This window comes from Dipodomys spectabilis, unplaced genomic scaffold, assembly GCF_019054845.1.
Source record: "Dipodomys spectabilis isolate Male_0828 unplaced genomic scaffold, ASM1905484v1 ptg000365l, whole genome shotgun sequence".
Classification (NCBI taxonomy): Eukaryota; Metazoa; Chordata; class Mammalia; order Rodentia; family Heteromyidae; genus Dipodomys; species Dipodomys spectabilis.
In genome coordinates this window covers 7,271,073-7,343,161 of record NW_024871042.1, presented here as the reverse complement: position 1 = coordinate 7,343,161, position 72,089 = coordinate 7,271,073, and positions in this window count along the sequence as shown.

Genomic DNA, 72,089 nt, shown 5'->3' with positions numbered 1-72,089 from the left:
AGCAACTAGAACAGCTGCGCAAGGTCAAAGACTGAAGTCTAACAGGTAAGTCTAACTGAAGTCTGGCCATGAGCTAGATGCAGAAGCCTGGCCATCATAAGGTCAGAGGCTAAGATGCAGGAAGCCTATTTCCAAGATATTTCTTTTTTTTGAATTCTCTTATAGTGGCAAAATTTAATAGGAGTCCTGGAGCTATTTCCTTGACCATTCAGGCAAATGAATTCTACTATAGCCCAAGATACACAAAAAGTGGAAAGGAAGGGTATTCTGAACTGGTAGTTAAGCTGTTAATATGGTCAATTCAGTAGCTTGTGTGAGTGTGTTTGCTTATGCATGCCTATGTATGAGTGTTAGTCCTGTGGACCAAGCTCAAGCTTCATGCTCTTTTTTTCTTTAGCTCTTTCACTCAAGGCTGGGACTCTGGCATTTGAGCCATACCACCAGTTTTGGTTTTTTTGGTTGACTCACAGATTTTCCTCCCTGGGCTGATTTTGAACCTTGATTCTCAGGTCTCAGCCTCTTGAGTAGCTAGGATTCTAAGCATGAGCCACAACATCCTGCTCAATAGCCCTTTGAAGTGTGTGTGTGTGGGGGCGGGGGGGAGGGCGGTGGTTTGTTGGAGATATGAAAGCTGACTGACCCAGCATCATTCTACCTGCACCTGATAGAACACATATGGAATTCAGAGGGCCCTTTCTACTCTCCCAGCTGTTGCACATTCCTCTTAAAGATTATAACCGTGCTGTGAACATCTGTTCTCACAAAGAAGGATCCTGGAGTAATGGAAGGAGGCCCAGAATGAGGGAATTGCTAAGCAGAACCTGCCTCTGACAGTAAGCAAAAACACCCATTGACTCTCACCTCAGACATTACAAAAACTAGTGGAAGAGCACAGGAGATATGATTGAAGAGTGATTCAGTATAAATTTCAGCTGTCTACTAGTTGTTCTTCTGTCTGGGAAGCAGCTTCTGAGATGAGGTCAGTGCTCAGAAGATTTTTTATGTCCCAAGTGGTCTTGGGACCAATCAATGGTTGTAGACAGTGAAAGACATAGACGAAGCAGAGAGGGCATTGAGAGATGATGTGGGCCAGAGGTAAGATGCGATTACACACAACTTCCCAGGTTGCCTCCTACCTCCAAGGGTAATATGTCATTTCAGCATAGTCCCTGGCAGGACCAGGAAGGCAGGCCCTGTATGCCCCCATGTGGTTAAGTCCACAGATACAGGGCTCCTAGGAAGGGAAGTGGCCTTGGGTGAAGTAGCTGTCTGCTTCTGAGGCAAATTAAATGATCCATTATTGTATCTGGTCCTGCTAAAGGCACCTGGTGGTGGTGACATAGATTGACTTCCCATGGTTCAAAGGCTTTCATTAAAAATTACAATTGACTTCAGATTTAACTTTCACCCCGCAGCAAGCAAATCTAGGGTTAGAGAAAATTCCCTTTGACTTAAAGAAGAAACATGAAATTAGATAAGAAAAAGACACCCGACTTATATCTTTAGAAAGTACCATACGTGCTTATAGTAGGGTCTGGTTTTAATTCCAGAGATTCATTTGCTCCTTCTCTTTAATAATAATCTACCCCAATTTTTAGCAGGATCTTGGTCATTGATGTAAAACTGTATTTCCCAGCATCCCTTGGGGGCAGACGGGTTGTGGACATATGACTAGAGTCTGACCAATGAGATATGAAGAAAAGGCTTGAGTGGTGTTTTGTGGATCCTTAGGAGACTCAGGAGGTATCCTCCCGGTTTTAAGGTGAAGATGGTGCTACCATCTTGGATTGTGAAGACCAGAATCTAGCTTAGAGTTAAGTGAGATATAAGGAACTGTAGTGAATTTGTGGAAGAGAACTTAGATTTATGTGAGATACAAATTTTTCTTTTGTTTAAGCTAACCATTGTGGGTCTCTGTTAAAACCTGGTCCCAAGTAATACAAATACTTACATATTTCCCCATTTTGACTTTTGTTTTTACTTAAAAATTACTTTATTGTTATTACGGAGGAAATGTACAGAGTGGTTACATTTACGTGAGTCAGATAATGAGTACATTTCCTTTCATACAGTGTCATCTGTTCTCTCTCCCCCCGTCCCTCTTTCCCAGCTCTACCTATGAAGTTGTATAGTTCACTTTTATCAATGTCCAGTAAGATCCACTGCTGTACTTTTCCACCCTTTTTCTTCAAGTTCTGGGTATTCCTCCCACCCTCCTGAAGATAAACATGTGAATACACCATGTATGAGGTAAAGAATACAGAATCATAAGAAAAAGAAAAAAAATTAAGAAGCCTTTTGTTTCCATATCTTGGGAGTTTGTTTCCGTATGTAATTTTATGTAACTATGAAGCGGAACTTAGGCATTGCACTTTTGTGATTCTCTCCTAAGACTTTCTTCTTTTGGCCTCACTGTCATGTTTTTATTTTTGAAGCATGAGAATAGTATATTGTAAAACTACACAGCGTGCGCACACACACGTAATTACAAGAGAAACTTGTGATTCTTGTCATTTGACACTCATTTCTTCTTTAGATTTTTTTTGATGCCAATATTAAATGTCTTCTTTTGCCATGTCTAGCATAGAATTAAGAAGCGGCAATATATCATCATTTATATGTTAATTTCATTTAAACAAATGACCCAATGAGCCAAGAACATGTCTGCAGTATGTGGAAAACATATGGGGGGTTAGTCTACAAGGAGTTATTAAGTTTATATTTTCCATCTGGAGCCCATAAAGGATTCATTCTCAGAGATAGTAAAGATCCAAGGTTACACTACAACATCCTATTTGCAGTGAAGATAAAAGTCTTGGGATGTTTGCGATGAGGAGTTGTAATTCTGAAAAGACATAGTTCTACTGATCTCTTATCCTCCGTTTTCACAAAAACACTGCAGTAATGAAAACTGGTGTGGGAATGGAGCTTCTAACTATGGGCTCTGCTACCAAAAGCAGTTGGAAAAATCACAGATTCCGAAAGGAATGTTTGATTGTTACAACCTTATCATTGTCTCTTTAATGAGTGATAGAGGAAGCAAAGCCATAGGAGTAAATGATCTGGAGACAGTCACCCTGAGAGTCTATGTGGAGTTAAAATATTGAGTGTTAAGATGTATTGTACTCATAAACTGATTGACATATTGAATTGAAACTCTTTTATACATCTTCTTAAAAGATAATTAAACAATGAGTGTCAAACCAGAGCTGGTAGGTATAAGTATTCTTGTTAAAAAATTCAGAGAATTTCTCTCCCTATAAATCTTAGCCTTTGAGACAATTTCTAAGTATATAAAAGTGGACCGAATATAAGAGAAGTGTGGGCATCTAGCTTTGGGATTTGCCAGGTATGGGTTCAAACATTGCTTTTTTTTTTTTACTCACCAGCTGGGGGTTTGTTGTGTGTGGTTCACACATACCACATAAGGCCATCCTCATAGCTCTACTTCTTCCCTAGCTTCATTGTGTTTGCTTTCAGTAGCTCATACCTGTGGCTCTCCCTAAACAGTAGGAAGAACCGTAAATGCCTGGGAATCGCATATACTCTCAGAGGGGCCCATTTCCAGCCAATGAAATAGTGTAGGCGATTAAGCTCCCCTCACTTCTGGTGGGGGAAATTGTTTTCCCTTTAATTTTATTATTAAGTAGTTGAACAAAGAGGTTACAGTTCCATGTCAGGTTGAGTACAACACATCTTTATCACTGCCACTCCTATTGTTCTTCCCATTTTTCCACATCTCATCTCTAACTTCAAGTTACATAGGGGAGAAACTCTTGAGGGTAACTTATTCCTTAGTTCTCAGACAAACTCAGGGTGAAGCCACTCTTCAATTATCTATTCCTAAAATCTCACCCTTGTGATCTTTTTTTCTTATCCTATATTTTTTTTTGATCGGTCGTGGGGCCTGAACTCTGGGCTTGGGCACTATCCCTCAGCTCAAGGCAAGTGCTCTACCGCTTGAACCACAATGCCACTTCCAGTTTTCTAGTGGTTTATAGGAGGTAAGAGTCTCACGGAGTTTCCTGCCCGGGCTGGCTTTGAACTGTGATCCTCAGATCTCAACCTCCTGAGTAGCTAGGATTACAGGCTGGCTTTTCTTATCCTTCTTTGAGATTTCTCTTATGGTTTCTCCCAGGAGCACTTCATATTAAATCACTTGTTTAGGAATCCTTATGTCAGGGTCTGTTTCCAGGGAACAGGATACATTCATTGTTTACTGGTGTTAGTCAAGTAATTTCTCTTTCCTTATGTCCTTGAACAAGCACATGGAATATTTCAAGACAGGCTGCAGATAGAGGAAAATAAGAAAGAACACAAATCACTTCTGTGAGTACATGCATGCACATAGACACACACACACACACACACACACACACACACACACACACACACACACACACACACACATACATCTCCTGTTAACACATTCTGTAATGAGATCATTACTTAAGCAATTAAGCAATTAAGTCAACAAGTAGGTGTTTTTCTTTCCAAAGCATATTTGTTAACAATACTCCCTACTTGTGGAATCCATCTACGAAGCATCAACCCGGCTGTCCTCTGGTCATGTTTTAGTTTTGATGGCATGAACTTATACTTTTTTTTAATCCAAGCACAGTGGCTTTTCAAAACTCAATGGCTTGGAGTTACTTTAAACTGTTTGAAGGGTCCTATCATTTTGAATAAAGTTTTAGAATCAATATAGCCCTCTACAGTTCACAGCAATTACTTTTAAAAATACTGTTTGGCTAGAGATACCAAAGGCCTCCACCAAGTATTCATTTTCATCTCAGTGCAAAATTACTGTATCCATGAAATCCAGTAAATAAGTAAAATTACTTTGCTAGTCACTTAAGAGCACAGAAGTTGCTGAGTCTCTGGTTTGCATTGATGAAACAGAAACAGATTATGAAAAATCTATTGTAATGGTTTCAAGTTAAATTTGCATGTGTATATACTAAAGTCTCTCTCTCTCTCTATTTCTCTATCTCTCTACCTACCTATCTATTTATGTATCTATTTCACTGGCAGTAATTCCTGAGTGATGGTATGACTTTTATTTTGTTATTTTATATCTGTGATTTCTAAAGTTCTTCAGCAAATGATTTTAGGCACCCAAAACTTTTTCCAGCTCTTTGAAGTTACATATAGTTTCTTCTTATACTGCCTCTTGGTAGATTTTGCACAGCTGTTAATGGTCTTACATCAGTTCATTACGGGACATGAATTAAGTTTTCATGGAGCTTCTTGATTACAGGACAGACACTGTGCAAAAGAAAAGATGTTTGTTGCTCCCATCTCTCTTCTCTACACACATGGAAAGGCACCCCTGAGAGAAGGCAACAAGTGGAATCACAGGTGCAAGTCTAGTCCACCTCAGAGTGACAAAACAAAGTGGAGGCTAACACACTGCCTTATAAGAGAATTTATTATGCAGAGCATTTCTGTGTCCAAGAAGAGTATTTGTATGCAAGTAACACAGTACTAGGGAAATATTCCTAAGGCAATGAGAGAAGACCCAGAAGAAGCAAGAGCAAGAAGCTAGGAAGGCCAGAGGGATGCTGTATCAAAGCTATCTATAGAGTAGTGCCAGTCTGGCCCTGTGTGGATTAGGTATTTGTTCAACCCTATGGCTTTGCTTTTATACCCTCACACTGCTGCCAATCACTGTCAACCATGTATCTGGTGGAGGGAGGGAGATGTACATTTTCAGACCTTTCTGACGTGTGCATGGTGGTGGTGGTGGTGAGTTTCTGTCACTGTCCCTCAAAGAAAATCCATGAGGCCCTCAGCCTTTCTCCTGGAAGCGAACACACCAATCTCATTCAATCTATGCACCGTGCATCGCAGACAGTATCTTTAGGCCTGTGTGCACACATGTTGTCAGCCTCTGGAGGAATAAAATCAGTGCAGACCTGTGAATGTCTGTCTCTTTAACTTGATTGTAAATAACAATGCAGAATAAAATAATGTATAAGAGGGGGCTGGGAAGGTGGCTCAGTGGTAGAGTGCTTGCCTTGCATGCATGAGGCCCTGGGTTCAATTCCGCAACACCACGTAAGCAGAAAAAACCAGAAGTGGCGCTGTGGCTCAAGTGGTAGAGTCTGAGACTTGAGCTGAAGGCCTGAGGGACAGTGCCCAGGCCCAGAGTTCAGGCCCCATGACCGGCAAAACAAACAACAACAACAACAAAAAACACATAAGACTATGTTCAAATAAGTGTGTTCATCTCATTTTGGACAATAATTTTCCATGTTGAAAGAAAGGCCTCCAGATTTCTGGCAAACAGAAGCATCAGTAAGTTTAAACTATTACTCACAAGGGCTGAGGCAATTGCTTCCAGGCCAAGAATTGTAAGACCAGGTTCAAATTCGGTGGTGGGAAATGGGCGTGGTTAATTGATAATGGCTGTCAGGGATTCCCCAAGACAGGGAGATTCTGCTCTTGCTTTCCTCTCTGATGAAAGCTTCTCTGGGCCAACTTCATGGTTTCCCACCTTTAGCTCACTTTATTTGTCAAAAAGACTTTTATTTTCCCTTAAAAAATTAAAGAAAAAAACTTAGCCAGCCACCCAGTGGCTCATATTTATAATCCTAGCTACCCAGAAGACAGATCTGAGGATTGTAGTTCAAAGCCATTCCAGAGAAGGAAAGACTGAGACTCTTATCTCCAATTAACCAGCAAAAAGCCAGAAGTAGAGCTGTGACCCAAGTAGTAGAGCACTATCCTTGAGCAAAAAAAGCTCAGGGACAGTGCCCAGATCCTGAGTTCAAACCCCAGGATGGGCACAAAAAGAAAAAAAAGAAGTCTCTTTCCCTTTTTCTCCCTCCCTCCCCCATTTTATCTTTCCGTGGTGCTTATAGGTTTTTATTCTATAAACACTTTGCCGTCTGTGTGACACGGACTCATTCAGGACATGTTTACAGTACTTAATGACATCTCCCTGAGAAATAATGAGAATACCTTAAAGGTTGTCTTCCTCCCGTGCGTGTAGAGGGGGGAACGGCAAGCCAGGCCTGCGAGATGAGAACCGAAGGGTCTGGCAGGGGGAAAATTGACTTAATTTCTTTTCACCACATGAAATGGAGTGTCTGGGAGATCTGACCTAAATGCACAGCCTAAAAACCAATTAATTCTGAATTGTGAATTTGTGAGCGCATCAAGCTGTGTGTGGAATTTCCGATGAGGCAGGCGATGCATACCTGGCTTATTTGCAAAATGTGGAGATTTTCCCACCTAAATAGACCTAATGGTCCATTATTAAAGTGCAGCTTCAATCATCTTACTCCTCAGCCGGAAGATGTGTAGCGAGTCCTCATGACCGTTTGATGGAAATGCAGCCCTTTTGCTGGTTTGTTGGGCCCTGAGCAGCGAAGTCTCACAGGCCCTCAGTTTGGTGGGACTCAGTTTGGGAGTCTTTTAGAAGGGACTTTTGCTTTCGATTGTCATGGTTGTGAAATTAGGATGTTCATTGCGGTCAATGAGATAGAGTTTTTCCCATCATGGACTCTGTTAAGGCACAGCCCACTTTCCTAACAGGGTCCTGGTGTTCCTGATACAGTGCAATGATTTGTTCTGCTTCCTTTGCCTATTAAATTGAATCTGGTTCTCTTGCATCCAGTTTAATTTACCTTAATTTACTAAGGCAGCTGTGCAAGTAACACTACCGGTTAATGTGTGAGAAAAAAACCGATCAGAACAAGTAAGAAATATACATACCTTTAACCTAGGGATAAATCTGGTGAACTACAACAAAACCATAATTGAAATATTGCCAGCACACACATTAGGGAGAAATCAGGAACTCAGGGGAGGCTGTGTGTATGTGTGTGTAGAGGTGTTGGGTGTGTCTGAAAGGGTGGGTCTGAGGTGTGTACATCAGTGAGTGATGTGGGTAGTGGTATGGATTTGTGGGTTAGAATGGGTGAGAACCTCAGAAGACTTTTAGGAAGAGGAGATATTTGAGACAGATGGAGTTCTTCAGAAAAGGAAGTGGCAGAGAAGGGTGATAAAGGTGAAGGTCCCACATGTTGGTCTGGCTGAACCCAACATCTGCCATGTCTTTTGTGGGGGGTGCTGGGGAAGACCTAACTCCCCCCCCCACCCCGCAGCTCCTCGTGAAGAGCTTCCACTGCAGGTAGAGAGTACAAGTCCCCACTACCTTGGGAATGGAGGGCTTCTTGGGTAGGGAGAAGAAAGTGGGAACAAAGATGAGCAGGGAATAGAAATATCACCCATAGTGTTTTCTAGAAAAATATGGAAACTGGATTCAGGGTTAGAGATTGGTAAGAATTAAGCCTTGTTCCCCAGAGCTTTGTTATTGCTGTAGACTTGCCTTAAAAAAATTTTTTTTTATTCTGGAAGCTGAGGTGTTCTCTTCAATGTGGGCAATAAAGTCTCCAAATCTGGTGGAGTTGTTCTCTCCAGCACAATCATCCAGACATAGAGATAGAGTGCCTGTGTGAAGTGGCCCCACCTCCTACCCTTTGAAGAACAGATGGGAGGTACAATCTACAAGGCACCTCTGGAGAAGGCAAGTTGGACAGGGAGTTGAAAGGAAAACAAGAGCCTCTGTTGACACATACCCTTTGATCCTAACCAACAAAGCTCTGTGTGTGTGTGTGTGTGTGTGTGTGTGTGTGTGTGTGTGTGACAGTACTGGGGCTTGAACTCAGGGCCTGTGTGGATCCTACCTCTTAGCTTTTTTTTTTTTCTTGCTCAATGTTGGCGTTTTACACCACTTGAGCCATACCTCTACTTCCAGCTTTTTGGTGGTTAGAGAGAAGAGTCTCACAGTCTTTCCTGCCGGGACTGCCTTCAAACTGTGATCCTTAGATCTCAGCCTCCTGATTAGCTAAGATCACTGGGATGAGCCACCAGCACCTGGCTAACATGGAGCATTTCTTGTCTGTCCTCAGCAGTCCACTGAGAAGAGGAGGTGAGCCAGTCCCAAGTCATAGGCCATCCATGGGGGAACCAGCAGACTGCCATGTGGCCTTGAGTAGGCCACTGGTAGAAAGAACCAAAGAAGTGGCCAGAGCACAGTTCTGCGGTTTAACTGTGGGGTTGAAAGCTTGTTTTGTTTGTTGTTATTGAAGCTTTTGCAACTGGTCAGCTTACCTGAAATCCCTTTCCCCGACCTGACCCAAGGCACATTCACCTACATACAGGGTCAAGCTGGTTAAAGGTCAGCTGGACTCTCACCTGTATTCTTGTTCTAGAAATATCTTTCTTTCCTCCAGTTTAATTTTGTGGTTTGAACCGCACTCACCCTTTTCTGTCTCCTCCCTGCTTTCTTTCTTTTTGGAAGGAAAAAAAATCATTTTGGAGCTTTGCTAAACTTACCCATAAAGACTCAACCAATAAATTCCTAACTCAAAAGATTAAAGACATTTATGTACAACATACAAAAAGAAAAAGTCTTGCTTACATCAAGAGTCACCGTGTTTGTATAGCTTAACCAAACAGAGAATAATGTTTGAAAGACAAGGACTAACACAGACATTTCTTGCTTTCTAAAACGAGGCTCAATTACTCAAAAATGTTGCCTGCTTTGTTGGTTTTAAATGCTTTTATCTCTTTCTGATTTATGGCATCCCTTGTATGGAAATTGATCTCTGCTTAACCATCTGCAGGCAGGTGTATCTTTTTAAAGTACAACCCCAGGGAGTTGGGATCCATCCATCCATCAGCTCCTTATTTGAACATGGAGCATTTAGCCTCTTCTATCTCTGTGACCAAGTCAGTAGGTCTATTTCATCACAAATATTTAACTCGATGTGACAATTATGGACAGAAGGGATAAAAAAATTGGTGTTGGAGGATGGTCAGAGTTAAGTGAAAGAGTTGACTATGTGTTAAATATCTGTTTTAGGACCACCATCAAGAACTCTTCCATTTTTTTCATTCTTCAGAAAATTGTTACTTTTTACAAATTAATGAGTTTCTTTCTTTCTTTCTTTCTTTCTTCCTCCCTTCCTTCCTTCCTTCCTTTCTTTCTTTTTCTTTTCCTCCCTCCCCTCCTTTCTTTTTTCTTTCTTCTCTTTCTTTCTTCTTTTCTCTTTCCCATCCCTCTCTATTTCTTCCTCCCTTCCTTCCTTCCTCTTTCCTTCCTTCCTTCCTTCCTTCCTTCCTTCCTTCCTTCCTCTCTTCCTTCCTTCCTTCTTCCCTTCTTTTGATTACAAGGTTTGAATTTCTGGCCTGGTTCTGTCCTTGATCTTCTGTGCTCAAGACTACCTCTCTACTACTGGAGCCACAGCTCTAGTTCTGGACTTTTGGTGATTAATTGGAGATAAGAGTCTTGTAGAATTTTCTGCCCAGGCTGGTTTCAAACCTCGATCCTTTGATCCCAGCCTCTTGAGTTGCAAAGATGCCAGGCATGAACCACTGGCACCTGCAGAAGTAGAACTTTTTAAAACGTTTGGTATTTTTCCTCTTTAAACTCAGAGAATTGTCTGTTCTGTTTTATAGATAATTTAGTTGCTTTCTACAATGCAAGTCTAAACTATAATAAAAATATTATGTAGGTAACTTATTAATTCATGCTTTGTTTTATTGAGAATTGAGGCAATGGAGAATTGTGATGCCATGATCTGCCAGTGTCTAGTGGCTCATGTAATTCTAGCTACTCAGGAAGTTGAGATCTGAGTTGAGATTTGATTTTCAAAGCCAGCCTGGGAAGGAAAGTCCATGAGACTCTTATCTCCAATTTAGAATGAAAAGTCAGAAGTAGAGCTGTGGCCCAACTGGGAGAGTAGCCCAAGTGGGAGAGTGCTAGCCTTGGGGGATAAAATTGTGATAGCATCCAGACCCTAAGTTCAAGTCCCAATATCAGCGTGTGCACGGACACACACACACACACACACACACACACACACACACACACACACACACACACACACACACACGATACATTTATCAGATGGCAAGGGGACTGCACGTCTTCTGTAGAAATTACAAGAGAGGGTGAGTTTGGCATTCTATGTGGCATAGTAGATTTTAGTTAGTGCCCAGATGAGGGTTCTGAAGATTCACCACAACCAGTAAGACTGTCTAAGGGATGACATTAGGATAACATCACTAAATTTAAGGACAAGGAGAGCTGTCTTTGCAGACTTGAGTCATTTCATCAGAAGACCAAAATGGATGCAGATCTGCTAAGCATTGATACTGGACTATTTCTTCAGAGAAGGGCTGGGGACTGTTTGTTTTGCTTTATGTTTGCTCCTTCATGTACTTCTCATGTGGGTGTTGCATGAAAGCTGTTGGAAATATCCTATAGGAGGAGACTGAGCACAGAGGAGGTCCTAGGTCCTTGCCATGTGACTGCTCCTTCCTACCCATAGAAAGCCAGTCTTCTTCAAAAGGAGCAGGGACCACTTAGAAGGGTTATGAATACTAAGCTTTTGCCTCACTGTGCATACTGGCTCAGCCTATGAACAAGTTTTCAGTCAAGGGATTAATCTCAGAGCTTTGAAGATAGGCTGGTGAGAAACTCTGTTAACCTGCCTCAAAGGTGTTCTTCAAGAACTTGGCATTTATATAATCAGAAATGACCAAGAAATCTTGGTAGACTGAAAATCCTATTCTTTTCTATGAAGTAAAGTTGAGTGAGAACTTGGATACTAGAGGTTCTCAAACTCTGGATTCAGGGTTTATTGACATTCTTAAAAATAAAGACCCAAAGGAGATTTGTTTAGGTGGGCTGCTTCTATTGATATCAATATTGACCATACTAGAATCTGAAATCGGGAAAACACAAAAACATTTATGTATTCATTCAATTCAATGTACCAATAATAACCTATTAAATATTAAATGTTAACATCAACAACATACTTTGGAGTAAAAATAACCAGATCTTCCTAAACAGAAACAAACAGGGAGAAGGCAATTAGGCAGTTTATGATTTTTTTCAACTTTTTTTTTCTTTTTGGTGCCAGTACCAGGGCTTGAACTCAGGACTTAGAGCTCTTGCTCACACACACACACACACACACACACACACACACACACACACTAACTCATAATTGGTATTCTATCATCTGAGCCACACCTTCAGTTCCAGGGTTTTTGCTAGCTAATTGGAGATCTTCCTGATTTGCCCTTCTCATCTGGCTTCAAACTGTGATCCTTAAATCTCAGGTTCCCAAAGAGCTAGGACTTTCGGGGAACATTTTTATATTGCCCTAGAATTTGGCTTAAATAGGATAATTGGGTAAATAGGGTATCTGTTTGCACATTCAAAATGTTGTCATTATTTATTAGTTTATTTTTTGATCGAAGTAAATGCAAATGAACCAAACCCTAGCTTTGGAAGGTTGTGGGAAAATGGCTTTAAAATAGCCTTTTCAGGTTGGCAAATGAATATTCTTTTCTGTTGCCAGCCACATCAAAGCCCAAGAAGGGGTGGTTTCTCAGAGGTCAATTGCATTGTGACTTGCCATGTTTTATGTTTGTAACATTTGATCAATGCATGCTGCTTGCTTGTAAGGAAGTATCATACTTACTCCACCAATATGGAAAAATTTGAAAAGAATGATGAAATCAAAAGGTCTATTCCGCCGGGCGCTGGCGGCTCACGCCTGTAATCCTAGCTACTTAGGAGGCTGAGATCTGAGGATCGCAGTTCAAAGCCAGCCCGGGCAGGAGAGACTGTGAGACTCCTATCTCCAATAAACCACCAGAAAACCGGAAGTGGCACTGTAGCTCAGGTGGTAGAGCGTTGGCCTTGAGCTGAAGAGCTGAGGGACAGCGCCCAGGCCCAGAGTTCAAGCCCCACGACCGACAAAAAAAAAAAAAAAAAAAAAAAAAAGGTCTATTTCCCCGTGATTATTTAGAAAACAAAAAGTGAATGAAATTTTCTGTATCAGAATGGCCTTACAATGATCAGGCGTAGTGGTATACTCTTATAATCCCAGAACTCAGGCTGAGTCAAGAAGACTACAGATTTAATGCCAGACTTCATAAGAAGACCCAGGCTGAAACCAAACCAGACCAAGTCAGAATGCCTAAAATGGGACTGCACAGGATAGTATAGCTTTTCCCAGACTTCCTTTTCATGTTTCTAGAATCTTCCCTTCCTAAAACATTCATTCAATGATTTTAGGTAGGAGATGGGTATGACTGAGTCAGGCCTGATATAACAGGAAGACCCTTTGTTCTCTCTGCCTGTGTCTCAGTCTCTTTCTATCTCTATTAGGAAGCAGACAAAGGTAATATCAAACTTGAAGTCTGTTAAGTGCTTTATTGACTAAAGTGAGACGTGGAGTCTGACAGGAAGGAGGCCAACTTTCACCAGCCTTGTCATCTCACTTGCCCAATACTTTATGCACTATCAGGGCAAAGTCTTTCGGAGTCCAGCTCAGCTCTCTACATACTGTCCCCCTAATTTGGAAAGACTGTGTTGATGCTCAGTACAGATAGAGATGAAAGATGGGGCAGGGCGGTAATGGAGCGTATGAATAACGCCCAGCAGACTTTCAAGGTAAATACAATTCTACAGTCAACATTGGCTTTCTCTTTCTCCGTGTGTGAGACAGCTGTCCTCTGAGCACCTGCTTAGGACTCTGTTACTGCAGCCTTCTGTGTCTGCCTGGAACTTAGTTCACACAATGGGGATTAGACTATATCTCTGTTTCCTCTCTTTACAATCTCCTCGCCTTCCTGTGTTTGGACTATTGTTTCCCAACCATTGTGACTGTGTATAGTTGCATTTATCCATCAGGGTTTGGAGCTCAACTAACCAGCCCCATTTTTTGAGATCTGTGTGACACAGCATCACAAAGCTAAAGCACAAGAAATGTATCAGCCATCCATCCATTCCATCTCTAAACACTGGTGTCTCATTTCATATGTCCTGTGCCATAGAAAACAAGTTAGCCTCAGCCCCATCACAGCCCTTTTTGGCTTGATCTGACGTTTTGTGTCTACATGGGGAGCTCAGGTGGCTATTGTCCATTGAGAGGTTAGGGCAAGGAACTTTCTAGTTTATTCTCTCACCTAAAATATCAGCCCCATCGATGTTTATCAGAGCCCTCACTGTGCTGTCTTGAACAATACAACTATCAAGTGTCCTAGTTTCTTCAAAGGTCTTATAAGCCATATCTTTTCTTGCATTGTATAATGATTTTTTTTTTCCTTGTGAGGTGTTTCTAGAAAACAAATCTCTGTTCATATGGTTTCAGTTTCCAAGGAACATGCTTGCAACTACTTGGTCGATGGACCTCCCAGTAGAAAAGCCTTCTAGAAAAGGACTAATGAATCCCTTGATGGCTTATCAGCTATTTACTCCCACTCAAGTATTACAGATACGCAAGAGACACATTTACCTTAAAATGCAATGAACACAAGTCCATTTACTTTGGATTTAGGCCAAGAAATGAATGTGAAGTAGTTTGCAGGTACAATAGCTTCAAGTTCAGATCACTAAAGACTATTTTAGGTACGTTTGTTTGAAATTGTCAAGATGTAGCTTTAGGGCTACTTTGCTCGGACATGTTAGATTTGGGAGGCTACTTTGCAGACAGGAGGGCCCTGGGGCTTCATAGCCTCCTGGACATGACCAAAGGCTGAAATAGACTTGACCCTCACTGTATAGACATCACCGTCCATGGTGCATGGGGGGTTTGTGAGTCTACATGGTTTGAGAAATGACTTATGGGTAGTTCCCTCCCCCAATAGATATTTCCAGGAAAAACAGCTAGCATTGAGCAACAGAGGGTGCATGAAATCTGAAAGTTTGTTTGCTGTGCATTTCTGAGAAAAACTGAATTGTCAACAGAACTGTCCCCAGAGAGCACTGATCAACATGTCCTCCAGAGGAAGGAGGGCCTTGATCAGAGATGAGGCGAGGGAAGACTGAATATGAAGCTGTGCTCCTGGGAAGGCTTTGGGGGCCCCAGGGGTGATTTCCTGTCTCACTTCTTGAATTTGCTTATCTAAAGACCTGGTATCTGTTAATAGACAATACGGAACACCTACTATGTGTGAAGAAAGTACATGGGAAAGACTTCAGCCTTGGATAGGGTAGATACAAGACTTCTAGAAGTGGTAACTCATGCCAGTCAATGTATTGGTCAGTGCCTTGGGTTTAGTAATACTAAAAGCAAATACTGAAACAAGAATAATCATTTGGATGATGACTCTAAGAAGCACCAGGAAAAGATGAAGAAATCAGAATAGCCAAGAAAGGTCTGTTACTATCAAATAACTCCTTTGGTATGGGCTGGTTCTGTTGTGGGCCCTGGAGATGGTGCGGTGGACAGACTTTAGAGTTGTTCTGGGTGAGGAAGGTTGGGTATTTATCCACCAATTCCTCTCAGTCATCACCAACTGAGATTATCCTACAGGTTCTGACTCTCTAGAAGTCACAGCTGCTACCTGGGTGGGATGGACTCTGGAAAGCTAAGCTTCCTAGGTAAAAGAACAGAAGATATGAGGTGAACATACATACACATGAATGACCAGCTGCTGGCTCAGGCCACCCGTGTAGGATTCATGGACCAGGAATCACTGTCTATTTCTGACAGAGGAAGTAGAACAGAAGTCATAGGCTTCAGGAATTCAGAGAGTCAAAAAGTTGACATAGACAGCTGATGAACTTCCATTTGGAGAGTAAAGTCCTGTTCTATGTCTTCCTCAATATGATTTTTTTTTTACACAGACTTTGCTTAAGATCCTGAAAAAAACCCTCGATGATGTCTCATTCCCATCATCTGGACTACATTGCCTAATGAATGAATGAGAGTAAAAACATGAATAAATGGATGCAATAAATGCGTGAATGGCTACTTGAAAAATTGAATGAGTGGCTGCATTAGCCATCAATGCGTGAATGAACGTATGAGTGACTGTATTAATGAATGGATGAGTGAACACATGAATGATTGAAAGAGTGAGTGAATGAATGGCTTTATGAGTGATTGGATTCTGAATAATTCAATGAGTGATGGAGTGAGAGAAGGGGGCGGTGGTATACAAATGAATGAACGAACGAACCAATGAATGAATCAAATTCTTAGTACCATGTTAGCCACAGAGACAGCTCAGCAAACCAAAAGTTTTCGTTAGACTGGATTAAAAGGAGAAAGCAAGAGCCCCCTGGAAAGTCTACTGTAGAAATCTGTGATCCGATGTTAGATTCATCTTCCTATCGTAACTGTCTCTTTCATGTCCTTTCCTTCTCAAGATGGCTAAGTAGACATTTTCCTCTATGTGGCTACTTTCCTTTCTTTTTCTCTTCTCCTTTGTTCTGGGGAGCCTGAGGCTCCCTCCTTACAGTAAGCTGTGGAGACAGGGAAGCTCTGGTAGTGATGACTGATGCCACCTGAACAACTTCCAACCAAACGTGGTGTTTATTTAGCAGGATTAAGTTTCATTTAATCCTGGGGCAAGGTCCTGATGCAGACTAGAGATCCAAGGGCCTGAAGAGGCCCACAGGCTTCACAGGCTTGGTTTGCTTTTGGTAAGCTTTGACTAGCTGGAGTCTTATATAAAGGGGGTGGGGCCCACCCACTGAGTAGTTTTCTCCTGGGTACCTGGCTAGGCTCATTTTTTTTTTCTCAATTCACCTGTGGATGACAGGAATGAGCTCCTCCCTCAAACCAGCCTCTGGCCACTTTCAAATAAGCAAAGCTGGCAGGTCTAATGGAAATGCCACCCTGTGCTTCCCAAAAAGGTACTGCAAGGGGACAGTGAGGTCTCCGGGGAAGGCCCATGAGCAAGTCTGTGCCTGATACCTGTAGTTGCATAATTGAAATCCCCCCTCCTCACCTCCCCAGTGCCAAGTGATAGCACTATTGGTGAAGCAGGAGACCTCACCACTGTACCCAGCATGCCCAGGCTTGACCAGGTAGATTGGGGCCTGAGCCTGGGACTTAATTTTCTGTGTGCCTTGTGTTGCCTAATGCCACAAAGGATATCAGATAGATGTGCAAAGTGTCCTGTCTTCTAACTCACAATTAATTTAATTAAAAAATATTCTGCAAGTTAAAAAGTAAGTTATCAGGTCTCCAGCCCTGGACCTCCGCAAACCCACTCTATGATGGCTCTTGGACTTATAACTTGTTGTTTGTCCTTCCTTCCTTCCTTCCTTCTTTTCTCTGTCTTTATCTCTTTTCATTTCTCTTTCTTAATTTCTCTTAGTCTCTCCCTCCCTTCTCTCCCTTCCCTCTCTTCCCTCCCTCCCTTCCTTCTTCCCTCCCTCTCCCCTTCCCCCTCTCTCTTTCTTTCTTTTCTTCTTTCTTTCTTTCTCTTTCTTTCTTTCTCTCTGTCTCTGTCTCTCTTTGTCTCCGTCTCTCTGTCTCTGTTTCTCTCTGTCTCTCTGTCTCTGTCTCTGTCTCTCTCTCTCTGTGTCTCTGTCTCTGTCTCTCTCTCTCTCTTTCTCTCTCTCTCTCTCTCTCTTTCATCTGGGGTTTGAAGCCAAAGTCTTCTGCTTGCTATGCTGACACTATACCATCTGAGCCATGCCTTTAGCCCTTTTTGCTATGGTCATTTTTGAGATAGGGTCTTTACTTTTTGCTTAGACCTTCATAGACTGTGATTCTCCTAGTTATGCTTCTCATACAGCTGAGATGACAGACACATATCATCATGTGCAGTTTCTCTGTTTAGATAGGGTCTTGGGAACTTTTTGTCTGGATCAGCCTAGTATTATGATTCTCCTGCTCTCAGACCCCTGAGAAGCTAGGTTTATAGGTATAAAACACTGTGCCAGCTTTTGTTTTCTTTTTGATCAAGAAAATTACTGTTCTCATTAGAAAGTTTTTTCTAACGTAAAATATAGGTAAGCCAAAAGAACAAGGTAAACAGATTCCACCCTCTCCCCCCCATCATCAACCACTTAGAAGAAAACTACTGTAATCCTTGAGGGCAGTCAGACAGTCAGATTCCATTTCTGTTTTGACACATAGATATGCTCAATATGTGTTGTGAATTCACCTTTGACACCTATGGAAAATGTCTGTGGAGACAGAGACAGAGATGTCTCTGTGGCAGATTTGTAGAAGGAATTGCTCTGAGCCGTGTAAAGGGTGGAAGGGAATGTCAAAGAGGGAAAGAGATGCCAGGACAGGTTCAGAAGGAAGGAGGGGTTCATGTGCACAGTCCTGAGTGGAGCGGAAGGGCGGGAGGGTGGAGGAGAGTGGAGGAGAGGGTATTTACACCCATTCTGGGATCACCCACCATTCCAACCTCATTGCCTTTATTGTCCCTGGGAGCTGGTATGTGAGGGGATGTTTGCAAGTCCAGACTAAATGGGACAAAGGTATCCATCCTCTGCCTTAGGGCTAGGGAAGTATCTATGGTGTTCTAAAACACTACCAAATATAAAAGTATTTTAATTAATTGTCAATACTGGGAATTAAACTCAGGGCCTGGGCACTGTTCTTTAGCTTTTTTTTCCCTCAAGGATGGAGCCCTACCACTTGAGTTAATCAGAGATGAATCTCATGGTTTTTCCTGCCTAGGTTGGCATTGAACCCCATTCCTCAGATCTCAGCCTCTTAAATAGCTAGGATTATAGGTATGACCGCTGGCATCCAGCTTGCAAATACTTTCAGATGCTAGCATTCCTCTATTGCTAAACTTGAACATGGCAAGTCAGCTTGGGGTGGTATAAGAAGTAGTATTATCAGGACAAGGAAAGCTTCAAGTCAGGTTCTGTGATTCTCTACACCCTGTAACTACACAAAAGGAAAAATGGATAAGCCTTCTCTTCAGTTTGTTAAGATAGATGGAAACTTTGTGGATGCTTTGTTCCAAATATAATGGTGCATGCAAATTCAGATCTAAAGCATTTGGACATTTTTGTACAGTGGAGTGAGCAGATGGATTTCTAGCATGATATGCAAAGGAAGACGAAATGGACCAATAAGCTCACACATGTAATCCTAGCTCTTCAGGAGACTGAGATCTGGAGAAATCTGTGGCTTGAGGCTAGCCCAGGCAGAACTAACCAGCATAAAGCTTAGCTGAAGGCATGGCTCAAGTGGTAGACTGCCAGCTGGGAGCAAACAAGCCAAACAAGCATGAGGCCCTGAGTTTAATCTTTATAAATTTGATATTGAGATATATGTAGATATCTACATATATATATATATGTCTATATGTAGCTATGTCTCTATATAGAGACATATAGAGATATATAGATATATATAGAGATCTACATATAGATATATATGTAGAGATCTACATAAATATGTATCAGAAAGTTGGCCACCACTTGGGAAGGGATGCTGGCTCTCTAGAGATAAGAAATGGCTAATGTATTTAAATTATTTGATGCGGGGTGTAGCACGATCCCTTTTCTTGATTCTCAAACCTTTACCAAGGTCTAAATGATTTATGTGAATGGTTTCAGAAAACAGACATACAAACCAGACATGATGACAAATTCATATCTATAATCCCAGCTTCTCAGCTGAAGCAAGAAGAAAGATCTCACTCGGTCCAAGGACAGTCCAGGTAAAAGCCTGAGACAATATGTGGAAAACAAACTAAGTGAAAGAATTGGAGGTATGGTTCCAATGCTAGAATACTTCCCAAGCAAGCACAAGAGCCATGAATTTAATCTCCAGGACTGCAAATGAATTAATTGACTAAATAACCAATTAATTAATTATAAAAAGGACATGTGTCACAACATTAGAATGATGGTTGGCAACAAATAGGAGTACTTGGAGGTGGAGCCTGGAGACAATTTCCCCTGTGGACAAAAGCCCTTGAGGAATGTGTGGCTTTGGATTTCTGTGGAGCTCTAGTAGAGATTAATGTGATTTGGCCTGTGCCCTTGAGGCTGAGAGATAGTGAGAGACAGGAGTTGACCTTAGCCTTCTTGAGCTCTGCCATTCAGCTGGTAGGCAGCAGCAGCATGTGGCATACATTCTAGCATGAGGCATTCAATTAAAACTAAAATGTGTTCTTTGATATCGAAGCTAATATTCCCACCTCATCCCAACTGGTGTTATTTGTGCAGGCAGAGCAGAAGTGGGGAGAAACCCAAGTGCACACAAAGCCAAGCGAAGGTCAGCCTTGATTATATCAAGCTGGCAATTTAAGACTAGCTCTGCACTTTGCAAAGCAACCGTACTATTTGCCTCTTTCCAAAGTTCATATTTGAGAATAAGTGAGTTTGTGCATGAATGAGTGAGGGAAATTTGTGTTGGGAGAAGGTCTTCTGTACGGTGGTCGTCTCCGATGGTTTTTGGACAAGTATCCTATAATTTACCAGAAGAGCTAACACATGTCAACACACTGATTTTATATGTGCATTTGTATGTGAATTTTATATAATTTGAGTTTTTAAATGATGGGATAAGGGTGTGTATAGGTTGTAATATTTTCTTTTCACATCCCAGTGGGGTCTGCTTATATTCGCCCTGGGGCACAAGAGTCACTGGGATACTCTAAGAAATAGAAAGACCTGTCTTTGGAACAGATATGTAATAACTGTAGGGAAGGTATAAACTGGACCAGCAGAGTTCAGAGAGGGTAGAGGGTATAAGTGAGAATGAGAGAGCAGAGGGAATAAGAGAGGAGTTATATCTGATGCCATATGCACATTGCCTTCCTATGTCATAGCTAAGAATCTTTAGGTATGGTTACCGACTTACAGAATACATGAATGAGGCACATGGGGCATAGTAGGACTTGCCCACAATCCCAGCTACTTGGGATGCAAAGGTAATGGGAGGATCAGAGTCCTACACTAGCTATCTCAGACTTTATCTGAAACAAACTAAAAGCAAAAGGACTGGGTAGTGAGGATCAAGTGGTACAACACTGCCCTACCAAATGTGAGGTCCTGAGTTTCAAGCCCCAGCGTGCTAACAAAACAAATCAACAAAGCAACCAAAACAAAACCAAGACACAAATATATAAGGCATTTCCTCTTCAAATGGTACAGTGCCTGTCTGGCAAACAGGAGGTTCTGAGTTCAAATTCAAGAGCTGCCCAAATGAAATGAAACAAAGCAGAAAACTAGGTTTAAATTCCTTACCATCCTTAGATTGCTAGCAGCTGATGCAAAATAAAAACAATCATCACAGTTTATCATATCCTCCTGATCCAGCCATTGATGTTTGTATGTGTATGGTTTTATTGTGTTGATGTTTTTACGGAGGGCAGCGGAAAAACCTAACAATGGATCAGAATTCTCCTCCGAAGTGCTGGTCCTTAGGAGTCTCTACCATGAACATTCTGAATATGGCTGGTGAGGGGAAAAGGATATCTGTCATTGTGGCAGAGACATACTTTTGCCACTCTTGTTTTTCCTTCAAGGAGGGCTTCCTGCCTCTCTACAAGGACTGAGGTGAGCTAAAACCCTCCAGATGCACCCCAGCTCTTCAGAGTTTCTATCACAGCCTCCTGGCCAGTGCTGGAGCTTCTTCTACCATGAGCTCTTCCCATGGGTCATTTTGCTCTGAGCTTCCCTGCCTTTGTCAGATCCACATCCCCCAACCAAGGTCTCCTTTTATCTTGACGATACTACCCTCCAATAAACTTTGTGTGCCTAGGTTCACCACAATGTCATCTGCTCAGAGAGCCCAACCTGCAAAGAGGACTTAGTATTCTTAAAATCATCTGTGACAAATGGGCTGAAGGTGATACTTTTCATTACCCTAAACCACTGCTTTTAGAGACTTGCCTCTCTCTCTATATATAAACTACCTGATTCGTCTGTGGGTTAGTGGGATCACAGGCAGATCTTTGTACATTATAGGCTCAATACTGGACTCAATTAAACTTCCAGGGGAAGATGGCCTGGGCACATTTGTTGTTTTGTATGTGTTGGTTCTGGAGGGCTTGAACTTAGGCTTTGGTTGAAGGGCCTGGGAACTGTCCTTTAACTATTTTGCTCAAGGCTAGTGCTCTACCACTTGAGTCACAGCTCCATTTCCAACTTTTTGCAGGTAATTACCTGCAACTTTTCTGCCTGGGCTGGTTTAGAACTATGATCTTCAGATCTCAGCCTCCTGAATAGCTACAAATACTAACACGAAGCACTAGGACCTGCCTGGCCTGGGTACTTTTATCTTGTTCTTCCCTTTGAACATTATTCTTTTTACTCCTTTCAACCACAGGAAGCAGGATAGTATCTTTTCTAAGTGTCAAATATCTATGCATTTCCCCACCAAAGTTGCCAATCTGTCATATGCTTTCATTGATGTTAGTTTATTAACAGTTGTTACAGCTTGGTAAGGTAGCTAATTGTCCTTCAAAGGCTTCAGGGAGTATCATAAAGGAGCCCACATGACTTGCTTAACTCCTTGCTCATAGGCATTGAAGACTGAGATTCAAACCTAGATCTCTCCACACCAAATCCTGAATCCTAAGGACTTGCTCTGAAGCCTGTAGAGTCATTATAGGGAAATCCATAGGTTGCTTCTAGTTATAATGTAGTGGTTCCAGTTACTAATAAAGCACTGAAACTCTCAGAGAAGGTGATTTTCCTGATGAGAAGGGTCCTTTAGAGTAGCATGTGTGTCCCCTTCCTCCTGGAGACTGCTGTGGGATGCTGTCAGTTGACACACATCCCTCCCATGGCTGTGGCATGCTACCTGGCAGGACAGGCTAGCCTGGCCAGAGTCCTCCCAGTAGCCATCCTCCAACCATCTTACAAAGATTATCTGTATCATTGCCTCTTGCAAGTCTGAGTAGAAACTACTGTAAAGCCAGGTCAGTCTTGTCTTAAACTTAAAACATACACAGCCACATATGCACCCACAGAGTCAAGCAGGAATCCAAGGCACAAATGTACCACGATCTTGTTCCATGATGTTTCTGCACAGAAATAGGTTAAGACCCCCTTGGCCTTTTAACCCACACAATCAGGGCCCCATGGAAGTGCGGTAAGAAAGAGAGTGATGCTCCTTAAGCTGACAGGCCACCAGGATGGCATTGCTTTTAATCTAACATGACAATGTAGTCATTACATGCCTTCTCAGAACTGCTTGCCTGCTGGAACAAAGGAGAATTCTCCCCAGAAGAATGCCAAGGAGCCAGATGGACATGCTCCTAGCCCTGCTTTTCCCCACCCCCACCCCAAGCAAAGGGAATAGAGATGTGGTCTGATTTCTTCACACACAAAGACTGGAATGACATGATTTTCTTCTTCCCCTGTGAAGGAAATTGTAACCACCTTTTTTGTAGCTCTGACTAGCATAAAAGGCAATGTTACCTTCAGTGTTGTTCAAGTTCAAGCATACATTTGTACAAACACAGAGAGGTCCTATTTCTTCCACTCATACCTTACTTTATTCTCAACATTGCAACACACACACACACACACACACACACACACACACACACACACACACACACACAATTAGAGAGTCTTGTGTCAAATATACTACTAGAAATCCTCTCCTGTAAATATGCTTGAGCTTTGTGGGTTTTTTTTCTCTAAGTGTCTGATGTGGGTTTTAGTTGGAGATTTGTTGAGCTTCCCAATGGGTGTGAATGATCTTCCCAAAGTTCCAAATATTTATGACCAGGGCCAGCCACAGGCGACAGCATCTGACGCCACACATAATAGTCTGGCTCCCATTTTTCTTGACAATGGGTGGTAGGGGAGGGGGGACTGTCTTAACTGTTTACTACTTGAAGACATTTTAAAAGGTAATGAATGTACAAACAGCACACGGGGAAAAAGCCCTCTGTAAGGTGGCTCAGAGTCAGGATAGAAAATTCAAACAATATTAGCCTCAAAAAGTCAACATTAGACACCCTTCTACTAAGGACCTACAAACAAACAAAGTTACTCTGTACACACATTAACAACCACAACTCCCCTGCTCCTGTGTGCTTTCACTTCCTCGGAGCCAGGGCTTCACATATACATTTGCACAGGACTCAGAAGGTTCTGGAACTGAGAAGGGGCTTTGTCTCCTGAGAGATTTCAGTATAGAATTTTTATACCTGGTGTATAGGACGAATGCAGGTCATGGAAAAGTTCAAATTCAGGCCACAGTTAGGAAGAATTTGGTCACTGGACTAAACCATACTCTGGTCCACCCTTGGGGATGAGGTGGGAAGAGATGGACAAGTAGGAGCTCTTTGGTTTTCTAGCTCCCTACAGTTCAAGGAGACAAAGTTCGCCCCAGTACTTTAGCTCTTGTACCTTATGTACTACATCCCATAAAATTAGAAGTCGGTGGTAACCTTTTGCAGAAGTAAATAATAATGAAGGTGATATCTACCAAATTGTTGTACTTGCTGGCCTTTTAAGCACCAAGGGATGTCATAGAAAAGATAAATTGTAATATAGTCATCAGTTTTATTCTGTGAAAGATTTTGTGATTTAAGGATGGCCCTATTTCCAGTCAGTCAAGCTTTATATCTATAAATGAAGCTGTTGGTGACTTACATATCTTCCTAAAAGCACAAGGTTGAATGCCATCAGAGGATACTCAACTTTCTATAACAATAATTGAAATAGTCTACTCGTGGTTATATCCACTCTTTAGTGGACCTTCTCATTTCTTCTGAATAGAATTTACTGAGGATTATCCTTAGGAGAAATGGCCATAAAAGATGTGTGTGCTTTTCCCTTTGTATTTCATGTGCGTATCCCCTGTCCATTACAAAAATCTAAAACAGTTTTACCTCTCCTTTAGTATTTACACATTTTAAAATTTATTTAATTACTTGTTTATTTATTTTGATGACTATACTGGTGCTTGAACTAAAAGCCTACTCAAGGCTGGCACTCTACCACTTGAGCTACACCCCACTTTTAGTTTTTTGCTGGCTAATTGGAGATATGTCTTATGGACTTTCCTGCCTGGACTGGCTTCAAACTGCAATTGAATATCACCTCTCACTATCCCCAATCCCTAGGATTACAGATGTGACCACCAGTGCCTGGCAATGGAAGTTACTTGACAATGGAAGTTACTTTTTCCCCAGAATTTATTAAGAGGAAGTAAATCAGGAAACACAAAAGACATTGCTCAAAAGATCTTCTCCAGATTAAGCTGACCACAGAGATTTTTGTCAAGCCTCTTCATTTGAATGTAATTATGCAAAACAAGAAAAATTTAATATTGTAATCAATTGAGCCCTCTCCCACTCCCAGTTTATAACGCCAGCTCTTAGCTTCCATTGATTTTTTTTTTTTTTTGGCTAGCTACACAAACTTAGTTATGCATGTAAGAATCTCATGCCACAGAGAAGAGAAATGAGTTTTCCTTCTCTCAGTGAACAGGAAAAGCAGTAATCATAAGTGTACAAAATGGAAGGCTCAGTCTTAGCATTTAGAAATCACTTAAAAGAGGAAAGGCAGAGGATATCTTCAGATTATTTTAACAGTTTTCCAAATGGAGACAATAAAGTAGAAAACAAAATATAGTGTCTTAGATTTGCAATTTCAATATGTGCTATCTGACTACTAGAAGGGTGTTTTTCAAAGATTCTTTTCACTACTTCACACTTCTTCCCCAGAAATTTTTTTCTTTGCAAAATACATTCCTTTTTTTTTTTTTTAATCTTTCTAATTGTGGTTGGCTTAACACCTCGCCAGAGCAAGTCAATAGCACAACAATTGTAGGTGGGCCTCTTGCCGCTCCCTCCCCGTGCCTGATAAAGCAAGCCTCTTCCTTGGATCAAGGTATTAAGGTTTGGGTTATTTGTATTGATTTTGTGTGCTGCTATGCTCAGATCTGTGCTTCACAAATTCCTCTTTAAAATGTCACCGCCGTTTCATTTCCTTGGCCATCAATACTGCAGCCAGAGGGGCTGCTTGTTAACCTTAGAGGCTGTGGTCTTGCCAGATTCACAGGAGTAAGGGGCATTGTGTGGTCCCAAAGTTTTCACAGGTATCAGCAACATGGGTATTGGTGCTCCAGGAGATTCTTCAATAACAAGAATACTGAAAACAAAAAGAGAAGAAAGGAAAAGGAAAAAGGAAAAAAATAGGTTTCAAAATATTTTTCTCTGATACTTGAATGATGTTTTCCCTTTGTCCAGAAAACCTCTATAAACAATTGGCCCTCTAGTGGTTAACAGGAAACTTGGTACTAGCTGTTGGCTTATTAGATACCATTTGACATCTCATGTAAGCACTACCACACCTACAAACAGGTGTGTGTGAGTGTGTGTGTGTGTGTGTGTGTGTGTGTGTGTGTGTGTGTGTACCTGAAGACAGCTATTACCAGCTATACTTAAACCCTCAATTCTCCTTGAAATAAAATTTAAGGCAAGTTTGGGGTTTGTGGATAATTTGAAATCAATAAAGATTTGCCCCTGAAAGTTCCAAAGTCCTTAGTGAAATGGGTTAACTCAGCCATAAAATAATTTCAAATAGATAATTTCCTTTCTTGGTATAGACTATAACTAGGTTTAACTGGAAGGCAGACAGAAATCCACACACAGACACAGTCATGACTGTATTTATCCATCTACCGTGATCCTTTAACAAACATTCTGTGGGTAAAAATAAAACACATGTTTTCCCTTATTTCTCTGTAAGCGCTTACTTAAGGTTTTATTATATTTGGCCATGGGACATTCAGTAAACTTACTGATGATATCAAAGAATGATTTTACAAACAGTAAAAGTTACACTATTGACACCTCCAAATTCTGGAGTATTTACATTGTGTTAGGTGCACACTTGCTCAGGGAGATTAACAAACATTACTAGAAAGGCTGTGGCCAAATCCACCCTGGTTGTTTATAAAACCTTTACAACTCATCAGCTTCCACTAACACACTGGCACTGTCCAATTACCATCAGTTTTAGAGAGCCTTAGCAAAACATCTAGTGCCCATGTAAATAGACAAATCTGAAAACTAGCTGGTCTGTTGGCTTACATACTGTAGGTAATGTTTTCTTTTGCTCAAATTTGTTCTGGAAACTAATCACGCTCTGATAAAGCCATCTGCAAATATGAGAAAGATTGACACCCACATGTCAAAGTTTACACAGCCTGACCAAGTGTACATATAGTACAGATGATGTAAGGGCTCTGCTGTTCAGAGCTTCTCTGGGGCCATGTTGAATTGAGCTTTCTGGATAAGAATGGTCATGTTAAAACAAAACTTGGGAGTTTCCTGGCCAAGTTAAAACTCTTCCAAAGGGATGGGCACTTTTTTTTAATGTTCATCTTGGAGCTTCAAAAAATTATTTGAGATTACTTAAAATGATCTTTAAGTAGTTGTACAAAGAGGTTTTCATTCAACATATCAATTTATAAACACAGTGCATCATGATCAATGTCAATCCTTGCATTGTTTTCATTAATCATAAAACTTTTTTTTTGTCAGTTGTAAGGCCTTGGGCAGGCTTGGGCACTGTTCCTGAGGTCTTTTTGCTCAAGGCTAGTGCTCTACCACTTTGAGCCACAGTATCACTTTCACTTTTCTGGTGGTTAATTGCAGATAAGGGGGCACAGATTTTCTTTCCTTGCTATCTTTGAATTGCAATCCTCAGATCTCAGCCTCCTGAGTAGCTAGGATGACAGACAGGAGCCACCAGTGCCTGACCACAAAACTCTTAACTTCAGTCCTTCAACACTATCAGTCTAGGACTGTGGGGGTGGCAATCACTTAGCTAATTATAAATAGAATTGCTTTACCACAGAGCGTTAATGTTATGCTTTTATGAAAGAAGTGATGGTAACTGATTTTCCTCATGATAGAAAGCATAAGTATGAATGGCAGCCATGATATTTGTCTAGCAATCCACAGATTAGCACTTCTTACCATGCATTACTAAATGTATAGGAAGGACTTTATTGTTGTATTGTTGTTGGTCGTGGGGCTTGAACTCTGGGCCTGGGCGCTGTCCCTGAGCTCTTCAGATTAAGGTAAACCCTCTACTGCTTGAGTCACAGAGCCACTTCTGGTTTTCTAGTGATTTCTTGGAGATAAAAGTCCCATGGACTTTTCTGTCTGGGTTGGCTTTGAACTGTGATCCTCAGATCTCAGCCTCCTGAGTAGTTAGGGTTACAGGCATGAGCCACCGGCACCCGGCTTACAGGAAAGACTTTATGGATAGAAATGTTCAAAGAAAACCTAAGGTGAGAATATGATCCAAAGTAGGTGAGGTAAATGGAAAATAGATAGGAATTCATGTGCAATAAAGGAAGGAACCTTTCTGATTTGGAAGTACCTGGTTCACTCCTCTTTTTCTTGGTGGCTTTACAGATCCGGCCAGTGTTTCCAATTTCCCTCTTTGGCAACACAGTAAAAAATGAAATCAACAGTCATGGGAAGGATTTATTTGTGGTGAACTTACTTAGAGCTCAGATATCTTCTTTGAAATCCTTTTCTTGAATTTTCCCCCTAGGGATATACTTCAGATTTTCTTATGTCTCTCTTATGCCCAGATAAGGATCCCCAAAGACCACCAGGGAGCTGATTCCATTGTAAGCACACCAGACTTGTTTATTATAAGCTTGAGCCTGGACTCACAACCATGACTGCTGCAGGAGGTCAGAGTTGAGAGCCCTGACCCTTCCTTCAGCAGGATTTTTATAGGGTTTGAGGAGCATTCTATACACCATAGCATCACTTAGCAAATCATATCACACGGCAGGAAATTCATCAAATAATTCTAAAAGATGATTAGTTTAACCAGTGGTGGGAACTGACCAGGAACTGGGCTTGGCTGGTTCATGGGGCTGATGCTCTTCAAAATGATTGGCTAGAGCAGATGATCTGAGCTGTGACCAAGTGGTCTTTATTTTGCAGGAACGTTTGGAACTTAACTGTAGTTAATGGAATTTACTGAAAAGGGGGTTGTTCTTAGAGTTTGGGCTCAAGGGGAGTTGTTGATATAGTTCCTGGAGGTTCAGTTATAGTGCCTTAATAGGATGGAATCTAAACCTAAAATGGCTATATCATATTTTGTTTGGGCTTCACATCTCATTTCCAAAATACAGCCTAATAAATTCTTTGAAGGATGTATCTGCTTCTCTACAGTCTTCTTTTAATTCCCATAATTTTGTTTTTTCCTGGTTTTACAGTTGTGGGGCTTGAACTCAGGGCCTGAACCCTGTTCCTGAACCTCTTTGTGCTCAAGGCTAGCGCTTCTACCACTTTGAGCCACAGCCACGCTTGCGGTTTTCTGGTGGTTAATTGGAAATAAGAGTCCTTGGGGACTTTTCTTCCCAGGCTGACTTAGAATTGTGATCCTTAGATCTCAGCTTCCTGAGTAGCTAGAATTACAGGCCTGAGTTATCAGGGCCTAGCCTGATTGTGTGTGTGTGTGTGTGTGTGTGTGTGTGTGTGTGTGTGTATGTGTGCCAGTCCTGGGGCTTGAACTCAGGACTTGGGCACTGTCTCTGAGCTTTTGTGCTCATGGTTTGCTCTCTACCACTTTGAGTCATAGCACCATTTCCAGCTTCTGTGGTAGTTTATTGGCGATGAGAGTTTCATGGATTTTCCTGCCTGAACTGGCTTCTAACCATGAAGCCTCAGATCTCAGCTTCCAGAGTAGCTGGGATTACAGCCATGAGCCACCAGTACTCGGCTTGATTTTTGTTTTTAATGGCCAAATACAATTTTGTAATTTCAACTTAAATCTTTTTGTTCCTAGTGTAAAGACAGATAATGTCTCAATGCTTTGCCAATTTTATATTTTGATATTTTTCTCTTTCTCTTTTTCTCTTTTCTCTTTCAAGTGTCTAATTTTCAGATCATTTTGATAAATTATTAAATGTATAGTCAGACATGGAGTCATTGCTTCTTTTGTCTTGATCTAAATATTGCAAACCAAAGCCTTCTAATAGTCCTTGGAGTACTGTGTTTTGAAAGCAAAACTAATATCTAGTCTTTTTCTCCTTAGAACTGGTGATTATATAATTTTGTGATTGTCTCTTTTGTATCTTTTGAAGATATTAGCACAGCAAAACTCTCTTTGTTCAGATGTAGTCAATTATTGTGATGCATTTATCTTTACAAACCTGTTCTAACATTTCTAAGCTTTAAGTCACAATCAGCAACTCTTTTCTCTGAATTGCAAATTTTCATGAGTGGGACCAAAGCATTTTAATTTAATTAATTATTTTAACTGCCCTTGTTACTCCAAATACTCATTCTACTTACCAAAAAATGAATTTAATCATCTACTAAGAAAATTTAAAGGGCATATGCTTATATCGCAAGTATATTGCTGTGACTCTTGGCCCAATCCTTTGAGCTGCCTTTGATCCTATAATTCTACTTCTAGAACCCCATAACCTTTCTTACCTGCATTGATATGAAATGTGTAACAATTTTACAGCGATTCTTATCAAACAGAAGCCTCTTCTACGTTAGCTCATAAAACTTAATTCTCAATTTCCTCCTTCCAAAGAATAAATGATCTTTGCCCCCATGTGGATAATTGGATCATGGAAGTAGGTGACTGACAGCTTCACAGTTACTAGGTAATTTTACCTTAGAGGAGATGGTGGTGAAGGGCAGATAAGGAACTCTTGCTTCTGATAGGGATAAGGCTAAAGGGGAGGGAGCAGAACTTACATATGTTGATTCTCCAAGCAGTGCCAGATCCTGGTCCAAGTGCTTTATGCTTTCCTCTCTCTCTCTCTGTCTGTCTCTCTCTGTCTCTTTCTTCCTCTCTCTGTTTCTCTCCCTCCCTCCCCCTCTCTTCTTCTCCCTCTTCCTTCCTTCCTTCCTTCCTTCCTTCCTTCCTTCCTTCCTTCCTTCCTTCCTTCCTTCCTTCCTTTCTTTCTTTCTTTCTCTCTATCTCTCTTTCTTTCTCTCTCCCTCTCCCTCTTTCTGTCTTTCTTTTTCTTTCTATTTCTTTCCCTCCCTTTCCCTCTCTTTCTTCCTCCCTCCCTCCCTTCTTCCCTCCCCCCTTCTTCCCTCCTTCTTTTTCTCCCTCCCTCCTCTCTCTCCCTCCCTCTCTCTCTCTCCCTTTCTCTCCCTCTCCCTCTCTCTTTTTTCTTTCTTTTTCTTCCTATCTCCTTCTTTCCATTTCCCTCTTTCTTTCTTCCTCCCTCCCTCCTACCCTGTCTCCTTCCTTCCTTGTTTTTCTCCCTCCCTCTCTGTCTCTCTTTCTTTCTTTTCCTTTTCTTTTCTATTTTAGGCTTGAACTCAGGGCCTTGTGCTCTTGGGATTGTTTTTGGCTGGAGCTCTACCATTTAAGCCATACCTCCACTTCTGGCTTTTTGCTGGTTAATTAGAGATAAGAATCTCACATATGTTTTTTGTTTTTCCCCTGACTGACTTTAAACCATAGTCCTCAGTTCTCAGCCTCCTGAGTAGTTGGTATTATTGACATAAGCCTCCTTCGTCCACCAGATTTCTTATTGCATTCACTCTACTGCCTCTTAATTCATTCTCATGCCATCATTCCCTTGCTTAGCAGCTCTGATGATTTCCCATTCCCTTTAGCCCAAAGACCAGACTCCTTTGAGTATTGCTGTGGTTTGGCTCATGGTATCATCATCAGCTTCAGGGTTGTTTTTCCTGTATTATTTTGTGCTCATTGCTTTGTGGCCTCTTATTTTACCACCAGCCTAAATTGCTTGGTTCATCTGTATACTTCCCAATTTGCTTTCCATCCTGACAAATAAACCTTTCTTGTGAAAAGGAACAGATAAATAGATGCGTGTAATCTTTTCAATGATCCTAAAATGAGGAAATGGAGGATCAGATAGATTAGTCCCACGCAGTCTCAAGTCATGATAAATAAGTCTTGGCCATTCCATCTAAGTTACTGTGAAGTCCTGTGTAAGATCATGTTAAAACTCCTTACCAAAATGGGCTGTAGTGGTGCATGTCTTAATCCTAGTACTCAGGAGGCTAAGATTTGAGAACTGCAGTTCAAAGCCAGCCTGGACCAGAATGCTTATGAAACTCATATCTACAATATAACCACCAGAAAAAATGGAAGTGGAGTTGTGGCTTAAGTGGTTAGAGTACCAGCTTTGAGTGGTAAAAGCTAAGGGGTTGCCCAGGCCTGGACTTCAGGTCCCAGAACAGGCACACCAAAAAGCAAACTAAAACCCCTAACAGAGAAAGAAGCCCACACTGATGAATGCTGTGGAGAGGGAAATCTTTCTACTGACTGCATCCCCTAGCAATTTTCTTCCGTCTCTGAAGCATTTGCCGCCATGGTGTTCCTGCGGAGGTTTTATTTGTCTGTGGATTTTCTTTGAAGAAAAGCAGCCAGATGATGTTTTTTAGAAGCCAAGGTGAGAATTAGTAAGATGCTTTGACATGGCACCTTTTATAACATTGAAAAATGATCATTAGACTCCCTCTCAAGGATAACGGATTTGCATTTGGCTTGCCTTGTGTAAACAGGGCTTTTGTTGATTTATCAACAGGACTTCGCTTGGGGTTTTGGATTGGATTCCAGAGGTTGGCACCTACACTCTAAAAATCTAAACAGAAGGAGAAAATAAATCACCAACTGGCACTTTAAAGGCAAAGATTTATACCAAATTTAATGAACTTCCTGTCTTGCTGAGCATGAGGAAAATGTCATGTTTACCCCAATGCTCTCTGCTCCTGGCAGCAGAGGGGCCGGGTTGGAAGGGATGCAGAAGTGGGTCAGGCTCATGCAACTGGAACTCAGGAAACTCATTAGTGAGCAAGCCAGTGACTACTGGGCAAGGACTGGCCTTGCTGGTCCTTGCTGCCCCTTCTTACTAACCCAACTCAGGGCTAATCTAAGGAGAAATGGGGCTCAAGTTAGAGTGTCTTCTTTGGGTTTTCCTAGAAGGAGAGTAACAATGGAAGAATCAAGGTGTAAGTTGTTGATCTGGGGACTTGTGAGGGGTGGGCAGAATGAGTGGGATGTGGGGGGCAAATCAGAGAAGATGTGTCATCAGGCTTGTCATTGCTCCAGCTACCAGGACTGCAGGACAGCTGGTCTTGCTGGGGAACTGAAGTAGCCAGTATAGAACAACACCCTCCGTTACCCAACCAAGAGGTAGGGTGCATATAGCTCTCAGTGATTGGCTGCTCCAAGGAGTGTGGATTTCTCAGTGGTTCTAACCTGCAGCATGTATGGGCAGAAAAGATCCAGGACCAAAGTCCTCAAGCCAAGAGGACACAGGTGTTATCAGCCAGGAGTGAGGAGCAGGTGGGGAACTGTTGGGACAACAGATTAAGCAACTGGTCTTGATGGTATATTTTTATTTTTTTTTAAAATTTCTCTGTAATTCAGACAGTGGCCTTTGAGGGGCAATCACCTTATCATCCTTCCCATTATAACTTTTTGATTCAGTCATAATATTTATCTGTAAATAATTTTTTCTCCTGCCACTGGCATTGCAAGCAGTTGTAAAATCTGTAATGACAACTCTGGGCACTGGTGGCTCATGCCTATAATCCTAGCTACTCAGGAAGCTGACATCTAAAGATCAAGGTTTGAATTTAACCCCAGGCAGGCAGGAAACTCCAAATCAACCAGTAAAAGCTAGAACTGGAGCTGTGGCTCAAGTGGTATATTGTCAGCCTTGAGCCTAAAAGCTAAGGGACAGTGTCTGGGCCCTGAGTTCAAGCTCTAGTACTGGCAGAGCAAAACAAAATGAAATAAAACAAAAACAAAAACTCTATAAAGACAGCCTAGATGGCAGAAAGTCTGTAGACCAACAAATGAGGAGCACTTGAGTTCAAATCTACATCAACAATCTACCTACCATTTGATTTTGCAGTCTAAAATAAACCTAATTAATTTCTAGGGGAACAAATCCTCCTACCAAACCAAATATATTCCAAGTACTGGAGGAAAAAAACAGAACAATGCACATAATTTAGTAGAATGTATGTGAAGAATAACTAGGTGATCAATAAAGCCTGGTGGGACAAAGGACAAGGGGAAAACCAATACATCAGAGACATACACAAGACAATATGTTGGAAATGATCAGTACCACTTGTGGGGGTTGGTTGGGGGTGGGGAGGGAAAGTAGGAAAAATGAGAGAAGGGATAACAAATTTGACAAGCAATGTACTTATTACCTTACTTATGTAACTGTAACCCCAAGACACATCACCTTGACAATAAAAAAAGAAAAAGAGAAAATGGAATCAGCCCTCAAACAGAAGTTTTAGATAAGAATTATAAAAACAAAACATGTCATTCCATTAAAAATATTCTTTTAGTCATGCTCAATTAATACTGAAAATTAGAAATAGATCTTGGAAATGAATATAAAATGTGTTTGATTCAATAATAGCGGTTCAATCTGTGTGTTTACATATCCCCAATGACTGAGCTTTTCCCAGCTGATGTGAAACTCATCTTTGTTTCAAGCCACCACAGAAAGTGGTTCTCTGGGAAGGGAGCCTCTTTGACTTTCCACACCAGCAGTTTGCCTAACCCTGAATTTGTCATCTTACTTTTTTATTCAGAACTGACACTCTATTAATTGAGCCAAACCTCCAGTTCCAGCTTTTTGCTGGTTCATTGGACATAGGAGTCTCACAAACTTTTCTGCCTGGGCTGGCTTTACAATTAGCACCTCAGACCTCAGCCTCCCGAGTAGCTAGGAATACAGGCATGAGCCACCAGCGCTTGGCTTCTTTGGTATTTAGACTCAGGACAGGACTTGGTTGCTGGAGTGTGTTGCTTTGAAGCTGACTTGGTAGAATGGCTTCATTACAGTACTCCGTCATGTCTGTATTCTGTTAGCCCAGAATGACTTTTTTTTTTTTTTACTTTAAACATGTTACCGTCTCATATTCATTCTTCAAACCCCATCTCAGGACAGATGCTTCTAGGAAACGTTTTACTAATTTCTCCAGATGGATTTAACTTCTTGACGTGGTGTTACCTTCATGCCATATACATATTTGTTACCTTTTTATAATTGTTTCTTTACTTTTTAGTTCACCTTATGTAACTTTAATCCATGTATTTGCACATATATTCAATGTTTCCCCCCACATTTGATTGTATGTTTTTTCAGTTAAAAGAGGATTCTCACTTTTGTTTCCTTTTAGGTCAGCACATTTTGTAGTTCCAGTCAATAAGTGCTCATTATTTTGAAATCTGGAAACTTTGTCCCTCTATTTTTTTTTTTTCGGTCATGTGGCTTGAACTCTGGGCCTTCCCTCAGCTATTCAGCTCAAGACTAGTGCCCTACCACTTGGCCACAGTGCCACTTCTGATTTTGTGGTGGTTTATTGGAGATAAGAGTCTCATGGACTTTCCTGCCTGGGCTGACTTTGAACCATGATCTTCAGATCTCAGCCTCCTGAGTAGCTAGGATTATAGGTGTTTGCCACCGGTGCCTGGCATCCCTCTATTCTTGTCCACCACTCTAGCATGGAAGAGTAACAGGCATTTGCCTAGTGGCATGAGTGGGCTCAACCAAAGATCTCTTGATAGTCAGATGTCAGAGAATTTGTCAGTATATGGAGTATACTGGCCAATCTTGTATTTTCTCTACTCTGCCGTGTTATTTCCTATTATTTGAAATAAGGGGCAGGCCAGTTTTAGCCTCTTTAAAAGATCCATTTCCTCTTTACATCATAGACAGCTTCTTTTCAAAGGTAAAAAGAGCAGTAGAAAATCTGAAGACTATATACGCCCTCCTTTGTCTCCTCTCTGCTTCCCTCCCAGTCATGGAAATACTAAGCAACAAGAAAGCATGTGAAGAGACAGCATTCTAAGTAGTATCCCGATTTGTCCTTATCTGCAATATATATGCAAGCCAGAGTGAGTTGATAAACACAGACAACCCACCTGACTTCAAAAAACAAACAAATAAATATCCAGGCAGACGCTGATTTCCCTGTGGAAATTTTACAGGGGAGTTAAGTTATGGAATGTACACAGACTGGAAATTGTCATGCAAAGTGGGTTGTGAGGGATTTCAGTGTCCATACGTGGGTTGAGTAAACCAGTTCAAATAAGGTGACCTGGGGACTTTGGCTGGATATGTGAATGAAATCAACTCCACGTTAAAGGCATTGAGATGCCTTTACTATTTGTACACTCCTACTACATCTGTTGTGTCTGATTGCTTATTGTTTTTTTTTCTGACTTTTTGTTGCTGTTGTTGCCAGTACTGGGGTTTGAACTCAGTGCCAGTGCCTAGGTGCTGTCTTTTAGCTCTTTTATTCTCAAGACTGGTGTTCTACCACTTGAGCCACAGCTTCACATTCATTCTTTTTTGGTGGTTAACTGAAGAGAAGAGTCAAATAGACTTTCCAGAAAATGCTGGCTTTGAACTGTGATCCTTAGATCCTGAGATCCTTAGATCCTGAGTGGCTAGGATTATAGGCATGTGTTACTGGTGTTCAGGCTTTTCTGATTTCTTTTCTTTTCTTTTTTTTTTTTGAGAGGGAAGTAGGAGGGTCCCACTGTATATTCCAGACTGGCTTTGAACTTTGTATCCTCTTGCCTTGACCTCTAGAATGCTGAGATCACAGGCATGAGATATCACAATTAGCTATTGTTATATTTTAAATGAGTAACTTATAAATGGGTGTGAAAATCAGGGATGTCTGGATCTGATTGAGGAGATGAAGCTGCTTTGCTAAGTGTGTGTGGGGTTAGCCTGAGATGGGAACTCAAGACCAATAGTTAATTTGATGGCTTCAGAAAGTAGAGGAAAATGAATAAGGAAGATAAGAAGCCATACAGGAAGTGTGATCATGCAAATGACACTAGGGGCCAACTGGAGCCTCAGGCCACTAGGGCCTCTGGAGACAGGATGAAACAAATGTTTGGATTATCCCATTTGAAGTGTGGGGCATTTATCCATCAACACTCATCTGTCGTTGGTTTAGGGCAGATCCAAGTGAGGATAAAATGCCAGAGACTCATTTCTCTTCTCTGAGAAAGTGATTTCTCATCAGTGAAATTTAGTGGGATATAATTCTCTAGATTACTTTGAAATGTCAAAAGTTCTAAGATAAAATGTGAAGACATTATATAATGTATTCCAGCACATGAATATTGTCACTTCAAAATTATTTGTGGCATGGAAAAGAAAATGAACACTATGAGAGTGGGAAACAAAAGAAAATAGTTACTTGTACAATGAAGTTTTGAAGAAAATTAATGTGCAAGAGAATGGGACAGACCGAAGAGCTCATGTTTTGAGCTAGTTCTAGTCTGATCCTTTCCTTATGGAGTAGGACATGTATACTATTTCTATCAGTCAAGTGGATGACTTTCTAGGAAAATTAGATAATCAAGACCTTAATAAGGCAGAGTGAGCCAAGTATACCATACAGACATACACAACTTTTGCTGGAAACATTCTATCTCAGGAGGACTCACTGGACTTTACAAAATCCAGTAAGGGAAGGATACAGTCAGGATTCATTCCATATGATCTACACAAAAAGAAAGCAATCATGATAATGCCTGTTCTTTACCATTCTCAAGGTTAAATCGATTTGACAAATAATTGCTGGTGAGAGACTATAAGGACAAGAGCAAAGATTGGTAAAACAGTACAACTCTAGACCTGGGAGAGCCCTTTCAGGTCATCCTGAGTTGATGCCAATGATGAAGTTGGGGCTATCTATGACCATTAGTCTCTTGTGGCCAAGCCAGGACTTGAGCCAGGGGCTCTGGGCAATGTGTCCTAGAGTGAAGAACTATGCAATAGACATACCTCAACCTGATCTGATGATACCTAAGGCAGTGGCTAGACTTGGAGTCAACAGATGTGATTTTCATGGAAAGATATTGAATTTTCCTTGTAGATCAGGGAGATTAGAGATGCGAAGAAGTTACTGAGAGCAGTTGACTGGCCATAATAGCATTAGTATTGAGATAGCTACTCAAGTCTTTAATGAAAACTGAGAATTATAAGACATAGTAATAGTAATTATTATTATTTATCATTTATTATTTTCTGTGTGCTGATAGTTGGGTTTCAATTCAGGGCTTTATGCTCTTGCTTGTTTTTTCTTTTTTTCTCTCAAGTCTATCACTCTATTACTTGACCCACAGTTCCATTTCCAGCTTTGTGCTGGTTAATTAAAATAAAGAGTTTCATGGACTATTCTGCCTGGGCTGGCTTATACCATGATTCTCAGATCCCAGACTCCTGAATAGCTAGAATTGCAAAAGAGGCCACCAGTGTCTACAGATTACATTTAGTTTGTAATTTGAAAAGCCTAAGTGACACTTGTTTTCCTTTATAGGAAAATGAGTTTGTATCAGATTGATTCTGAACATACGAATGAGAGATATCTTGTGATGTAAAATTTTCATGATTTAATACAAGTTCACATCTATTTCTGCTGTAGGGAAAGGACTATGTAAACAGATGTTTCTTTAGGGTATGGATAGTGGAAGAAATGTGCATTCACCTTATCCATTACCAGTAATCCAAACTTTTCCTGGTAAACCAGTTTCATAAGTCTTGGAATTTTGGGAAGACAACATTTTGCTATTTTAGTTTTGTTATAGTAACTTCAGATGTGTTACATGGGGCTCCAAGAGGCAGAATATCAGAGCCACAATGACTGGGATGTGGCCAGAGAAATGCCTCAGTTCTCAAATGAATAAAACCAATTTGCTTCAACTTCACTCTCAGGAGTCTGCTGACAAGCTTGGTCTGCTAATGGTTAGTAAGGTTTAACATACTAAAAAGGAGTCTCAGAGCACTTTTGTTCTTTCATGCAGGCAGCCATAATTGTGTTGCTGTTGTTTTCCTCTTGTAATAAGTGAGTAAGCCAGAGGACAATTCTGGCCCCTGCATTGTGGGATCTCCCTGACATCTTCACACATTTCCCTTTTGTGTGTTTCTTGTCTATGTGTCATAATACTCCAGACTTCCATTGTCCCGAGAGTGAGCTAGAAATCATAGTCAATGGCTGGCACTGGACCAATCCAGGTACCTTTCCTGAGAGTACGGAAATGGGCTTGGCTAGGCTCGATACTGCTCCTGGAGGGCAGAGAGTTTCTATATTTCTACCTTTCTTGAGTACCACTGACACCTCTAGCAGAATTTTACTCCCCACTCCCATTCTGCTGGTTAGGAGACCCTCTGGCATGGATCTAGACTGGTGTCAAGATGTTCTAGGCAGTTCTCTCTCATCTTCATGGTGATTACATTACTACTCAGTATTCCTGGACTATGAATTCACTCAGGGCAATGGAGGCACTGGCATGGGACTTAACCTCTAAACCCTATAGGTAGTCACAGTGTCCAAACTGAGGGACAGTTGTCCCTTGATATTCTCAGGAGAGTGGATATAGGGACACCTCCATGAGTTCTCAAAATACAGGTCCTTCGTATAAAATCATTTAGCATAGTCCTCCTCTGCACCTGAAATCACCTTCAGGTTATTTACTAACACCTAATACTACTGTAAATGTCATGTGAATAGTTGCTATGCTGTGTGGTTTAGGAGCCAATGACAAGTAGGGAATTTTTGTGTGTTCAGGACAGATGTGAGTTTTCAAAATGCATTTTCCTCCCTAGTGGGTTAGATCTGTGGATGTGGAGGACCAACTGGACAGTTACTTCTCCTTCCTGACAGTTAAGTTCCACACAATTTCTGCCAGCATTTAATTAATGAATATTAAACCATTGTTCCTAGGGAAGACACAGAATTGGTTTCTACCAGCCTTTGATCATAATGTTGTCAATCAATTAAGTCATAGCCTTATTTTATGGATGTGTTTTGTCTAATTAACTAAGGAGGCACTTTTTATATACTATGAGTTTATTTACAATGTATCCTAGCAAGTAATGCTACTCCTTGTGGCTAGATAAAGCATATCTAGCAAGTATTTTCTAAGGCACACCTCAGACCCTTAGACTCTGCTTATGGGAGCACTAGTTTTAGTGCCATGTTTCAAGGCAACTTTAAGCAGTAAGAGCTCTAATATAAAAGCACAAAGCTCTAAAAATCATGACATTCATGAAAAAGGTACTAGCTTATGGTATGAAATATAAAGGAGGCAGAATGGGACCTTTTTTAAAATTTGAGCCCCTCAAATTTTTGATGGCACTATGTGTGTGTACAAATGGTATTGATTGTTTTTGTTTTGTTTTGTGCTGGTCCTGGGGCTTAAACTCTAGGCCTGGGCACTGTTCCTGAGCTTTTCTTGAGCCACAGCTTCACTTCTGTTTTGCTGGTAGTTAATTAGAGATGATTCTCATGGACTTTCCTGTCTAGGCTGGCTTTGAACCATGATCCTCAGACCTCAGCTTCCTGAATAGCGAGGATTACAGAAATAAGCCACAGGTACTACTGGTATTGAATGTTGACTTGAATATTACAAGCAGATCGTACGGTACAGGCAAATTCCCAAACATCCTATGCAAAAATTAAGCTGTGTGATTACCATTTTATAAAACAACTACTTTTTAAAAGACAATATTCTTTCCATGTAGTTCTTTATTCACTTAATAAAAATATCTTGGATTATTGCCCATAGCTAAGCAGATGCATTTTATTGCTTTCAGCAGATATTTAGCATGGGAAACAACAATCACCTTTAAAAGCACATGTCTGATTTTAAACTTTATTATTTTAGATAAAAGCCACAAAGACTATTCTCACACAAATCTTTTCAAACCTGTGGTTTTTAACGGGACAAATACACATGAAAATATCACTAACAAATAAAAACATTTTTTATGCTAGTATGGGGGCTTTAATTCAAGACCAAGCTGCTGTCCCTTGCTTTTCTTTTCCAGGCTGACACTTTACCACTTAAGCCATACTGCCACTTCTGGTCTTTTCTTAGTTTCTTGGAGATAAGAGTCTTACAGACATATCTGCCTGGAATGGCTTTGAACTGCTATCTTCAGATGTCAACCTCCCGAGTAGCTAGGATTATAGGCTAGAGCCATAGGAACCCAGTTAACTATTTTAAGAGTTAATGTCTCACAATATTTGTACCAACTTTATGATGAATCTTGAGAATGGCTGAGACTGAGTGCAGTTGCTTCAGAAGGCACAAGCATCTTCTTATCATGGGGTGGAGAAACCTGGCTTGTCTACATCTTTTCTTTGTTCTATGGGCCTAGCGTCGTGCAGAGTCAGAGGTTTCTAGACAATGTCAGTGTACGTTGGAATCAAAATTCTACTGCTTACTCTATAAAGTGAGGGTGACTCATATTTAAAAGATAAATATGTTCAGAATCCTAGGCCCCTGTCCCAGTGGACAGTAGGCTCTTTTAGAAGTACACTCAGAGCCTTGAGGACAGAGGCTGAGTTGATAGAGAACAAATGCTGAGGCCACATGTATGTGGCATGGACATCTTTGCCTCAGTTACTCATCTGCCAAGTGGGATGATAGTGCCTACTTCCTAGATTGGTTGGAGGTTGAAAAGGAACTTGCAAGGTTAGAAATGTCAAGCACAAGGAAGCATCATTATTTCTTTGTGGTCTGAATAATGAATCTAAGTTGCTTTGGCCAACGCTGTCCTATTTCTAACTTCACTTTATTTTCTAGACCATTGGGATCTGGCAGGAAAAGCCCCACTTTTTTTTACCAGAATTCTGCAAGTTTGGAAAGCCCAGGCTATCCCAGTGATAACTGCAGTCTCACGGCTGGGCCTTGGCTTCTGAATTTTTCTCTTGTCATCTAGTCACTCTCTACTCCTGGTCCAGACTTCTAGCTTGCTGCTTGTAGCTTTCTCTCCCTAGACCCTGTGTTTATTTTCTCCTGAGCCTTACTGCAATTCCAGAGAAGAATGCACTCCATCTTTATCCAGTGTGTGAGGTGAAGAAAATGTGAGATTGGGGTGCTCATACTATGCAGAAGTCCCATTCAGAACCTCTGTATCATAAGGCACAACTCACTTGTATGCATCCTAGTATGCACAGAGGGTAGTCACTAGGGTCTGGCATCATCTCAGGTCTCAGATAATCCAGCTTCTGCAATCTTTCTAGAAATTAGGTTGGTTTCTTCCTTCTCTTATTAATGAATTTTGCTGCTTCATAGCAACAGAAAAAACCCCCTTGGGTCCTGAAAGAGGGTTGGAGGTATTTCTTTTCTAAATGCAAATGCAGGGGTAAATATTTCCTCGTACCCATCCCTTCCCCTCACTTGTCCAGCTGTTAAGCCAGCGCTGTCTCCCTTTGTTTGGTATCCAAAGCACAAGAATAGTGGTCATGAATATCCACTAAGAAAGAGCGGAGGGATTTTAGGTGGAATATCTTAACCCCAGTAGTGTGGCCTGCGCTGGGTGGTCATGCCGTCTGTTTAGTAGGTTGGGATGGGGATTGAAGACAGGGACTAAAGTGCTATGACAGCTTGGATTTGAGGGATTGAAAATATTTTATTTTTGATAGAAGAACCAGAAAATGATGATTTTCCTTGAATGTGTAGTCTGCTCGGTTAAGTGAGGTCAGGAGGTAGGATATACTGAAGAGATCACTTTTCTGTGTGGATCTAAACAGATTGCAGTGGCCTGGTTTAATGAGGCACCATTCTGCATCCTGCTCCAGCCCAAGGAAGGAGCTGCTTTCTTAGCACATCTGTCTTTTAAGGTTGATAGATAGGTAAATAGGTAGATAAATCATAGACAGATAAATGATAGAGGATAGTCTTCATATAGAAGATAGATAGGCAGATGGTAGACTATAAGTAGCTAAATCGTTATTTAGGTAAGTAGATGATATAGAGAATACATGTAGACTGTTAAATAAATAATGCATAAATAGGGAGTTCCAGTCAGCATCTGCCACCAAAAAAGAGCCAAGTTGCTCACACTTATAACCCTAGCTATTCCAGGAGGCTGTGATCTAAGGATTGTGGTTCAAAAACAGCCTGGGCAGGAGAGTCCATGCGATTCTTATCTCCAATTAATCACTGAAAGGCCTGGAATAGAGCTGTGGCTCAAGTGGTAAAGCACCAGCCTTGAGCCAAAAAAGAAAATTCCTAAGGACAACACCCAGGCCCTGAGTTTAAGCCCCTAAACTGGCACTACATATATGCACACATGCATGCACACACACATACATAGTTCAGGTGGCTTGCACAGCTCTATTGTAAATGTGCCAATCTGGAGTCTGGCCTGAACTAAAGCCATCAGAGGTGGAAGGCATTGACCCTATAAATGAACCACTTCCACTGCACCCAGACCACCATAGAGACTGGTGGGCAGCATAAGCTTCCCTGATCACAGCTCACCCCAAGGTCACCTTCATGCTGTGAGAACAAAGTCACACTGAGCCCAGGGTCCCAGCTGCAGAGTTCTGCTGTGTAAACACAGTGTAGACAGCGGGGCCGCCAAATGTTAGGGTCCCCGTGTGATCCATTGTTAGATTATAGACATGGCCATAGACTTCTTCCCAACTGCTCCTTACATCCTCTCTCATCACCTCCCTCCTCTTCCTGCTTATGTGTTCTCCCTAAGTGGGCTCTTAACAGGACACATCTTGGGCTAATATTTTGCCTATTTTGTTTCCTATCTACTTCTCCTACTGCACCCCAAACAAGACAACACCTTTAATGGGCGTTGCTTCATCAGAGATAGGCCTATTGTAGCCTATGCAATCACTAAACTGATTTTTTCCCATTAATCTCCAAACCAGGTTTCACTTAAAAGCAAATATAGACTGGGGATGGGGAGGGCGGGGAGGAACTAGGTGATAGTCTGCCTTCCCTCTCTCTTTTATCACCAAATTCAGCCTTCAACTTCTGCCCCTTGGCTGCTCTCTGGGCGGCCTCAGTTAATAGAAACTCAGAATGCAGGTTCATACTCCAGCTCTTAGGTGTTCAAGCATGCTCACTGAGGAGCACCAGGGCTGGGGCATCCATCACTGTCCAGGGCTACTTGAAGACCCTCCATGATGGACTGGCCAAGCAAAGCCTCCTCACCCCCCACCATGCTGCAATTCAATTAGTCATGGTCAGAGGGAGGCATTATTATTCATACATCACCGATTGTTCCCAAAGTAAACAGAGCTGGGATGAGGTCTCTGATCCTCCCAGTGCCTTTTGCTGAGACACAAAAGAAAAAAACTCCCAGAGACATCAAGAAGGGATGTTTGGTCTGAATTCTGATCTCCTTCACAGGCTTCTTCACCATCAGGTCTTGTTGATTTCTTTCTTTTCTACTTTTTTTTTCCTTTTTCTAGTTTCTTTTTCTCCTCTTTCTCTACTCTACAACCTTACAGATAAGTGTCTTCGTGTGTGAGCATATGGAGTCCCAGCAGGGCTATTTTATTCCTTTAATAATAACAATGCTACAAAGATAACCCTCCCCCTGGACCGCACACACTTTATAATGGATAATGATTTCCCCCAAATCAGAATGTGGATCCTCTAAATGGCGTGAATTATCCTGTTAGAATATTATAGACCTATAACTACCCAATTAGCAATAAATAATCCCTGCAGAAATAAAGGGTGACATTTGTATTTTGTAAAGTGCTAACCAAATTAGCCATAGCCTGGCCAGCCCACATCTGTTTATCAGTTTAGCCCAGTGTAAGTGAACCCAAGATAAATGCCAGTTTTCCTTGGATAAATTTTACAGCCTTGCAGAAACTGCCAAAGCACACAGAAGAAGTAAAAGCAGAGCTGTGTTCTCATTGACAGAAAAGTCAATTCTGCAGGATGGACTTAGGCAAGAGCTGGGGACACTCTCCCCTCCCTGCCCCTCCTAACTCTAGTTTTGTATGTTTATAATAGGGCTGTTTTCACCAGTAGGGGAATGAGCCAATTCAGTGAGCTGAAAGTTCAATGGAACAAGTTCTCCTTGAGACAAGGCTGATGGGAGCCTGCCAGCAGGAGGAGGCCAGAAAACCAACACACCACCCATTCTGCTCATAGGCCAACCCCAGCAGTTACAATGAATGCATGGCATATGGACTATACAGGGGCTCTTTTTCATTTGGCTTTTGCTGTGGGGACCCTCTGATGGTCCTACATTCTCACACTCAGCCAGGGCTAGGTCATCAGTCTCAATATCCTGGCCCCTTGTTGGGTCTCAGAACAGCTTCAGAACCCCCAGCCAGTGTACAGGAAATCTGGCTGTGGGGAAGAAGCATTCAGAGTTTTTTTTTTTTTTTTTTTTTTTTTTTATGAATGTGGACTCTGGAGACAGACCCCAGATCTATTGACTGGCAATCTCCTGGGGGTAAGGTCCTTGTCATGTGTGGTTCATAATCACTGTGGTGTGTTGCCCAGACCCCCAATGAAAGAAAAAAATTAAAGAAGATGTTAAGGAAAGAGTTTACAGAGGGATTCCAAGCTGTTGAGGTGTCATCAGCTGGTAGATTGTCAGGTTAGCCTGTGCAACCTAAGCTCACTTGGCTTTCTATAGGGCATCCAAAGACAGACAGGTGTGTGAGTACCAATGCCCAGCACACTGACCTTGTTCAGAACCATTCTGACTCTGTATTTCAGAATGCCCCGAATAATGTTCTGTGGCCTTCCATGGGTTTTGGTCCCAAAGCCTCTCCTTGGTGAATATACTATATGATAAATTCTGTTCCAGAGGGAGAACTGTCTTTATGCATTTATTTTTCTGAATACCTGAGAATGAATAATTTTTGTAAAGAGAAGACATGTATTTTACAGTTCTGAAGGCCAAGAAGTCCATGAATATAGTGTGGGGGCATCTACTCTGTATCTGGTAAAGATTTTTCTGCTAAATTATAGCATGATGGAAAGCCTCACATGGGGAGACAGAGAGCAAGCATGTTGGCTTGGGTGTTTATTCCTCCTCTGTTTTCTCCCCCTTCCCCTCCCCCCCCCCTCCTCCTTCTCCTCCTCCTCCTCCTCCTCCTCCTCCTCCTCCTTCTCCTCCTCCTTCTCCTCTTCCTTCTCCTCCTTCACTGTGCTGATTCTGAGGCTTGAACTCAGGGCCTCACATTCTTACTTGTTTTTTTTTTCTTTTGTTCATGGTTAGCACTTGAGCCATGCATCCAATATAAGGTTTTGCTGGTTAATTAGAGCCAGTATTGCAGATTTTCTGCTCTGGTTAGCTACAAGCCACAGTCTTCATATTTCAACCTCATGAGTAGCTAGGCTTATAAATGTAAGTTACCAAACACCCTGTTTCTATTCCTTTTCTTATAAAGTTACTAATGCCATCATTGTAGTCTCACTCACAAGACTTCATCTAACTTGAATTACCTCCCCAAAGCCCCACCTCTAAGTGTGATTATTATATGAATTTGAGAACTAAGTTTTCAGCATGTGAACTTATGGAAGACATAGGCTCACCCTAAGAAGAAGTTTACCTACTATCACCAGACTTTGGGAAATGATGATCAGGGATGCACTGCTCTTTTTCAAAATTGAAACCACCCATACATTCTTTCCAGGATCTTACACTACACAGGAAGCCAGAAGCAAGAAGTCTGTCTGTCTCTGGTTCACTCTCTCTAGATATCCCTGGAAATAATAGATAGGGTCCCTTATTTCTCTTGCCTTTTTATAGAATATTTTTTGGAATTTTGGTGCTGATTCTAATGTTACAGATGGTTGAATGAACGACTACTTGGCTTTAGTTTTCCTGCTATAAAAATTTGTCAGTGGTGGCGAGACATTTTGGGGTCTGAAGGAAGGAACAATGATCTTTGAGGTCTTTTCTCTGTCCTATTCTCAATGATCCTAGAAAGAAAGAAAAAAAGAGGAACATATATGCCAAAGATTGGGTCAAAGCCTCAGATTTGGACTCTTGACTTGTATGCTGTTTTAACTATGCCCTCACATTAGAATTCCTCCCATTCAGAGATGGAAGTGTTAATGGCTCAGGTCTTGAATCTTATCTACTCAGGACATGAGAGGATTGCAGCTCAAAACTAGTGGAGGCAGAAAAGTTTGTGAGATTATCTTTAACTAACTATAAAAAAGAAAGCCGGATGGGCTGGGAAGGTGGCTCAGCAGTAGACTGCTTGCCTCACATGCATGAGGCCCTGGGTCCGATTCCTCAGCACCACATAAGTAGAGAAAACTGGAAGTGGCATTGTGGCTCAAGTGGTAGAGTGCTAACCTTGAGCTGAAGAGCTGAGGGACAGCGCCCAAACTGAGAGTTCAGGCCCATGACTGGAACAAAAAAAAAAGAAAGAAAAAGAAAAAAAGAAAGCCAGAAGTAGAGCTATGGCTCAAGTGGTAGAATATCAGCCTTGAGCAAAAAAGTTGAGCAAAAGAAATCAAGTTCTTGTATCCAAAGGGAAAAATAAAGAAAAGAGATGGAGTCAGATTCCCTTCCCTGGAATAGGAACAGGGCTAGCCCTTATCATTTAGCTCTTATGAGGCAGAGGTGATGCTATGAGAAAAAGCCAGACATTCCACCTAGCACACTATCCTGGGATTCACACTTCAGAAGCTCTGAGCCTCATAGAAGAGGCCATAATAGGGAGACCCTATAGCGGCAAGGAGGTCTAATGAGCACCACTGACTCCATTTTTACCACTGTGTGATTGTTGCTACATGACAGACCCTGCCTACGGTTTGAAGGTTTGTGCTTCAAGGTTCATGTATTGGAAACTTAATCCCAAAAGTCATATATCTATGGTATTTGGAAACAGGCTTTTTCAGAAGCAATTAGACTAAGAGCAGGCCATGAGAGTGAGGCACCCCCCTCCCCCAATAAGGAAAGTAGTGGTTTTGTAAGAAGAGGGAGAGTCTGTCTCTCACACTTGCTCTGTAACCATGGGACAACCTCTATTCCATCACACAGAGAAGGCCCCCACCAGACACCAGCAGCATGCTTCTGGACTTCTCAGCCTCCAGAAGCATAATCCAAATAAACAGTTCTGTATAAATCACCAAGGTATTTGTGATAGCATCAGGAAATGGCCTAAGACAGTGAGCCTAGTCAACAAGCCAATCCGAGAGAGATAATAACAATAAATGATTTTTTGAGAGGTTTTCCTAAGTTTGGGCTCATACTGTACATTAGTGGATAACCCTTTGATCATTGTCCTCATGCAGGACACAAATACTAGTCTGACAACTATCAGGTAGAAGAAGGTAAAACTTCTATAGTGCATGAGAATGCTCTACACACTCCACTGAAAATAAAGAAGCATTTAAGAATCAGGGCCCGGGAAGTTATTTGTGTCCACCTTCGATGAGTGACTCAGGAATAGTCATAAAATGCAGGATACTCCTTGAGCACGGAGACATGTTCTGTCCCCATCCCCATGCATACCTCATTCTACCCAGCATGCCAAGGGACCCTCCTGGAGTCTCTTTCCTCCATTTCACACAGAGTTTACTTAAGTTAGTTTTGGGGCCACGTTAAAAAGGGCATCTTTCAAATGTGGGCAAAAGCTACTGCAGGTAGAAGCCCTGGAAACTGTTAATACCCTTAGCTCAGGTGGCTTTAACAAAATGCTGTAGGCTGGTGGTTCATTACTAGCAGATATTTACTTCTCAGACATTTCTGGAGGCTGAGAAATCCAAGATCAAGCTGCGGGATAGTATGGATAGAGGGGACTTTCCATCTGGCATGTAGATAAACAAGAATATTGGGCCCTCATGAGGTGGACTAGCTCTCACGATTTCACTTAAACCTGCCCAGTCACCTCCCAAAGGCTCTAGTAACATGACACTGGAAGTTAGAGCTTCAGCAGATAGATTTTGGGGGACACATACACACATGCAGCCTACAACCCAATACTGAAAGCATACTGATGGTAGTTTTTCTAACATGGTCATAAAAGAAATTGTTGAATATCAATCTAGATTTGAAATGTGTTTTTTTGTTTGTTTTATGCCACTACTGAGGCTTGAACTCAGGACCTGGGCACTGTCCCTAAGCTTTTTTTGCTCTACCATTTGAACCACAGCTTGACTTTCATCTTTTTGTTGGTTAATTGGAGACAAGAGTATCAAGGACATTCTTGCCCAGGCTAGATTTGAACTGCAGTCCTCAGACTTCAGCCTCCTCAGTAGTCAGGACTTATGTGCTTGTCTTGAACCATGGTTTTAAAAGAAGAATTGCATGATCAAGCTTTTAAAATGAGTTTTACACTAAATTATTCTTTTTTTATTATAATTTTATCATTTGACAAGGGGAAAGTGAGTATGGATCCCAAGCCAGGCTCTTGTTCATGCCAGGTAAGCGCTCTTAGCCCAATTATTGATATCCACAAACTCTAACCAAATCAGATCTGATCCATGTATGTGATGATCTTAATAGATACTTGGTGACTTTCTTTTGTGTGCTGTTGCTCCAAGGCTCTAAAAAGGAATGGAAAGACATTACATTAAGCGAGGTAAGACAGACACAAAGAAACATAAGTTGCATTATCTCACTCATTTTTTTGTGACTAGAATGTGCCTATAAATCCAAAGGTATATATACTGGATGGTAAAAGCCAAAAACATATACTTGGTCATGAAAATTATACAGGACTCTAGACATCACTCAATGGGACCAAAGGAGAATATTCTTAGGAGAGGATCACAAAGGCTCAATAGCTATGTGCATGTGATCATATAAAATGATATTCATCAAAATGAACTCCAACAAATAGAAACAAGAGGTTTTTTGGTTATGTTTTTCTCCTTTGTCACTGCTTTTGTCTTCTGTACCTGTCACCTTGCATGTAAGTTTATCTGTTTTGGGGAGGGTAAGGGGTAAGTTCAGAAATGGGTAAAGAAATGCAGCAGTGATACTCACAAGACACTATGTTGAAAATAACTATACAGCTTGGGGGGATGGGAAATGGGAGGGAAAAATTTGGAGAAAGCAAGGGAAAGGGTGACACTGTTCAAAAAGGAACGTACTCATTACATGACTTATGTAACGCCTCTGTACAACACCTTTACAATAAAAAAGAGGAAGACATTCAAAATTAATGACCCCCAAAAAGTAAGTTTACAACCAAGGGAAGGAAGGGATGGGGGTGGGGGACCAGAGAATATAACTTTAAAGACAGAGCCACAGAGCAATCTAGTTTCACATCTTGATGGAGACCACTGAGACACATTAAATGACAGGGCTGTCACACACCTAATCCTCTCCAGGGCAGGGTCCACAGCATTCTATTTCCTGGGCCTCTGCTCAGTGGTACTGACAGAAACAGAGCAATTTTTCTGCCATATTCAGGAAAAGGCTAGGTTAAGAAACAAAAGCTTGACATTATGAACGTAAAGGGAATGGATCAAAGGTTTCCTTTGTTTTTGAACACTATTGTTTACTATCTGCCTTGTGCTATCTACCCATTTCCACCTCTGCAATTCCTTCCCCTCCCCCTTCTTTTATCACAGGTAAGAGACCTTTGGAGGTGGGTTGGGAGGAGGGGCTGCCCTATACTAAGGAGGCACCCCTCTGTAGTATTGTGTCTAAGGCTCTGTCAGTGATTAACTCAGGAAAGACACTTTAGTCTAACTTAGATACCTTCCTCAAATTATTCAAACAGTAGGACATCTCCAAATTTCAGAAGTTGACTTTATCTCCAGGGATCTATTCGTTGTGTTTTGATTAGGTTTTGCTTAGTATTATTTATTTATTTTATAAATGTAGAAGTTCATTCTAGAGGGTTTAATTTTGTTTGTTTGTTTTGTTGTTTTTCTCCTTGTTCAGAAGGGCTATGGATACCCCTTCTTAGATTTATGGTCACATGTGAGTGAAACAGGGACTTCCTGTAGTCCCATCTGAGTGTGCTACTAGTCTAGCCACTCTGTACTTCCGATTTGCCTTAGTCTAAAACACTCTGCGGTCTTTAGGAAAGTAACATATTTGGTTGAGAAAAGGAGAAAGCATTTCTTAAGTCATGAGAAAATCATTCCAGATTTTGATTTCGGTAAAACATAAATTGGGAATGAATGTGGGGATTACTTATAAGAGGAAATGTCTGCGTGTGTATGTGTGTATATGTGGGTGCACACACCTATAGATTCAGTTTTATTTATTAAAGACAGTAGGCACATGTATTATGTGCATGGAAATAAATGTTATATGCACATACGTATTCCCTAGAGCTTATTTGAGGTCTGACTTTCAAATCTATTCAGCAAGAGTACTGTTCCTCCATTCCTAATGCTCAAGCTCAGCCCTGTGTTTTGCATAGCCATAAACCATGCCAACACCTCTGGATCCTGACTGTGGTACACATTTGCATTCTGTCTTTTGTGTGTGTGTACGTATGTATGTATGTATGCCAGTACTGGGGCTTGAATTCAAGGCCTGTACATCATCCCTTAGTTTTTTTCACTCAAGGCTGGTGTTCTACCACTTGAGCCACAGTTCCACTACTAACATTTTTGGTGGTAAATTGAAGATAAGTGTCACACAATTTTCTTGCCCAGGCTGGCATTGAACTGGGATCCTCAGATCTCAGCCTCCTGAGTAGCGAGGATTACAGGCATGAGCTACCAGTGCTGGCTGAATTCTGTCTTTAGACTGTCCTTTGACTCTTGCTCCAAAGCCCAGCTTCTGTTTGAAAGCCCCACTCCCCAAGAAGTTAGTTGGTATCAGTTAAATAGGGAGCAGTAGAAAAAGGCAATGAGGTTTCAGATCATGGAGCAGACGGGCTGCCAGAAGAGTGGTTTCCAGGTTGAATATCACTATAAACCCAGATGTAGTGTGTGGTGGTGGTTTGACTGTTTGGCAGGCTTTTCTACCATTTTTTTTTTTTTTAATCTCAGCCTCCTGAGTAGCTAGGATTACAGGCGTGAGCCACCAGCGCCCGGCTCAGCATAGCTTTTTTTTTTTTTTTTTTTTTTTTATTGTAAAGCTACTATACAGAGGGTTACAGTTACATGAGTGAGGTAATGAGTACACTTCCTCTTGAACATTGTTACCCCCCTCCATTGTTTTCCCCCTACCATCCCCTCCCTCCCTCCCTTCCCCGAGATTCTTTTTTTTTTTTTTTGATTGTGATTAAATGATTACATAATTTCAAAGTCACAAGTTCATTCTAACTTCCCTGGAGCAAATTGTCTACCACAGTCTGTAATATATAACAGTGTTCACATGTTATATACCATATTTGTGATCAGCAGCATGGGGATATTTAGTAGTGGTTCAACCAGATGAGCAGGAGTTCTTTGTTTCTTAAGTCCTGTTAGTTTTGTCGTATCACCTAACCTTTTGGATTTAGCATCCACTTATCAGGGAGACCATGTACCGTTTGTCTCTTCGTTCTTGGCTTACCTCGCTCAACATGATTCCTTCTAGCTCCATCCATTTCCCTGCAAATGCCATTATTTTGTCATTTCTAATGGCTGCATAATATTCCATTGTGTATAGATACCACAATTTTTGGATCCATTCATCTGTGGTGGGGCATCTAGGTTGTTTCCATATCCTAGCTATTGCGAACAGTGCTGCAATAAACATGGAGGTGCACGTGTCCTTGTATATTGGTTCCTGTTGTTCAGGGTAGATGCCTAGAAGTGGTATGACTGGGTCGTAAGGGAGGTCAATCTTTAGCTTTCTAAGGACCCTCCAGACTGCTTTCCAAAGTGGTTGTATAAGTGTACATTCCCACCAGCAGTGTAATAGGGTTCCTCTTTCTCCACATCCCCTCCAGCATTTGTCGTTGGCTGATTTGTGGATGTGGGACATTCTGACTGGGGTAAGGTGGTATCTCAGGGTTGTCTTTATTTGCATTTCCTTCACCACCAGGGATGATGAACATTTCCTCATGTGTTTCTTTTCCATTTTTATTTCTTCATTTGAGAAGTCCCTCTTTAGTTCCCTTGCCCATTTAGTAATTGGTTTGTTAGGTTTGGGAGGGATTAGTTTCTTGAGTTCCCTGTATATACAGGATGTTAACCCCTTGTCTGATATATTGCTGGTAAATATTTTTTCCCAATTAGTTGGTTGTCTTTCTAGCTTAGTTGCGATAGATTTAGCTGTGCAGAAGCTTTTTATTTTAAGGTAGTCCCATTTGTCGAGTCTCTCTCCAACTTGTTGTGACCCTGGGACTCTGTTCAGGAAGTTCCTTCCTGTGCCTATTAGTTCAAGTGTCTCTCCCACTCTGTCCTGCAGTAGTTTCAGAGATTCAGATTTAATGTTAAGGTCTTTAATCCATTTTGAGTTGATGTTGGTGCATGGTGATAGGCTGGGGTCCACTTTTAGTTTTCTGCATGTGGCTGCCCAGTTTTCCCAGCACCAGCGGTTGAAGAGGCTGTGTTTCTTCCATTGTATGTCTTTGGCTCCTTTGTCGAATATCAGCTGGCTGTAGGCCTGTGGATTTATTTCTGGATCTTCTATTCTGTTCCATTGGTCTTCGGGTCTGTTTTTGTGCCAGTACCATGCTGTCTTTGTGATTATAGCTCTGTAGTAGAGTTTGAAGTTCGGCATGGATAGCCCTCCCATATTGTCTTTATCCCCTAGAATTGTTTTGGCTATTCTAGGGCTTTTGTTGTTCCATATAAATTTTTGGACTGTTTTCTGTATTTCAGTGATGTACGTCATTGGGATTTTAATAGGAATTGCATTGAATTTGTATATTAGTTTTGGAAGTATCACCATCTTTACTATATTAAGTCGGCCTATCCAGGAGCATGGGAGGTCTTTCCATTTCCTAGTGTCTTCTGCAATTTCTTTCTTTAACTTTTTATAGTTCTCATTAAATAGTTCTTTTACATCTTTGGTTAGGTTAATTCCTAAATATTTTATTTTTTGGGAGGTTATTGTGAATGGGGTTGCTCCCTTTATTTCCCTCTCTTCCTGTACCTTATCAGTGTATAGGAAGGCAACTGATTTTTGTGGGTTTATTTTGTATCCTGCTATTTTGCCGAAGTGACTTATGATTTCTAAAAGTTTGGGGATGGAGTTTTTGGGATCGTGGAGGTATAGTATCATGTCATCTGCAAAAAGGGATAGTTTCACTTCTTCTTTCCCTATGCGGATCCCTTTAATGTCTTTTTCTTGCCTTATTGCCCTGGCTAAGGGTTCTAGGACTATGTTGAAGAGGAGTGGAGACAGTGGGCATCCTTGCCTTGTTCCTGTTTTTAGGAGGATTGGTTGTAGCTTTTCCCCATTAAGTATAATATTGGCTATTGGTCTGTCATAAATGGCTTTTATTGTTTTTAGAAATGTTCCTTCTATTCCTATTTTCTCCAGAGCTTTTAGCATGAATGAATGTTGAATTTTATCAAAGGCCTTTTCTGCATCTGTGGCGATAATCATGTGATTCTTGACCTTGGCTCTGTTGATATGCTGGATTACATTTATTGACTTACGTATGTTAAACCATCCCTGTGTTTCTGGGATGAAGCCTACCTGATCATAGTGTATTATTTTTTTTATGTGTTTCTGGATTCTGTTAGCTAGAATCTTGTTAAGGATCTTTGCATCTGTGTTCATCAAGGAAATTGGCCTGTAATTCTCCTTTTTGGTTGGGTCTTTGCCTGGTTTGGGGATGAGTGTGATATTGGCTTCGTAGAATGAGTTTGGGATAGCTCCCTCCTTCTCTGTTTCTCTGAAGAGCTTGAGGAGTATGGGTATTAGTTCTTCTTTAAAGGTCTTATAGAATTCTGCTGTGAATCCATCTGGTCCTGGGCTTTTTTTTGTTGGAAGACTTTTGATAGCTTCCTGTATCTCATTATAGGATATTGGCTTATTTAATTGGTTAACTTCTTCTTTGCTCAGTGTGGGTAACTTGTATTTCTCTAAAAATGCATCCATTTCCGCCAGATTTTCTTCCTTTAGAGAGTATAGCTTTTGAAAGTAGTCTGTTAGAATTGTTTGGATATCTTGGGTACGTGTTATGATGTTTCCCGTGGCATCCCTAATCCTATTAATATGGGTTTCCTCTCTTCTTTTTTTAATTAATCTTGCCAACGGGCCATCAATTTTGTTTATTTTTTCAAAGAACCAGCTTTTTGTTTGGTTTATTTTGGTTATGGTTTTCTGATTTTCTAGTTGGTTAATCTCTGCTCTCAATTTGGTTATCTGGCTTCGTCTAGTAGCTTTAGGTCCCATTTTTTCTTGTTTTTCTAGCTGTTTTAGTTGCAACATGAGATTATTTACTTGGTCTGTCTCCATTCTCTTGATGTGGGCACTGAGGGCAATAAATTTGCCCCTCAGGACTGCTTTTGCTGTGTCCCACAAGTTTCTTTGTGAGGTGTTTTCATTTTCATTGAGTTGTAGGAAATGCTTTATTTCTTCTCTGATCTCTTCTGTTACCCAGGCCTTGTTAAGGAGTGTGCTGTTCAATTTCCATGTATTAGAGAAATTTCTGCGGTATGCTTTGTTATTGAGAGCTAGCTTGATTCCACTGTGGTCAGATAGGATACAGGGGATTATGTCGATCCCTTTGTATTTGCTTAAGTTCCTTGCATGAACTATGATATGGTCTATTTTGGAGAAAGTTCCATGAGCTGCTGAGAAGAATGTGTACTGTGTTGTTTTAGGGTGAAATACTCGGTAGATGTCAGTTAATTCCGCTTGAAGTATGGCCTCACTTAATTCGGTAGCTTCTTTGCCAATCCTCTGGTTGGTAGACCTGTCCTTTGGTGAGAGTGGCGTGTTAAAGTCTCCTAGTATTATCGTATTGGGATCTATTTTATTCTGTAAGTTTGAGAGCATTTGTTTAACATATCTGGGTGCACCGATATTTGGGGCATATAAGTTGATGATGGTTATATCCTCCTCTTGGATTGTTCCCTTTATTAATATGTAGTGTCCATCCTTGTCTTTCTGTACTGATTTTAATGAAAAGTTTATTTTGTCAGATATCAGGATAGCTACACCTGCTTTCTTATTGGGGGAATTTGATTGGTAGAACCTTTTCCACCCCTTCACTCTGAGTTTGTTTGTATGTTTGGCTGAGAGGTGGGTCTCCTGAAGGCAACAGATGGATGGGTCTTGTTTTCTGATCCAGTCCTCAGTTCGTTTTCTTTTAATTGGCGAATTCAGCCCATTTATATTAAGAGAAAGTATAGAGAGATGCATTGTTGTCCCTGCCATTCCGTTTTCCTAAGTTTTTCTTCTTTCCTTTCCTCCTGTGCTTGCTCAGTTAGACTTTGAGTAATGCCTGTTTGGGGCAGGTCCCAGTTCCTGGTTGCTTTCTTCAGGTTGTGTCCCCCCTCTTAGAATTCTTTGTAATGCTGGCTTAATGTTTATGTATTCATTTAGTTTTTCTTTGCTATTAAAAGTTTTCAGTTCTCCATCGAATGTGAATGCTAGCTTTGCCGGGTATATCAGTCTGGGTTGGCAGTTATTGGCTCTCAGGGCTCGTATGGTGCTTTCCCAGGCTTTTCTTGCATTCATTGTTTGTGTGGAGAGATCTGCAGTGATTCTAATTTTTTTCCCGTTGTAGTATAGCTCCTTCTTCATTTTTGCTGCATGCAGGATTGTTTCCTTATTATTCAGATCCATCATTTTTGCTATAATGTGTCTAGAAGTGTTTCTCCTGGGATCTTGCTTGTTGGGTGTTCGATAAGCTTTTGTGATGTAGTTAAGATGGTCGTTTTTGAGGTGGGGAAAATTTTCATTGACTATCTTGTTAAATAGGTGTTGCATTCCCTTGCTCTGGAATTCCTCACCTTCGTCCACTCCGATTATGCGAAGGTTAAATTTTTTAGCATTATCTGCTTGCTCTTGAATTTCCCTTTGGTTTAATTTGAGTGATTTTTCCATATCTGTCACTTTTTGGTCCAGTTGGTGTATTCTGTCTTCTGTATCTGACACTCTACCTTCCATTTCATTCACTCTGTTGACCGTGGCTTCTATTGTGGTTTGCATGGAGGAAATGGATCCCTTTATGGATTCAATGTTGGTTCTCAGAGTACTGATCTCACCTCTCAATGAGGTGAGATCAGTATGCATTACCTCTAATTTGGTGTTTATCTCACTTCTTACTGAGGTTAGTGCAGCTTCTATTTTTTCATCCAACTTTTGTTTGATATCCTGTATATCTTTTGATAGTTCATCCTTGTGCTCTTTCAATTTCTGATCCATTTCTCGCTTTATTTCTTGAGTCATTGCCTCCAGCAACCCTTGGATGTAGCTTTTGTCTTCCATTCCTGCTTTGCTCCCACTGGGGCTCTCCCCTGCGTGGCTGCTGGCTTTTGAGGTGAGCTTGCTGTCCTGGGTAGTGGTAAACCTTGTGATTTTTCTCTGTGATTTTCGCATGGGGGTTCAGGAGACTGCTCTTCAATCTTGTTTTGGTGTGTCTGTCTTTGCTTGGTTGCTGATTCTGTATTGGTAGAGAGAGTCTGTGCCTGATCTGGATTCTGTTGGGAGCCTATTTCCAGCTGCTATTCTGACTTACTTAGGATTCTCAGCTCTCTGCTGTAGATTGCTGGCAATTCCCGCCTTTGGAAGGGTTGAGCAGCCTAGACTGCTTGTGTTTGCTCCTGCGGGTGCTCTTGGGAAGATCAGATGCTCTGGATGCACTCTCCCAAATATTGGAGTCTGCTATGGGCTCCTGATGTGTTTTTGTTTGTTTGTTTTGGGCTGGTTGTGGGCTTGAACTCTAGGTTTGGGTGCTGTCCCTCAGCTCTTCAGCTCAAGGCTGGTTCCCTACCATTTGAGCCACAGCCCCACTTCTGACCCTTTTTGCTTTGTTCAGGCGCCGGTCCCTGGGCCTGGTTCCGGCCCCAGCCTGGAGCGCGCTCGTTAGGCCTGTGCTAATGTGTATACCACCTAGGTTATGCAGCCTGGAGGACACAGTTCAAATTTCTTCTACTGTTGGTAGTCTTGACCCAGGGGCGCTGTTCCTGGCTTGGGCATTTAAGCTCCCTTCCAGGGGCACTCTTGCTCTGGCCTGGCCGGCAGAGTGTGCTCCACCGGCTGGTGGAGCTCTCGAACAGTTCCCAGTTTTAGTGGGTCCTGTGGTCCGGGTGTTGGGGTAGGGAGTCTAGGTCAGGGTCTGGGGATTCCCTCCAGCTCTGGTCTCCCTTGAGGGATTCACTGTCCCCTGTGGGGTACTCACCCTGTAGGTCGTCAGTTGTTGTTGCAATCCGAGTTCAGTTGGGGTGGTTGCGGGCTGGGTTGGGCGGCCCCCGCCAGGTCGTTGCGATCGCGATTGGGCGGGTGGTCTGCCGACAGGTCCCTTTGTGGCGCTGCTGGTGCCGGGCAGCTTTGGCGGGATGGAGCCTCTCTGCTCCGGTGGAGAGTGAGGGGTGGGGGTGGGATCCTCGTGGAGACTCCCGGCTGGTAGGTTTCTCTGTTCCTGGCGATCCACTGTTCTGCAGTCCGGTACCTGGTGATCTGCAAGCAGCCCCCTGTGTCTCTGTGGCTCCGGCAGCCCCCGCCGGGCCGGCTGGCCGGCGGCTTGGCGCACTGCCGCGCGGCCAGTAAAGGTTGGGGGAGGGGTCTTCGCTCTTCTCTGTTCTGAATTTCTTCTTTTCCTCTCTTTCTTTTTTTGTTATTTTCCACCTCTGGTTTTTCTTTGAGTGTTCGTCTTTTTGTTGTTGTGGTCTCTTGGGGAGATTAAGCGTTGGAACTCGAACTCTCTTTTTGGTTGGAGAGAGCTGTGGCGTTTTCCTACTGCCCCGTCGCCATCTTGGTCCCCCCTCTTTTCTACCATTTTAAGAGTTCTACCATTTTAAGATACTATCTACCTGTATTTTAACTCATACCCACCTCTCTGTGGAATGTGTAATAAGGTATGTGAAACAGATATGGTAGAACTTGGTAGAAACCAAGCCATTCTTTCACTGTGCTTATTACTTAGGCTAAGGCATTATTTTAGTCTCTCATATCTTATGTATGAATATGTGTGTATGTGTATGTGTGTGTGTGTGTGTGTGTGTGTGTGTGTGTGTGTGTGTGTGTGTACCTGGTTAAGAATATATGCATTTGTGTGATGTCTTCTTACAGGTGTGTATGTATACATATATATTTATGTGTGTGTGTGTGTGTGTGTGTGTGTGTGTGTGTATAGTGTGTGTGTGTGTGTGTGTTTATTGGTTTTCTGTTCCTATAACAAATTCCTGGGCCAAATAATCTTTTAGAGAAGAAAAGTGTTTATTTATCTACTTATTTTTAGTTTGTTCTGGGGCTTGAACTCAGTGTCTTGTGTTCTTGCTTGGCTTGCTTGCTCATGGCTGGCACTCTACCACTTGAACCATACTTCCAGCTTAGATTTTGGCTGTTTTTTTTTTTTTGCGATGGAATCTCATAGGCTTTTTCAGCCCAGGCTGCTTTCAAAGTTTAATCCTTCAGATCTCAGCCTCCTAAGTAGCTAGGATTACAGGTGCAAGCTACCTCTACCTGGTAGGACAATTTTATTTTTGCTCATAGTTTTGGGTGTACCAGCTTATGATTGCTTACTGCTCCGAGGCCTGTGGTGAGTGGTACTTTAAGGTGAAAGTGAATGCTAGAAGCCACTCTCCTTATGGCACTGAAGAAGCAGGCACTAAGAGGCAGGAAAGGGCCAGGAGTTCCAATATTCCCTTCACCTGTATAGTCCCAATGATAGGAAGGTTTTTTACTAGGCTCTACTTTGGGTAGGGTAAGATATCAAGTTGAGTGAACCAAAAACTGAACATCCAGAATACAGGGATAATGACCTTGAATTCCCACGGATGAGTGACAATGATACAATGGTGTTGTGAAGCTGAAATAAGTCATTAGTTATCCTTATAGCTTGCCTTGCAGCTATGTGGTATGTGGGGGGGGGGGCAGAAGGCCCCACGGTTTTGCAGCCAACAGGAAGGTAACTGTTGGTGTTAGCTGATGGGATATCCACAGGGGTATAGGGAAAGCCCCCCACAACCTCCCTCTGACTGCAATGCCACTTGGATCTGGTGTTGAGGTACTCATGTAGATTTGAAAGTGATATGAGTAATTTAGTTTTTTAATTTAATTTTATTGTCAAGGTGATGTACAGAGGGGTTACATGATATGAGAATTTAAACAGAAAGAATCTTCCGTGCGCTGTAACTTCAAAGACTAAAAAACAACCAAGCATTGGTGTAATCCTGACTACTTAGGAGACTGAGATGTAAGGGTCAAGATTTGAAGCCAGGCTAGGCAGGAAAGTTCATGAGACTCTTATCTTAAATTAACCACCAAGAGAAGCCAGAAGTCACCAGGTGCTGGGGGCTCACACCTATTATCCTAGCTACTCAGGAGGCTGAGATCTGAGGATCGTGGTTCAAGGCCAGACCAGGCACGAACATTCATGATACTTTTTTCTTCAATTAGCCAGCAAAAAAGCTGGACGTGGAAGTGTGATTCAACTGGTAGAGCACTAGCCTTGAGCAAAGAAGCTCAGGGACAGCATCCAGACCCTGAGTTCAAGCCCCATGGCTGGCACACACAGACACAGACACACAGACACACACACACACACACACACACACACACACACACACACACACACACCCAGAAGTAGAACTATGGCTCAAGTATTAGAGTGCTAACCTTGAGCAATAAAGCTAAGGGACAATGCCTAAGCCTTGAGTTCAAAGCCTAGTGCCAACATACACACACACACACACACACACACACACACACACAGAGGCACATACATATGCACATATACATGCACATATACATGCAGACACACACACAACTAAAAATGGATTTTCTCCACTTATTACCTGTGGAAAAGCACAGAAAATTATTGCTTCTTCAGTAAATTCCAAGATGTGAAGACAAATCAGAAGGCTGGGAGATGAAGGCCCCCATCTCTTGTGACTGATGACTCCTCACAGCATAGTGATGAATGGGACTCTAAACCAAACACATCAATACCTGACGGGCGTGAGAAGGATGGTGCTTGTTACCTTCAATGAGGTTAAATCTTTTCTCTCAGACATCATGTGAAAACAGGTCCCACAGTTACAATTTTGATCCCAAGACAAAGAAATAAAGGTCATTGATTGAAAACAATGCTTTACCATTAAATTAAGATGTGACAAATTTGTCTATTCTTTACTGACAATATTTTGTTTCTTCTGAAAAACCAAGATTAAAGTGAGAGGAGGGAAAAAAAGAAACTAAGCTTTTTAAAGATTTTCTGTTGCAATTCTCTGGTTGTTTCTGTTTGTTTCATTTAGATAGTCTCCATAATTGTTTGGAGAATAATAGATGTTGTACCAGAAAAACTTCTTTACAACTGAAATAGTGAAATAACTTTAGCAAAGACCAGTTATTTTAATCCAGTGAAAATTTGGGTCTCAATGAATGAGGAACATTTCTGAGATCTGAAAGATGATGGCTGAAAGCCAGCCAGGAAGAAAAGTCTGTGAGACTCTATCTTCAAAATAAACAGCATAAGGCTGTGCTGGATGCATGGTTCATGTAATAGAGTATCAGCCAAGCAAGCAAATGGCGCAAGTTTGAGAGACCTTGTGTTCAATACCACTATTGGAACACACACACACACACACACACACACACACACACACACACACACACACACAGAGCCAACACTCAAAGATAGTTTCTGAAAGAAAAGATGGTGTCAGACTACTCAGGAGGCTCATATCTGAAGATTGTGGTTCAAAGCGAACGTGGGCAGGAAAGCCCATGAAACTCTTCTCTTTAACTAACTGTGCGTGGGCGCATGCACACGTGTGTGCACGTGCACACACACACACACACAGATAGTGCCGGTAATTGCTTATACATATGGTCACATGGCTTGTTTTTTGAGCTATATCCAGTTGTGCCTGGACTCATCCATCCATCCATATCACAGATGTGGCACTGTTCTAGAAATAGTATTATCTGTAAACTGGGATAAATTGGCTTGGTATGAAAATGAGACTATCATGATCATCTGTATTGGACTGTAACTAATCAACCAATCAAATCTCTGCTTCCTGGGGATGAGATGTAGCCCAGCTGAGCTCCTGTGATAGCATCTGAATTTTGGCTGCTAGGATTGTTTCTTGTGCTTTTTAACATCTTGGAGAACATTTCCCATTAACTCAGTATGTCTTGACTCCTTGATACTTAAGAGTCTAATGTAATAGTGATACAGTTAAAGAACCAAGAGTATGTGTTGTAGGTTCCTTGTGGGTTGCTTCAAGTTTTACTTATGGCCTATGTAGAAAAATTTAGCCAATACTCAATATATGACTAGTGAGCTGGTAAGTAAATGAATAAATGAGTGAATGAATGAAATAACAAAACCCAGGTAGGTTCTATGACTTTCCAGAGCCATTGAGAATAGAAACTAACCTCATTTTATGACCCTGTGTTAAACAATACTGAAAGAAGGCATTCTTTCCTTTCCCAGTGTTAAATAATACCAAAATCTGCCAGGTGTCAATGTCTTATGCCTGTAATTCTAACTACTCAGGAGGCTGAGACCTGGAAGATGGAAGTTCAAAGGCAGTCCAGGTTTTAAAAAAGTCTGAATCTATCTCCAATTAACCAGCAAAAAGCTGGGCTGGAGTCATGGCTTATGTAGGAGAGTACCAGCCGAGCAAACAAACTGAATGAATTCAAATCCCAGTACTGCCAAACACAATGATAATAATAAGGATAACAAATAAATCAACCTTAGTTGATATGTTACTGAAACCAAGAACATCCTTAGTAAGATGAACTTCAAGATCATTGCTCAAGCCCGGCCGTAGTGGCTCATGCCTGTAATCCTAGCTACTCAGGAGACTGAGATCTGAGGATTGCAGTTCAAATACAGCCTGGGTAGGAAAATCTATGGGTCTCTTATCTTCAATTAACCACCAGAAAACTAGAAGTGGTGCTGTGGCTCAAGTGGTAGAGCACTAGCTTTGAGCTGAAGAGCTCAGGGACAGTTGTCAGGCCCAGAGTTCAAGACCCACATATGACAATAAATAAATAAATAAAAAGATCCTTGACCTTATCCATAGGTCAAAACCATGAGTATCAGAAATTCCATGAAATCTAAGCTGGTTTCTTGCCTAGAAAGACTCATGTTAAAGATCAGATACTAGGCCAAGAGTTGGTGGCTCACACCTGTAATCCTAGCTACTCAGGAGGCTGAGATCTGAGGCTACTGGTTTGAAACCAGCCTGAACAGGAAAGTCTGTGAGACTTTTATCTCCAATTAATCACCTAAAATCTAGAAGTGGAGCTGTGGTTTAAAGTGATAGAGCATAGGGACAGCGCTTAGGCCCTGAGTTCAAGCTCTACCACTGCCAAAAGAAAATCAGGTACTAAGATGTCATTGATACCCTATCTCTAATTTTCATTTTCACCCACTCACAAGACCCAGCAACTGGATACTGGTAGCTAACATTGTAATCTAGCCACTTGGGAGGTAGAGATTGGGAAGATTGTGGTTTTAGTCTAGCCTGAGTAAAAGTTTATGAGAAAATCCATTTCAACAGAAAAAACTGGGCATAGTGGCATGTAATCTTCATTCCAGTAATGGAAGGAAGTGTAAATAGGAGGATCACAATACCAGGTTGAAATAAGTGAGAACTTATTTCCAAAATAACCACAACTAAAAGGCCTGGAGGTATAGCTGAAACAGTAGAACACCTGCCCAATAACTGTGAGGTCTTAAGTTCAAACCCCAGTCCCACCAAAAGACCAGGAGGAGGAGGAAGAAGGAGGAAGAGGAAGCAGAGGAGAAGAAGAAGAAGAATTAGAAGAAGAGGAAGAAGAAGAAGAAGAAGCCGCCACCTAGCAAGGTGATCTAAGATCACAATTTTTCTGTGCTAATCTTCAGTAAAGTCAACACAACCAGTTTTAACTTCTTTTTCCCCTCATTCTCTTAAAACCATCAAATCAATTTCTTTGAAAGCATAAAAATATACTAAACAAATGGCAAGTATAGATGTCATTGCTTTCCTTGGAGAGCTTTGAGCACAGAGCAAATTAAGCCATTGTCTTTTGATTTGTCTCAGGAATCAAAGAATCTAATGAGAAATAATTTTAAAAAATCTTTCCGAAGGGATGGAAGGGGAAACAAAGGAAGAGGCTACAATGCTTGATAAGAAATGTACTCATTATCTTGCCCATGTAATTGTAACCCTTCTGTACAGTATTTTCACAATAAAAAAAAAATCTTTCCAGTTCTAGGATTTGGGCTTCAGGGGATCTAAGAATGGCTTACTATGTTCTGATCTGAATAAACATTACAATTGTTTGTTACTGTGATTAAAAAAAAAATCCACTCAGAAATACAAAATTGCTCATGGCACATAGCAAACTGTATTAAGGAGCCAGAGCTCATGGCACACTGGAGTTTAATCACCTAAGTATTCAGGAAAAAAACCCCCATAGAAAACACACACACACACACATACACACACACCCCCAGCTCTAGACTAGCAGCAAATGAAGTGTCTGTCTTGAGAATAGCTTAGCCTAAATGACTCTGAAAAATGGCTGTCAATTCCAGACGTTTCCAACTGGTTGTGACAACAACACCACATGTCCTACAGCACACGGCATACAATGTAAACATACCATTCACGTCCACAACTCAGATATTTATGGCATTTTCCATGGTTGTCATGTCAACCCTTGCAGCACCCAGGCCATTAAATCATGCTGTCAGCAGCCATGACAGTAGCGAACGCAGCACCAAATTCCAGTTGCTGACATGAAGCATTGCATTGATCATTTCAAGACCTGTTTTCTGCAGCTGCCTCTTGCTTTATGCTCTACGCTGCTTTTGAGTTGGTCTTTTACGGCACAAGGAGAATACAAATGAGCTATTTAAAATGCAGTAGGAACCCTAGCCAACTCTTTATTACTTTTCACCTCACAGAACTTTTTATTTATTTATTTGTTGATGATGTTGTTGGGCCTTGAACTCAAAGCTTCGCATCTCACTTGGTTTTTATTTCATTCAAGGCGAATGCTCTACTACTTGAGCCACACCTCCACTTCTGGCTCTTTTGGTGATTAATTGGAGATAAGAATATCATGGACTTTTCTGTCCTGACTGTGAACCAAGACCCTCAGATCTCAGCCTCCTGAGTAGCTACTTACAAATGAAATTATGCAGTGTTTATATTTTTCTTTCTAGCTATTTCACATATGCAATGGTCACCATGTTTAAACATGCTAGAATTACCTTATTTTTTTTTTTTTATGGCTGAATAACATTCCAGTGTGTGGCTGAAAAATATACCACATTTCCTATCTTCAGTGAACACCTAGATTGTTTTTGTAGCTTACTATGATTAATGTTGTAATGATGAGTTACTGATATCTCCCCAAGATTTTGATTTTATATATTCTCATCACAATTTGCTAATTTTTTTTCTTTGTGGTCATGGGGCTTGAACTCTTGGCCTGGGCGCTGTCCCTCAGCTCTTCAGCTCAAGGCTAGTACTCTACCACTTGAGCCACAGTGCCACTTCTGGTTTTCTAGTGGTTAATTGGAGATCAGAGTCCCACAGACTTTCCTGCCTGGGCTGGCTTTGAACTGCGATCCTCAGATCTCAGTCTCCTGAGTAGCTAGGATTACAGGCGGGAGCCACTGGGAGCCACCAGCGGCACCCCACAAAACTTGCTAATTCTTGTGTAGTTGCTAATTGCTGTCCTAAGAAACATGCAGTGCTACCTCATTGTCATTTTGATTTGCAGTTTTACCATTGATTAGTGATCTGGAACACATTTTCATATATATTCTTGGTGGTCACTTGTGGGTCTTCTTTGAAGAACTATCTGTTCAAGTTCTTTGCACAATTAAAAAAGGATCTCTTTGTAGATATTGAATGGTATAACTTCCTTATATATTTAAAATATTATCTCCATATCAGAAATGCAGTTTGTACATATTTTCTTGCATTCTTTGGGCTTTTTAATTTTGTTGATCATTTTGCAGAACAGATGCTTTTTAGTCTGTTGTACATACACTAGCTTAGTTTCTTTTTGATGCCTATGCTTTGGGTATCATTTCGAAACTATCATTGCCAAGGTCCTAGGACTTGAACTCAGGGCCCTCAGGCTGGTGCTCTTGAGCCATGGTTCCACATCTGGCTTTTTTGCTGATTAGCCAGAGATAAGAGTCTCAAGGATTTTCCTGCCAGGGCTAGCCTTGAACCACGATCCTCAGATCATCAGCCGCCTGAGTATCTAGGAATACAAGTGTGAGCCAGCAGGGCCTGGCTATGTGCCCAGCCTTTCATTGGTTTATATGGGGGTCTCATGTACCTTTTTTTTTTAACCAGGCTGGAAATAATTTTCTGAATAGATTACAGCCATGAGACATAGTGCCCAGCTAGCTATAAGGTTTAGTAGCTTGCAGGAACCACTACAAGACTCCTTTAACATCTATGCACTATGCTGTTCAAAACCCAGATATAAAGATGTTTGAGAAAGGATGCTTTTAAGATTTTCAAAAATAAGATAAGGAGTGCTCCATGTACTTAACTACATCCCAATGAGGTCTGCAGTAGCAATCCTAGAATCGAACACAAATATTTCTGGTATATATGTAAGAGAAATCCAGGTCTTGTAGTTCATCTCTACAAGCTCAGCTGCTCAGCAGGCACAAGTAGGAGGATATAGTCTAAGGCCATAACAGTAGAAAAAGTGCAAGACTCTATTTGAAAAACAAACTAAAATCAAAAGGAATGGGAATAATTAAGTGACAATGAAATGCTTCTCTAGCAAACTTGAGGCCCTGAGTTACACATTCTCAATTTAGTTCATGTTGGCATAGCTATCCAATATAGAGCCTTGGGGCCTAAATTTTAGTATTCAGAATGTCTTGTGTTTTGGAATTACATGCCAAATATGTGGTATTGTACAATAGGGAATAGGTGCTGGATAAAAACTTCAGTGATCAGCCAGATGCAGTGGCTCATCTTTGCAATTCTAGCTACTTGGAAGGTAGAGATCAAGAGGATTGAAGTTTGAGGTCAGCTTGGGCAAAAAGGTTGAGAGGTCTCCATCTCAATCAATAAGGCAGGTCTGGTGGTCCATGCCTGTCATATGAGTTACACAGGAGGCATAGATGATAAGATTATCTTCCAGGCCATCCCAAACAAAAATTAAAACCCAAAATAGCTAAAGCAAAACAGCTTGGGGACCTGGTTCAGGCAGCTATATGACATCAAAATTTCATGGTAATCTTTGAGCCATCAGTTTGATCTTAATAATCTTCAAAATTATAACAATTCTAATAATATGTAAGAAAACATGTTAAAATCTAAGTATCTCTCCAGCTCTCACATATACCAGCGCAGTATTAAAACAAAGATAACCTAGGCACTCATGTCTACAGTCCTAGCCACCCAGTAGGCTAAGCTCTAAGGATTGCAGCTTGAAGCCAGCCCAGGCTGGAAAGACTGTGAGATTCTCATTTCCAATTAAAAACACCGAAGAGCCAGAAGTGGAGCTATGGCTCCTATGGTAGAATGCTAGCCTTGTGCACAAAAACTCAGGGATAGAATCCAGGCCCTAATTCAAGTGCAGGACTGTTACAACCAGAACGAAACAAACAAAAAACAGAGGCAAATGCTTTTTCTTCTCTTAGCTAAAGGGCTTTTCTGAAATTGCAAGGAATTCCATATCTTGGGGTGATGGCCATGTAACTTTCCCATTGCAACTACAGGAACTATGCTTCCTTATAGAATAGACAGATCTATGTGCCAAGACACATTCTTTTTTTTTCATTATTATTTTATTTTATTTTTGGGTCCAGTAGTGGGGCCTGAACTCTGGGCCTGGGCATTGTCCTTCAGCTCGTTAGCTCAAGGCTAGCGCTCTACCACTTGAGCCACAGCGCCACTTCCGGCTTTTTTCTTTTTGTTTATGTGGTGCTAAGGAATTGAACCCAGGGCCTTATGCATGCAAGGCAAGCACTCTACCACTGAGCCACCTTCCCAGCCCCCTAAGACACATTCTTTACCATGCATGGGTTCACATGCTAGTGAGCAATAGAATCTATTTTACAATAGCATGCTGGTTATCCCTTAAAATGGGATAACCATTTTAAGCTTTCCCAAATGGATTATAGAACTTCTAAGATCATTCAACACACAACAAATAAATAGCCATTTAGCAACTTCTCTCAGGGCCTCTTTGCTCCATGACTTAAGTTTGCTTCTATTTTCTACCAGACTCTAGTCCAGCTTGGACATTACTTGAACTTGGATTCCATGAACTGGGACACTACTTCAAATAACTTAGGGGTATTTTTTTCATTGACGTATTTATTCTTTCTAAGCTAATACTTAGGTAGAGAACAAATATTTGAAGTTACTCACAATAAATGTAAATGGAAAAATGGCAGATTTCAATTGATTTCAAGGTTGACATATTATCCCAGATATTTAAGTTTTTGTGATTGTTTATTGTTGCATCTGATTTACTCTCAGTATACATTTATTACAGTAGATTCATGCCATGTATATTTAAAGGATTGGGAGAACATGTTTAAATCAACTGCTTGCTCATAAATCAGAGTGTAACAGCCAGTGCTGCTATGCTGTGAACAATCCAGCTTAATTAATGAAGAGCATCACACACAGCTGGTGGTATTTAGGGTGTTTCTTGGTAGGATGAGAGACCAGAAAAGACAGGATTTCCCAGGGAACACCCTTTTCCCAGGAAGGCAGCAATCTTCCTGTGGATGCTATTGGGTGGTGCCTGTGGGTGCTATTGTCCATTAACTTAAGAATAAAACTCAAGAGTTGCCTGTGTCCCTTAAGTGGGAGTGCTACACAGTCCAGTAGGTCCATTTTGAGGTCCCCAGGCAGGTGACTGAGCTGTTGCCTTCATCTCCTCTCTCCTTTCTCCTTCTCTCTTCTCCTCTCCTCTTCCCTCCTCTCCTCTCCTCTCCTCTCTTCTTCTTCCCTCCCCTCCTCTCCCCTTCCTTTCTCTTGCCTCCTGTCTTTTCCTCTCCTACCCACCCCTTCTTTTCCTTTCATCTCCCTCCCTCCCCCGTCCCCCTGTTTCTCTCACCAGCACTGGGGCTTGAACTCAGAATCTTCAGCTCTCCCTTAGCTTTTTCTAGTTAACCAGAGAAAAGTCTCAGACTCTTCTCCCTAGATTGGCCTTGAACTACAATCCTCAGATCCGGGCCTCCTGATTATGTAGGGCTACAGGAAGGAGATACCAGCATCTGGCTTACTGTTTTACTTTCCCAAGAAAGAACACCAGTGCACCCTCAACCCAGAAGCCATCGCTACAGCTGCCCACAAGCAACAGGCACTCTGATGTGAATTTACAGAAAGAACTACAATGTCCTCTAACAAACAAAACAGCAACAACAACAACAAAAAGAAACCCTAAGATTTGTGAGAGATACCCTGGCAGGCCATAGGTTCCTTGGGGAAGAAGTTTGGCTTGACCACTGCCAGCCAGCAGAGGGGCTGGTGAGAGAAACCAAGGGCCAGAGAGAAGAAAACCAGTATGTGGCCCAAAGGTGGCACGCATCTCAGGAAGTATCCCCCTCCCCAAGAGAAAAGGCCAAGCATTGGCACTGGCTCAACTACCAAGTAGGATTCCATTTTTAAAGCATCGTTTCCCAGATCAGGGCTAAAATTATATTCAAATTTCCAGCCATTGTGCAATCCAAAGAAGGCAACTGAAAGCAACGGGCACTTCAAGGCTGTAAATCTGAAACTTCCTAATCCCCGAAAGTGCACACTAGACTTCTTGCCTCCATGGAAACAACAAAGCATTCAGCCAACTGATTGGCCTCCAATGAATTTTAGATAAGACAGCCTGGAAGGGAATGGATGTGATTTTAATGCAGAAGAAAGCCGTGGAAGGGAGGTCCACTTGGTTCATATTTGAATAAAGCAAACAAGGCAGACGAAAGGCTGACAGCTGTAAATGACATTGTCAGTACAAAAATTATCAGCCAGTTTACAATCTGTTTGCTTATGTTGAACAAACAGACTGTGTGTGGCATGGTCCGGCCGGTGAATGGCAGAAATACTTGCGAGCTTCAGAAAAGCTATCTGCTGTCCTACGGCCCTCCCCAGCCACATTAGATCGCCATTTGACAGCCACACTGAAAAGGAAACTGTGTCCTCTGCCATCCAACCCCCCGCCCCACCCCCTTTGCCTCTCTGCTTTTTCTTTTCCTTTCTTTCTTTTTTTCCCCTCTGTTGTCTTCTTCAGAAGACAAGCACTGAAGTTGGCGAGAGACACTTGTCTTGTGTGAATGGCGTGAATTATGTTAGTTCGGTTGCTGGATCGAGTCGTTTACTGGTGTGTCTGACATTCCAAGTGGGAGATCGTCAGTAACCTAGCAAGGCTCAGGGCCAAGTCTTCATTTTTTATTCCTTTCAGGAAGCAGAAGCCAGGAGCCCCCCAAAAGAATGCCACTTTCTTCTTTATGCAGCCCTGTCTCTGAGACCCTTTGCTTTGAACTTGCTAACATTGCACAAAACATAGCACAAGGTTTTGGAGTCCCCAGCCAACCTGCTTTTCCTCATGCAAGGCCCAAGGTACAGGAAGGAAGATCCAATAGATTTTTTTACTCCTACTGGGAACTCTAAGTGGTGCTCCCAGCTTCACCACACAGTGATGATGATGAGTTGTGGGGTCCCTTTGCCTAATCCTCTCTGTGTCCTTAAAACTCGCAAGACAAAAAGAGCTCTCTTTGTTCCAAAAGAATGAAGAGTAAATACGGGTACTAAATTTATCCCTCACAATCTCAGAGGCTCTCTCCCCTTCCATCAAAGACTTAAGCGCCAGGTAGAGGCTTTTCAGGGGGCCTGAGGTTATTTGGATACTGTTGGCTTGGTCCCTAAGAGCTAGAACTCACCTGCGGAGTTGGAGTTAGTGAATGACACACACCCTTTGCCTCACAAGAAGTGCAGTCTTCTCTCTGGAAGATAATTACCCACAAGCCTTGGAGTTCTAATTGTGTTTGGATCTGTCATTATTTGTTGTGGTTCTTTCTTGATAGCAAGCCAAGGAGTATTCATTCAGGAAAAGGATCAAGACTTCTGATTGTGTGCATTCTTTTCCCCCCTTTTTAAATATGAAGAATTTGTTTAAAGGTACTTGTTTTATTTGACCGTGGAGAGGGTGGGTGGGGGGTGAATAGTGATGGTAGGTGAGTGCAGTGTGTTTGGATGAGATAAAGGGTATGTACCAAGCACACACAAAGCCAGAGGGCCTGGTAATTACTGCAAAGCATCCAAGCATCAAAACACCTCTCGTTTGGAAAGTTCAGCCAATTACCAGGAACCTGAAGAGGAGAGTTATGTATGTGGGTGCTGTGCTTTTCATTTTAATCTAAATTGCTGTTTCTTTCTCTCTGATATGGCTATCGGTCATAAAGAGTTGACCATCATTAAAACTGTTTGATTTGGAAGCCTGTAGTGTTTGGCTAAGAGGAGAAAATGCAAATTTGATGAAAGAATAAGGATAAATTTACATATCAGCCTCTGCTCACCCGGAGAGAGTAAACATTCTGTTTATCTCAAGTGTCACTTTATGATTTCCACAGAATCTAAAACTGACCTTGGCCCAGTCATTGCAAAGACCTAAATTAAATATATGATTGTCCAAACATGACTCACTCGAGTAGAACTTGTGGGCAAACCCCCATCGGAACTCCACAAACAGGGCCGGAGAGCGTGGCAAAAGTATTTTACTCCGTGATAAACTCCAAATGACAGTTCTGGACTGAGGAGTTGGTGAATAAGAAAGAATTAAAAGCATCTTACCTCATCCATTTTGTGTATTCATTTTGGATTAAACTAATCTGAAAATAATAATATATAATTGTTATTTCTCCCCCCATAGATAGAGAAGAACAAATGTTATAGCTAGATATCTATCTCTCAATATCTGTCTGTCTGTCTATCTATCTACTGATTGATAAAGAACTGGGCACTGCTAGTTAATACCTTTATTCTAGGTACTCAAGAGGCTGAGATCTGAGGATTGAAGTTCAAAGCTAACGTGAGCTGAAAAGTCTGTGAGACTCTTATCTCAAATTAACTCCCACACCCCCCTCCGCTGCCAACAGTAACAACCAGGATGAAGCTGTGGCTCAAGTCTTGAAGTAAGAAAGCTGAGAACAGGACATATGCTCTGGGTTCAGGCTCCAGGACCAGCACTAAATAAATACATAAAAAACTCTTTAAAAGCCAGTGTTAACACAGTCATCTCAAGTTTTCCTCTACCAATGCAAGTTTTATCATGTGGGTACAGAGTCATGTGTTGGACATCTACCAATTAATTGATTGATCTGAGGAATTTGAGACCCCCATAGGTAATTTTACACTGCAGGATCATTCCTTTTGGCTGTTTAAGTCAACCACGTTTGTATTTTACACACTTTTAATGAGGTTTTTTTTTCAAGTGAAGTCAATATTTTTCACTGTGGTGGTAAAACCTCAGAATTGAGGTGATACTGGGACTTGAATCCAGGGCCTTGAGCTTGCTAGACTGGTGCAGTACCACTGACCCACGCCTCACTATTTGCTGTTTGCTATTTCT